Consider the following 72,089-nt stretch of genomic DNA (forward strand, 5'->3'; position numbering starts at 1 on the left):
TGCATGTTCTTTCCTGAGTGTTAACAGCAAACATTGCAAGAATGCTTGTAATAAAAACGCTTGACACATCAAATTAAACTGCATAAACCCAGCCCTGCTTTTGAACTGTTTGCTCCTGTAAGGGGGGCTGCGGCCACTGGCGCCTGTGGCCGGATGACAGCTCCTTATACAACAGCAAAACAACAAAGTTGACTCCTGAGGAGCCTGGTGCTTTGTTCTACAAAGGCTGGGGGGAGAGAAGCGGCTGCTCTGCTGCTTCCGTGGAATAGCTCCATTGTTAGAGAGACAATGCTTGGGCACAAATCACACATACCTTTTGAAGCCTCAGGGTCCATGGGTCTCTTACTTTCACTGTAGGAAGCCTGTGACATGCTTGTAGAAGAGGCACACGCAATTGGCAAAAGCTAATAGAGCAGAAAAGTTGGGCTGATGTGTAAATAACATCTTTGGCAATGTTTCTGGCTTTGTTTTTAGGACTTCCTACAGACTCTGGCTATGAAGTCTGTGCTTGTGAGAGTGGCCAACCCATGATGCTAAGGGGAGCTGCAGCTGTTTCTAAAAGAAGTGTCTTTTCTTTTTCCTTATTATACTGCAGAAAAATAAAATCTGCAAAGGTGGAGAAGAACTAGAAGAGGTCACAGAAGGAAGAAATATCATCCTATTTTCTGAGGATATTTCTGAATTATTTCTAATGCTCTATTGCAGTGATCCAAAAGTGCAGCACCTGCCAGAAACAGAAGGTATGAATGTTTTCAGAAAAGTCAAGCACAGTCAATTCCAAATGCAGTGAATAAAGTGATTGAAAATTGAAGCCTGAATATGTTTACCATTTCTTTGCCTTGGCTGAAGAAGAAAGGTTGGTTGGAATACTTATGAACAAATTATGAATGAATATTTTTGTAAGCATATGCCATTTCGCTGCTGTCAAAACAGCATTGTAAGGCAATGTTGTCACTGACAAAATTAGAAAGAGGCAAAGACTGAGAGGTCTAAAGTATGAGAAAGCAGCTTTGCCCCTCCTAATCTGAAGAAACCCAGAAGGAAAGCTTTGCTTTTAATCAGAGCCAGAGTTTGTAACAAACTTGCCCACATGTTTCAAAAACAGGCTTTTTGAAACAAACATGGTTTGTGAAGATGGCTGAAGAGGATTGCTTTCAGTCTGTTCTTGTGCAGAATCAGAGGATTGATCTGAATTAATGCACTGTTTCAATAATATGGATATGTGAATCAGACCAGCCCTTTTTTCAAAGGGTTTTGATGTCTCTGAGAGCATCAAACATGCCGGTGTGGCCAAAGCAAGAAGTGGTGAGATGGGGAGAAGCTGTAACACCAAGGAATATACGCTCCAGGGTGACCTGCTGCCCTGGCTTTGTTGCAGCTGTGCTGGCAGCTTCTCCTGCACACTTGGGCTTCTCTGTCACAGCCCTGGCTCACACATTTCCCAAGGACCCGAGGCTGGCACCACCGACCCAGCTGCAGGAGAGAGACAGTGGTGCTATGTGGCGAGTACTGGCAATGCAAAGCTGGAGCGTCAAGGTGGGGCACAAAGACATAGGTATTGTGCTTAGTCCGTGGGATCTAACTGGCTTGATTTAAGGTTTCTTCCTAAACACTCTAGTTTTAGAAATCGTTGGAGTCTGTCGCATCGTTCTGTCCTGGGTGTAGCTTTTTGCTCTGACGTCATTTGTTCAAGGTCTATAACAGCATGTTCTCCCTCTCTGTTTGCCCAGGCGGAATGTTTACATTGACCTCCTGCAAGTTATAGAGTGACTTAAACACTTTCAGTTTCCCTAATAAACTACTTCTGGGACAGAGGTGGCTCCTGAGGTTATTATAAACAGGGCTTGGCTGTGCAAGTGCCTGGACAATTAGAGCATCTTTTTATGAGAACTCAGAGTACTCTCTAAGAGGAACTTTTTCCTTGTCTAATGACTATCCCAAAAGCAGGCAGGTAGAAGGAAAAACAAAAGACTCAACACTTTAAACAAGAACATTACATCACTATGAACATCAAACAAACAAAGAGAACATAGCACTGTAATGTCATGAATCATCTGAGTAAAATCAAACCTCTCCCTGAACCCGTGAGGTGACTCCTCGACACAGTTTCCTATGCAAATCATTGCAGGAGAGAATCCTCCTGGTCAAGTCTGTCAATCTAATGACAGGTTCTTTGTCAGAAAACATTGAATTAAATCTCTCCAGACATTTTCAGTAGCTGTCATTTTACAACCTATCTGTTCATAAAAACTGAAATTGAAAAAACAATAGTTTTGAGTACATTTTTGAGGGTTTTACATCCCTTTCCTGTTTTCTTCAGCCCTTTTGCCTCCTCTAACTTTGCTCAGGAGGTGAACTGCATACTAGATTTGCATCATATCTGAGATCGAGAACGATGAAACTGTTTTGGTGTAAAATCTATTGAGGTGAGCATTGAGCTGCTCAGATTCTCGTGTTTTACTTTGAAATCATAGAATCATAGAATGGTTAGGGCTGGAAGAGACCTTCAAAGGTCATCTAGTCCAACCCCCCTGCAAGGAACAGGGATATCTCCAACTAGATCAGGTTGCTCAGGGCCTCGTCCAACCTGGCCTTGAACGTCTCCAGGGATGGAGCATCCACCACCTCTCTGGGCAACCTGTTCCAGTGTTCTACAACTCTCATGGTAAAAAATTTTTTCCTAATATCCAACCTGAATCTACCTCCCTCTATTTTAAAACCATTACCCCTTGTCCTATCACAACTGGCCCTCCTGAACAGCCTCTCCCCAAGAAATGCCTAACTAGAAGTCTGTGACCAGTTTTCAGTCTAATTCATAGGTGGATCACCTGGTTTGGTTACTGCCTGCTGTTCTGCAAAAATGATGTGGCCCATTGACTTGGTCATATTATGGTTGGTTTTGTTCTCTGGTTTGATACAAGGAATATATGTGTCAATAGAAAATCACTTAGGCTTTATGTCACTTCAGACAATACCCAGGATGTGAATACAAAGGTCTTGGAGGTGAGAGGAAAATACTTTATCCTGCTTCTTCAGCTGGCCCTCCATGAACTGACAGGAAACCAAAGTACACAATACCCTCCAATAAAGGGGCCCTTATGTTTGGAAGGGACAAATAGAAAAATTTATCCATGACATATGCCATTGGTGAAGCGAGCACTAGATTTTCCATGTGGATGTTCAGTAAGACTCTAAAATGCATTGCAAAATTCAAAGTTAATTTGCCCCATCCCAGCACTTTCCAAATGATGCGTCCAAATAGGAAAACGGGCCATCCAATGACTTTTTGTTGTGCAACAATGTGGGAAAGTATTGACCAAGTTCAAATCTTTCAGAACTGGCCCCACAAAGAGTTAATTTTGAGAGCTCTCACTCCTGACATTTCAAAACAGCTGAAAAAAATTGTACCTCAGATATGACTAATCCTGAAACCCATGGAATGATTGGAATATCCCATCATGGGAGTAAATCTTGGGAGATTATCTCCTTCATGTGAGAGGCAAGTCCTAACAGCTACAAAATAAATCCCTCCTGCTTGTGTTATTTGTGTGCCAATGGCGAAGGAAAGGACTTACAGTGTAGTTGTTGCAGGACAACTTGGTATAGTTGTTGGAGAAGCCTTTTGCTGATGGTGTTTTCTCTGGGCAACAGACTAGTCTGAGTTGTAGGTACAATATTCCTCCTAGAAAACAGTCTGGAACAGAGACTACAAGTTTTAATGTTGAAGTGTGATTGTTGCAAGTTTTTTAGTTTTCATGAAAAGTGCAAAGTGAGTGACTTGTAGGAAGCTCTTTGACATACCTTCTTAAAATTTTTGCAGTTGTTTGTACAACTTGTCGCGTGGTCTTGCCAGACCCCAGCAGTGCTTGTTCTGGGGCTGCGTGTTGCCCTGTGTATAGACTATATATAGAGAGCAGCTCTGACCCTCTGGTTCGAGTGCCAGGTTTGCTGTGCACCATAAGGTTCGAATGGCGTTGTGTTGGAGGGGGATCCAAGACAACTGCTTATTGTATCCTCCCAACCCAAATTCACCACTTCCCCTGGTCAGTCTTCTCTGCAGCCCTCGCTGGGTCTAGCCAAGACCACAGATGAAATCTTGGAACTTCTCTTTCACTTTGTTACCTTTCTGGATGGAAATTGAAAATAGTTTTATAACTACCAGCTTTACACAAAGGGCTCGTTTGGAAGTGACTGGAACGCATCCAACTTTTGTCTTACTGGACGTTCAGCAGATAACATCCTCACTGTGGCTGCAGCTGGAGAATTTTTGTCTCGGAGGCCTGGAGATGAGTGGCTCTGTATGTTATTACAGCTTTACTGGGCCATTAAGCATCTCTTCCAGTAAAAATATCAAAATTGTGCATTGCAGCCTTCACCCCCATAATTATATTTGCATTTCATTTAGCCCAAAGAAAGCAGGGATAACTTCCCGCAGTGCTGTAGGGTTCTTTTCTTGAGAAAACTTGAGGGAATCCTCTCCCACATGCATGCTGTCTCTACCATGGCCTATTTGTCTGTATTCATCTTTTTAACCAATGCTGAGACTAATTTAATTTCTTAAGTATTCTCACGGTGTCATCAAATTAATACTGCCTGTCAGCTGATAAATTGTACCTTTTATTGAACATACTGCTAATTAGTAAAGAGTGATGCCTGAGCAGCATGTCGAAGCAGGTCTGACACTAGAGATCTATGAATCAATGTGAGGTTCTCAACCTGCAAAATGGTTTGCAAGAGGAAGAGTTCCATTTCTATACTATTTATATTTGTGTTGAACAAAGTCATTCTCCCAGGGACCTCTGAACTTAAAGATAGATATGACGGATCAAAAATCATTTCTATGAGAAGAATTTGAATCAGGTATACACCGCATCAAAACCTCTTGGTTAGTGCCAACATGCTGCAATAAATCACATAAAGCCATGGAAAATATCTGTCTGGCTTACAAAATCTGTCTCAGGGAGAGGAGACTGTTTTGGTTTTGTATAAGCAGTCATTTCCACTGGATTATTTCATTGCTTAATGAGTCCCAAATGGAAGCAAGGGGCTTGGCTCCAGAGCCTTCTTCTGAGGAGCACTTACCTTAGTGGCTACTGAATGTCATTAATAATAAGTAATCTCTTTGCAGATTGCCCTTAGGTGTCCTGCGTGCATTGCCAGCTGCCTGTGGAGGAGTGGCTGATTAGTGAAGAGGGACAACTGTTTGTTCCCTCGTCCCTCGCCGGGATCCCGAACTGCTGCTCTTGATCGATCTGTTCTGAGAGCGCATGGAAATTACAGTGCAGCCTCTTCTAAGGTAGTCTCCAGTTTCAAAAAATGCATTTTAATAGCCTGATAGGTCTCCATGACTGTGGATATGTCCTGATAATTGGCTGTTGTGCTCCCAAAATTACATTCTAACGTTCCACTGTTTGCTATGGACTGAAAGTACTGTACAAATAAGAAGGATAACTGGATTAACTGCAAGATGACAGTGATTAAGATCCCAGCCTGGGTTCTGGATCCTCTTTTAGCAGCAGTTTCCTGTGTGACTCAAAGGAAATTGATAAAGGTTAGGTTTCTCCATACCCTGGGAGACCGGGGCTTTAGTTTCTCTGTGCAGTCTGCAAAGTAGGAACCGCAGCATCCTTCCATTGCATCAGTTTGCTAAAAGTACATGTTTCAAGAGACTGTGCTTATATACTGAAGATAAAATGCATATCTGCTCCATCAATCAGTGGGAAAAGCTAGGCTAAAACGTATCGTCAAAACACAAATCCTGATTTTTCCGGACTGTTTCACATGGTTTGAGAGAAGCAGGGAGAAGCAAGGGAGGTTGAACTGGGAAAGTTCCTGCCAATTTGGAGTGAAGTAGTTTATAACCAATGTCCTCACAGGAACAGGCAGAAGATCTGGTCATATAAGAGCATGAGTAGGGCATCTCATTTTGTCTGCCTGCGACCTGTACCTAAGCTAGCCCTAGAGCAGTTTCTGCCTGTGAGCATCTCTGTGTCTAAAAGTCCTTGCTCAGGAGCCACAGCAACCTGTGTACCAACTTGGAGTGATTATCAGCCACTTTGCCGGGATGAAAGACCTGAAGCTGTCAAAGGAATAGCCAAACATGCAAACTCTGAACAAACACTGGTGCAACTCCAGCTCTTATGCAAGATGAGTCTATTTGGTCGTACATTTGAAAAAAAAAAAAAAAAACCAACACGATACCTACTACCATTCACCAGAAGCATATTGTCCTAAATCATAGAATCATAGAATGGTTAGAGTTGGAAGGGACCTCAAAGATCATCTAGTTCCAACCCCCCTGCCATGGGCAGGGAAACCCTCCACTACAACAGGTTGCTCAAAGCCTCATCCAACCCGACCTTGAACACTTGCAGGGATGGGGCATCTACAACTTCTCTGGGCAACCTGTTCCAGCGCCTCACCACCCTCTGAGTGAAAAATTTCTTCCTTACATCTAATCTAAATCTACTCTTTTTCAGTTTAAAGCCATTGCCCCTCGTCCTATCACTACACGCCCTTGTAAAAAGTCCCTCTCCAGCTTTCCTGTAGGCCCCCTTTAAGTACTGGAAGGCTGCAATAAGATCACCCCGGAGCCTTCTCTTCTCCAGGCTGAACAGCCCCGACTGTCTCAGCCTGTGTTCATAGCAGAGGTTCTCCAGCCCTTGGATCATTCTTCGTGGCCCTCCTCTGGACCTGTTCCAGCAGCTCCGTGTCCTTCTTGTGTTGGGAACTCCAGAGCTGAACACAGTATTCCAGGTGCGGTCTCACAAGAGCTGAGTAGAGGGGCAGAATCACCTCCCTCGACCTGCTGCCCACGCTTCTTTTGATACAGCCCAGGATACGGTTGGCTTTCTGGGCTGCCAGTGCACATTGCAGCTCATGTTGAGCTTCTCATCCACTAGCACTCCCAAGTCCTTTTCCTCAGGGCTGCTCTCAATCCATTCTCCGCCCAGCCTGTACTTGTGCATGGGATTGCCCCGACCCACGTGCAGGACCTTGCACTTGTCCTTGTTGAACTTCATGAGGTTCACACAGGCCCATCTCTCCAGCCTGTCAAGGTCCCTCTGGACGGCATCCCTTCCCTCCAGCGTGTCCACAACACCACTCAGCTTGGTGTCATCTGCAAACTTGCTGAGAGTGCACTCAATCCCACTGTCCATGTCTCCAACAAAGATGTTAAATAGCACTGGCCTCAGTACTGACCCCTGAGGAACACCACTCGTCACAGGCCTCCACTTGGACATTGAACCGTTGACCATAAGTCTTTGAGTGTGACCATCCAGCCAATTCCTTATCCACCTAGTGGTCGATCCATCAAAACTGTGTCTTTCCAGTTTAGAGACAAGGATGTTGTGTGGGACAGTATCAAATGCTTTGGATAAGTCCAGGTAGACAATGTCAGTAGCTCTACTCCTATCCATTAATGTTGTAACCTCATCATAGAAAGCCACCAAATTAGTCAGGCAGGATTTGCCCTTAGTGAAGCCATGTTGGCTGTCACCAATCACCTCCTTATTTTCTGTGTGCCTTAGCATAGTAGCCAGGAGGATCTGCTCCATGATCTTGCCAGGCACAGAGGTGAGACTGACTGGCCTGTAGTTCTCTGGGTCTTCTTTTTTTCCCCTTTTTTAAAAATGGGGGCTATGTTTCTCCTTTTCCAGTCATTGGGAACTTCACCATACTGCCACGACTTCTGAAACATGATGGATAGTGGCTTAGCAACTTCATCTGCCAGTTCCCTCAGGACGCGCGGATGCACTTCATCAGGTCCCACGGACTTGTCCACCTTCAGGTTCTTAAGATGGTCTCGAACCTGATCATCTCCCACAGTGGGCGGTTCTTCATTCTCCCAGTCCCTGCCTTTGCCTTCTGTGACTTGGTCTGTGCTGCTGGAGCTCTTGCTAGTGAAGACTGAGGCAAAGAAATCATTGAGAACCTCAGCCTTCTCCATATCCCAGGTAGCCAGGTCCCCCATTTCCTTCCAGAGAGGGCCTACATTTTCCCTAGATCTCTTTTTATCACTGACATATCACTGAAATTTTTCTTGTTGCCCTTGATGTCCCTGGTCAGATTTAACTCTATCAGGGCTTTGGCTTTCCTAACCTGATCTCTGGTTGCTTGGACAACTGCTCTGTATTCTTCCCAGGCTACCTATCCTTGTTTCCACCCTCTGTAGGCCTTCTTTTTGTGTCCACGTTGTTCATCCATGCAGGCCTCCTGGTGTTCCTACCTGACTTTCACTTTGCTGGGATGCACTGTTCCTGAGCTTGGAAGAGGTCATCCTTGAATATTAACCAGCTTTCTTGTGCCCCTCTTCCCTCCAGGGCTTCATCCCAGTGTACTCTAGCGAGGAGATCCTTGAAGAGGCCAAAGTCTGCTCTTCTGAAATCCAGGGTAGTGAGCTTTCTGTGCACCCTCCTTGCTTCCCTAAGAATCTTGAATTCCACCATTTCATGATCGCTGAAGTCAAGGCTGTCCACGTTCCCCACTAGCCCTTCTTTGTTGGTGAGAACAAGGTCCAGCGTAGCACCTCTCCTCGTTGGTTCGTCTACCACTTGGAGAAGGAAGTTATAATCCACGCATTCCAGGAACCTCCTGGATTGCCTGTGCCCTGCTGTGTTGTCCTTCCAACAGATATCAGAGTGGTTGAAGTCCCCCATGAGGACCAGGGTTCGTGAACGTGAGGCAGCTCCTATCTGTCTGTAGATGCACTCTAGCTGGTCCTTGACACAGAAGGCAACCTCTCCTCCTCTTCTCCTCTGCCTATCCTTCCTAAAGAGCCTGTACCCTTCTATTCTGACACTCCAGTCATAGGATTCATCCAACCACGTCTGGGATTCATCCCACCACGTTTGGTCATTGGCCAGTTATGACCAAAAAGTGAGAAACAATTTGTTTCTCTTCTTTCTGAGACATTTACGGCTTACTGTTTTTTATCCCTAAAGTACTACGCAGATTGGATGCTCCATAATGTCAACAGATTTGCGATGTCAGGCTTTTGGGAACTAAATTATGTATTTTTTTGTGTGCTGCAGTGTCTCTGCACTATGTCAAGTGACCGGACAGAAAAGGGCTTATGTGAGGTTATATGGGGATTGGGTAACACTAAGCTACAATTTCCACTTAGGAAGACCCAGCAAAGTCCAGTAAGAATGTTCTTTTCCACTGTGGCTGCTTCCCTAGGAAGTGGGGAGGTCATCAGAATAAGGGCTACATGGACGAAGTGTTATTTTTCTTTTTTCTTTCTTGGTGTTTTGTTGTTTTTTTTTTAACTGGAGGATTGTGGGGGAAATCAACATACTTACATGAGAAGAGACAATTATAAGAACCTAACATTCAATATATGAGATTTTCCTGGCCTCACAATGCTCCTATGAAACATTATTTGTGTTATTTATCAACATGAGTAGCTGCTAAATTATGTTATAAATGTGTATGATGGATTAAATAGATGACTATACAACCGTCTAAGCCTTATGCTGCTGCTTCAGTGCTCACAATAATATGGCCTATGGTTGCTTATTGTTTTTCTGCAATTCATCCAGAAACAGCTGCCAGTAACATGTCACAGTTTTGTAGTTTAATGTGTCCTGTATAGGTAATTTTTTAAAAGAATCAATGGCAATTTTTCTTGATTTTCTAAATCAATATTACTGTACCATACCCAGATTATTTACACTATGTGAAGAAAAGCATTTGCAAATTTGAGACATTTAATTGCCGATCATGTTCCAGACTCACGTCAACTGATTTATGAGTTAACAATCAGTGATACCTGAATGCTGCCTTCATTTCTAGTCAAGGAGGTTATGCTTGGCAGGCATCACTGTTCTGTTATGTTCATCCAATGAATACTTAAAAAAACAGTGAAAAATAGAGTGGAGTATGGAAATAACGCTTTGAAGTTGAAAGTCCTGGATAGAACTGTCTGGCATACGTGGGGAGGTGAAAAAATACTTGGCCAAATTACATATTCTATCACTGACTACTAGGTACCTTGGTTTGATATAGTAGTACTTAATGATGAACATAAAGAACAAATAACTTTCCCCAGTTCACCCACTCTGCTTGGATTTCTAAACATCTGTGGCAATGACCACAAGCACACATGGGCTCCTGAAACAACAAGCATTGAGGTTCATTTAAAAAACAGGGGTGGATTCCTTAGGCCTGTGCCAAAACTCTGGTAAGGACTACAAGAAAAGTTTTTAAGACACTTTTAGTCAGGTCTTCCAGCAATGCATATCTAGGCAAACCTTTGCTCTGTCTTGCTTTTCCTTCTACTTTTCTTGACCTTTACTTCACCTCAGAGGCTTGATTTTCATAAGGTATATTTGAATACCTGCTTCCATTTTTTTTTTATCCCTCAAGGACTACACAGATTGGATGCTCCATGATGTCAACAAAGGATTTGCAATGTCAGGCTTTTGGGAACTAAATTATGTGATGGGCCAAGATATTTCAATGTAGTGATCTCACTAGCTAGATGTATCAAGTGCAATCATGTACATTTGGGAACTAGAGGGTATGTGTTACTAACTTGGGGCTCAGTCATTTGAACTTCATGTTCTCTTGGTTTTCACAAGCTGATTTTTTTTTTGTTTAAAGGCAAGCATTCTCTTTCAAACTAGAACCTGAAACAACTAATTTCTATTCCCTGTTTATTTAGTTTTGTGACTATCGGCATCATTTAGCCACTATGAATCACAGTTTCTCCATTTGTAAAATAAGATAAAGCTGAAAAAATGGGACAGGCAGTTGATACCGTAATTATTATTGTTACTGTTGTGCTCGTTAGATCTGAGGATTTCTTTGGATTGATATGAGTTATCATAAGCATTTAGCTTCAATCTTAACATACTCCAGAACACCTTAAAGGTTCCAGATCCACAATTTCCTTCACGTCAACAACAAAAACACAAATAAAAATTAAATCAGATTAAATAAAAATCCAGTTGAGATAAGCTTTTTGGTTTGCCATTAGGGAAGAGCCCTGAAGAAATTTGATCCTGCTTTCACAAAACACCTGAGAATGAGCCAGTATGTTTTAGTAATTTTGTTTACAGTATTCTCTTTTCAATTACAACAACAGCTAAATATATTTAAAAGAAAGCTACAGCTGCCAGGTCTTTTCCTTAGTAGAACTGAGTACTAAATATGTTACACTGTTGGCTCCCATAAAGACTAGATGATGCCTGGGTGCTTAATTCCAGTCCCACCAAAGCCAATGGGGCCGCAGTGCAGCACAAACCCAGTGGAGGCAGGACCAGGACGAAGATGGTCTGGCTTCTTCCTTCCCTGCTGAGGACTCTCGCGTGGCGCTTCTTCCTCACCTAACCTGTCTCAAGTGGGGCTTTGCGGGAGGTTCCCAAGAGAGACCTTTCAGCTGTTACGGCCACCAACTGAACGCCTGCTATTTCCATGGACTAGCTGTAGTCTTAACAAAGTATGCCTAAAAATAGTACTAATAACAATAACAGTAATATTTTGTGTATGTGCCATCAACCCTAAGGACATGACAGCCCGGCACCTATTGTGTTGACTTAATGATTGTTACAATGATTGGCATGAGATAGGAACATCACAGTTCCTTTGATACTTCAGGGAACAAAGGCACACTTTTCATCCCCAAGTTTACTTACAAGACTTAAGGATGAGACTGAACAGTGCAAGGACTTGGTGGTGTCAATGAGAGGGGAGAAATCCACAGCTTTTATTTTCACAAATAAGTAAGGCTTGTTTTTATTAATTCCCCTCTATGAGTGGAGCCATGTGCTGTAGCACCGTATCACTTCAGAGGATGTTGCTGCAACAGAAAAAGATACGTTCCAACTTTATCCACACACAAAAGTATTACCAAGAAAGGTCCTTCTAATATATGCACCTCAGGAAACAAACATTTATGATCCCTGATGTCAGAAATGTGCCTACTAGTACTGGCATGTTCTGTTTTTCCCTGTCTTTGTTTGGACATTTTCCATTTTTTTATTCTTCTTATGGTTACCACTGCAACTTTAGTCTTGCGCTGATCTGCTCTATCATGCCCCTTCAGCTGAACTTGCAAGAGAGCTTCAAATCTCAGCATGCTTCAGCTCTTGGATCACACCAGCCTCCCTTTGAATTGAGAGTATACGTCAGTGCAAGGCAGACAGGCACGGCCCTGGGGCTTTGGGCGCAGTCTAGACCTGAGATGCACTGATGAGGTAGGGCAGGATGGATGTCACAGGCTACGAAACTCCAAAATGTTATAAGATGTTAGTGAAATAGTTGAAGGAAAGGCCGCAGGTCAGCTGTTGCGAAGAATGTAACCAGACTGACTGATCAGCTTGTTTCAAAACACTGGGTTCGTCTTTTACAGTTGCAAAATAATTAGGCACAGAAATATTTTGGTTTGTAGAAATGGAAAGGAACTGGAATATCAGCAGATTTAGTGTCCTTATTAAAAGCAGGGTTGCCATTATTTTGGGCAAGATATTGACTACAATATTTGACTTTTTTTCTCAAAGACTAAGAAAAAATATCTTTTAATTACTACAATAATTTCCATATTGTACTGCATTTTCTTTTTCAATTGCCTCAAGATTTTATTCCTTACCAGTAGTTGCAGAGCACAGATAATTGGTAATTAGTCAACCTGGTTACAAATCTATCACTGATTTACCATCTCAGAAAGAATATCACAGGGCGAAGATGAAGTATGTCATTTAATTATACCAACACAGAATTGCTTCAATTTATCACTGAGTGAACAAACTCTAGAGATTTTGTCAAAGCTATAAGGTCATTTTCAATAACTCCATCACGCAAAAAAAACTTCCAAAGTTACTACTTTAGAGCGTACACTCTGACTACAACAGATTTGAATCACCTCAATATTTTGTTTACCTTCATTCGGTGGCTTATTTTGAGTCCAATTGAATCTCACCAATATTTAGCCATTAGACATGAAGGCAACAGTTCTTCAATACATGTGTCCTGAGCAAGTGGAAAGACCAAGTTTCTTTAGCATATTAACTTGATAAATGACAAGTACTAGCCAGTCTTCTGGACACCAGCCAGGGTGAGCACAGTGGGGCGGAGGGATTTCACATCGGACCGCTACACTCTTCGGCGCCACAAGCAGCAGTAATAGGTATTCCAGCGTTTAGCTATGTTTGTTTGTAAATTTATTTCCAAATTAACTCACATAACTTGCATACCAACTTTCCAACTGCTTGGGTTAAAGCTTCCAAAAAGGCCCTCGCTTAGATGCTATTTATTCTCGATGTTTTAATGGTGATTTTTAGCATAGAGAGATGAAGGTATGACCTGTGCAATTTATTGCCATTTATGGTGACTCTTAGGAGAAATCTATCTTTTGGACAGAAAACAGAGTGAAAGAATGCTGTACCAAGACTTTTTTCCACCTTGTCTCTAATTCTGAAATTCCATTTGATCGTTCACTATGACAGCCTGAATATGTTTAATACTGATTAAAATAATTAATATTTAGCATTTAATTAGAACATTTTAACTACATTCCCTTTAAGTGCCTCAAAAAAGGGGAATGTAGAATCACAACAGACTGCTCTTAGGTGTATATCTCTCTCTTCCACCCAGTGTTTGCATTCAAATACCTCAGAAGGAGAACATAGGAGAATAAGGTTATGGAATACCCTGCCTGGAGACCGAACTTCTTATTAATCTTCCTTTAGAGCATTTTTAAAAAGAATATGTCATACTGTGCCAGACAGTTTCCTGATCCTGACCACCGAGAAGTGTTGATATCATCATATTACTGGAACAGAAGTTGTGGCAAAAGGTGCTGAGGAACCTCTCCGGTATCAGCTGCCGTTGCGCAGCGAGGCTGGACACCCCTGTGTCCGGCTTCACAGCCCGGATCCACCGGACCTTGAGCTCCCTTTCTTTAGGATGCACACAAGGCAGACCTACAATGCCCTTCTTTTTGCTGAATTATGTTTCTAACTTCCCAGGGAGTCTTCCATTTCCCTTCTGGATGTGTGAAATCATTTCTACCTTCTTCCTTCCTTTCCTTGCGTGTTTATTCGGGATGTCAACACTTGTGCTGCTTTATTGAAAAATCGCACCCTACAAGCAGGAGAGATGCTGGAGGCTGCCAGCCCTTCCCGATCGCCAAAACCTTTCCCATGAGCCCCCCGGGACCTGGGGCAGGGGTTCTGGGGGGCCGGGGGCTGAGCCGGGGTGGGGGGAACAGCCGCCAGGGGGCAGGAGGAAATCGCCCGGCGGGGAGCGGAGCGGAGCGGCGCGGGGGGGCGGGAGGCGGTGGGAAGCGGCAGCGTGATCGCTGCGTGAAAATCCAGCCCCAAACAAGCTGAGTGGGGGCAATTTAGAGCTGCAGAGCGGCCTGACGGAGCAGCGGGAGGTGTTATTGGTAAACGGTCTCCCTGACAGCCGGGCGTTTCTGTGACCTTCAGGGAAGTGCATCATCAGAATAAAATCGGAAAAAAAAGCCGATTTTTCGATCGTCCGTGGAGAAACCGGGGTCTCCTTTTCAAGCCCCACCTCCTCCTTCTGCTTGTCATCCCCTTGGTGCAGAGATGGATCGTGATGCCATGACGCGATGCTAAACGGTGAATAAAACGGAGTCTCTCCAAATGAGGTTTGGCTCTTTATTTTTCCAGTGTGTCATCGTGTGCCCACTTCCTAAAAAGCAGCCCACAGCAGTGATGTGGATTGCTGTCACAGCGATGAGTAAGACCAGGAGAGAAAGCACAAGACTGAACATCATTTGTAGAACTGTAAAAAAAATCCAAGCTTAACAGTCCTTACGGAGCCAAACTTACACAGGGTAATAAAAGACCTACCACGTGCTGTAAACAGCCCCCTTTTAACATTTGCAAATAATTATATATACAAAAAAAAATCAAGTGTTATTCATCAAATGCTATTAACCGTTTGCAAATGCAGTGGGACAGAGAGCTTGCTCTGCCAGACTTTCTCCGCATCGCAGTTTGAGGGTTCGCCTTGTGCCAATACCCGGAGCAGCCAGCACCCACTATCTGCAGGGTGAGGTGCCAGGCTCCCCATGATGCCCCTGAGAGCAGCCGGGGTACAGACAGGCTGCCAGCAATCCCCCCTGGGGCCAGCCAGGCTGGCCGCGGGGCAACCTGGCACCGCAGCAAATCTGTCCCAGTGCCATGGAGGATTGGGGTCACTGGCTCCGGCTGTGCACGGCCTGGATGACCTCCTAAGCCCACGGTGGCCAGGGAGTTGAAGGGCTGAGGGTTACTGCAATGTCATGTTTGCAGTATCATGGTAACTTACCCAAGGTTTAGCCGCTCAGGCAATAATTGTGGCAGGAACGCTCAGAGTAGATCATTATAATTTGCCAAGCCCTCAATTCAACTTTTGTTGGGGAAAATAAAAAAGAAAAGAGCTGCTGCCTTGAGTACTACCAAGAAAGACAAAAAGCAGTGGCTGGATAGAGATCGCCCATGAGCTTGATTTTTAAGAGGGTTAGCAACACTGTGGTATTGTTCCCATGCCACGTTGACATTTAGTCTTGCCTGATAGTAGGAGTGCCAAATCAGCAGCTCAGGGTGGTGTAGTCTGATGCCCTCTGTTTATGCCCCTGTGCTTTCCTTGCAGATGACATTGCTTTGCCTCTGCTCATTGCCACATCTCCGTTCTCCAGAACAGCTTCTGTTTATTGAGTTTGAAAATGCTAGCCTTATTGCTTTATGGCCTGAAATATAAAATCTTATTCTCTGTCTGATCTTTTTTCCTCACGCTTTCTCTTCACCAAATGGAGGTGAGAGGTAGCAACCTGTTTATAGTCATCAGGTTCCCATACATCCCACTTATTTCATTTTAAAAAAGACTGTACATCCACAGAAAAATGCTGACAAACTGAATGCCAGGTGCCAGGAGTCACAGCTTGAAGTGTCATTGCCTGTCTGCCCCTGTTTATTGGCAGGCACCTGGCAGGTGACATTTAAGAGCACCCTTGAACTCAGAGTAAGCCAAGGCATCTCTGTGGTACCCACATACCCATGAGATTTCTCCGGAAGAAATAAAGCCAGAGGTCAGATCGTCCCCACCCTGCCATATACTGGAAGATATGTCTTCCAACCACAAAAAAAGGTGAAAAAAAGAAGGTCACAGAAAGCTGGGCTGAAGCTTTTCCTGCTAGTGGTACCCAGAAGCATAGTGAAAAGTTTGGCTGTAACTTTGGCGGTGGAGGAGCTGAGCGGAGGAGCCTCCTAAAATGAGAGCAGTCTGGTAGCACGAGAGTTGTTGTTGGCCCACCTCTCCGTAAACTACGCCCACGCTTTTCGGTGTCGCTGAGGAGAAACTGGAGATGGATAAGTGCCTTGGAGCAGCTGGGAGGCACCGTGGGAGGAAGCAGCGTCAGGGCTGGTGGCTGCTGGAGTGTGTTTGTGCTGGGGCCAGCGTTACTGCGGGGCTCTGCTCGCAAGCTGCAAAAACAACCAACGGGCCTATTATTGCTGTTATTATTGGAGAGGTTAAGAAAATGGGATGCATCCATTCAGGCGTTTAAAACCGTTAAAAATCTCCATAATTTTACCTCGCTGTTCTTGCTGACATGATTAATTTTCAAAGCAGTCTGCGCGATTGCCAGATTTTGAAAATACCAGGAATGATTTTCCAGAAGCCTTCCTTTTCAAAATTGGTTGGTTAAAGGTGGCACAAATGATGTTCGTGTTGCTTTAATAAACAGGCTATTAGCAGACATCGTGATAGCACAGTAATGCTTTACCCAGTGATGCAATTTATGATTGTGCTGTACTGTTTTATAATGACCTGAAATTGCGTATTGAACAGGAACGTACATTGTTTTAATTGTCCTGATGAAGCAGTCAGCTTTATAAAACCTGCCACAGGTTCATCAACTCAGACCCAGGTATAATTCATATTGGGCACAGGAAAATTACTTAAAAATATAATGGCACTATTGGTGGCAATCATTGCTCATATATTCTTTAAACACAAGAAAATGACCGCATAATGTTTAAGGTTGCTGACACCAGGGGATTTCCACTTTTCCCAAGGGGATTGAGCAGTTTTGTACAGTTTCCCAATGCGTCTGTTCAGCTCAACACCAGCAAGTCCACCTCTGCAGGTGACAGGTTGGCTGCCAAACCTATTGCATGACATTGCACAACCTTTTCATCTGCCTGTACGGGGTTAAAGTGCTGGGATGGTGCAGCCAGGTTAGCTAATAATTGAGAAAGACTGTTCAATCTCTGTCTCTGGAGGTTCCATGAACAGCTGGGACACATCAGGAATAGTGTAGGTTGGTCTTTGGATAAATGCAACTTTTTGGAGTCCTGCCTCAATTTATATTCTGTGATATTATAACAGTTTTTACTGTACTTAAACACCTGCTTGACCAGTAGACATGACTTCTCTGGATTTTCACTGGGGAATCTGACTTTTTGGTCTTTAATATGAGCCTGTTTCAATTAGTAGCTAACTGTAATATTCTATTATTTTGCACTCCTAGTTTTGCTCGCCTGAAGCTGTGCCTGTGGAGTGCTTTCCAAGGCCCTACCTGCAGACACTGATTTTTGCTGTAGCGTAGCTACAGTGTTGTATACAAATAAATCAGTTTAAGCTATACTGCACTGTAGCTAAGAATGTCCAAAGCACACCTGGAACACAAGAGTAATATAATTTCAATGGAATTTAATGAGGCTGTAACTCCAGAGACAGGTAGTGGGAAACGCTATAATGCAAGAGCAAAGCTTTGGTTTCCTGAATCCTAAAATAGATTCATGGCTTTAATGGATGTTCTTCTGAATATATGTCAAACAAAAGGCACGCTTGCTTTCACATTTCTTTATCTCCTGCATGCCTCGTATCATTTTTCTCATCCTCATCTGTTCTTTGGCTTTTTGCCCTCCTTTTATGAGTTCCTCTCATGCTCCTGTATTATACTGGTTCACAAGTTCACTCATAAAACTTTCAGTATTTATTTACCTTGTGCCACTTTCTTATTATATCCTCTCTGAATGTACTGTGCATTTCTGATTCCAGAGTAGAACATGATGTTCAGAACACCTGGGTGACAAAGTACACGCATGTTCCTGGGATTACGTGCACTCGTACACATGCACCATTTTATAAGTTTCTTTTCACTTATGCTTACACACCAAACTACTGAAGTATTTTAGCTTTTTCTTCTGTTTGTCATAATTCTTTTTAAATGAAATAAATGTGATGATTGCAAATAAAACCATATTGCTTCTTGTGTTCATTAGAATAATGATTCTGATGGAAATCCTATCTCGCATTATTACATCTGCTCATTTAATGAATCCACTGAAGTTTTATGTCGTGATTCCCACCCCGAGCTCAAGGTATGTTTTCCTTGTTTTGTTCAGTAGTGAGTATGTTTTCTTCTTCCAGTACATACAAAAAAGATACTTTTGTATGGGGTATGGTCCTGTGTGGCATATATGGTCGTAAGTGCATGTAGGATTCTTCCAGGATGGCCGAATATATTTCAGGTATATAATATACATGGTGTTACATACCATAACATTCATGACAGTATCATATGCATTATTAATAAATTATTATAATATTATATAAAGATTTTATTTCATAAATGGGACTACATAAAGAAAACATCAATATATACAGTTTTTTCCTTCATAAATCCCATATGGTTGTGTTGCTCTAGAATAGTGGTGAAACCCTCAGTCCTTGCTGCTGTCTTCCATTGCACCAGAGAGATGTGACTTTTTTTTTTAATTGTAGGTCCAAAGTTTCCGAAGCAGTAGGGTAGAAAGACCCTGTAGTTTGTGGTAAACAGAAGCAAGTGAGCAGAGGGCTCCTCTAAAAGTTTATTGCCTGTGAGTGGGCAGCACTCCAGGAGGATTGGGGTTTGTCTGTGCAACACACTTGGCCTGTTCCAGCCCCATGTTTGTCGTAGGTACACCTATCCATTCCCAGCTTTTGCAGTTCTAGATTCAGACATGCAAACAATAGTTAAACTATTGCTGAAGTTCAACAACTTTAAATTATATTTGACTTTTATTTTACATTACACCTTTTATAACTTTTACCTTTTACTGCTGTCTGTAGGCAGCAGGGTGTCTGGGCCACAGGCCAGAGGTCTGCATTGAAATGGGGATAAATATATGATATTTTTTTTATGTCAGATTTCTCGGGTTTTGCTCTTCATCTATTATTCTTTTTTTTTTAATTATTTAGTTAAATCCTTTCTTTCTGTCCCCTTAAAATTCAAGTGCTTTGAAAAGGTCTCCGATTCACTGTGGTACCACTTTAGTATAATGCCAGCATCATTTAACTCGTACATGAATAGTCACAGTTTTCATAGAAAAAAGGAAGGCAAAAGCCAGGAGAAAAATGAGCTGCCATCTCTCCGAGGCCACCTGCCTGCACCAGAGGAGGTAAGGAAGGAATTCCAGGGCAAGCTAATTTTTAAACCTCGCACAGCAAATATATCCAGAAGACAATACTGTATAAGCCATTACAAAGGTCGGATCACTTTGTCCTCTCAGATCATAAATGTAATGCTGCCGCTTTCAAAATCCATCTGCCAGCAACACCAAGCAATTAAACTCCTCTCTCCTGATCCCTCATGTAGCCTCCCTGGAACGCCCAGAGGTCCATCCCTCCTTCCCTCCTGCTGCCAGGCAGCAAGAGCTTCCCCGAAGCTGGGCACTGGGGCAGGAAGCTGCAGGTGGCCCTGCGGTCAGAGACCAAAGGGGCTGGCTGGACCAGGCTGCTGGCCCAAAAAAAAACTGTGGGATGCAGAAGCCACTTCTCCTGACAGCTGCCTTCATCCATGTGCATTGGCCCTGGCTCTGTGGTGGCCGGTTATTTTGCCACTAATACAGTTATCTCACTGCCAGCCTCCTGAACCCTCTCTCCTTCATATGCCTTGGTGAGCTGATGGGGATTTAAACAATATTTGGCTTGGAGATACTACAAGGCAAACACACGAGCCATCAAAGGCATGTTTTATAATCATGGGTTAACATGATTCTTTTCTTTGGCATTTGAACGAAAGGGAAAAAAAAAAAAAAGAAAATAATAATTTTAAAAGCCTTCTGATTTGAAGCATGTGGAATGTCCCAGCCTTCTATCATCGTGAATCTGTTTTCCCATGTCAAAAGGGGAAAGTTTACTCGGGAGTAATAAGCAGGTCCCGTGGGACTGCAGCGTGCTACTGCAAGCAAGTTGGCCAGGAAAGGGATGTCGGCCAAGAGCCTGTAGTCCCACTCTTCAAAGGACACCTCATGGGCAACGGCTTTATTTTCTCTTTAAGAAAATGATCTGATGAGCTAGTGGTGCTGCTGAGAGAGACTGTCCTGCGCATGTGGAAATCTAAAGGAAGGGTTCTTGTCTTCTTTACATGTGCCCTGGTGTCCCAAAAAGGTGGACTACATCACATCACAACAGATTTAAAATGACCATATGCCCAACCTTGTTACCCCGCCTAATAGGCAGCAGATGAGAATCAAGTTAGTGGGACGCTATTTCCCGAGGAGAGGTCACTACTTATCTGTGTCTCATCACTTTGAGCTGCTTATAGGTATTTAATCACTCAAGCACTCAGGGCAAAGCCTTCCTGGAGAAATCTATTTTGGAGTGGGTTACTTCCACATGAGATAGGTCTCATTTTGCTTGGCAAACCTCAAGAGATAAACAGTGGGTGGGAGGGATGTGGGGATGACATGAAAAATGTGCCAGGCCAGTCCCACTGCTGCCCCCAAACCCGGGTAATGGAGCTTACAGGGAACTTCTTGAGCTGTTTCAGAGCCCGGTCTCTGCCTGGATAACCCCTCTGAACCGCTGCTCTGCCTCGTGATCGTTTTGCTAATCCTGATCCCAAGACCATACGTGAAAGGGTATTTTCCCAGTGCATGTGCAACAGGATGCGAATAGATCCGAGAGCCTGAGTGACAGAGCCTGCCCTCCTTTGCGTGATGCTCACACTGAGGTGAGTTCACTGAGGTTGGGAGGTAGAATAGGATTTGGTATGTAATACAAAGCAAACATTTCCTAATGCAAAGCAAGCAGTAAGGTCCCCCTGCAATGGACAGGACTGAAATAGTTTGGATCTTGATTTAGAAAGCGTCAGCCTCAGGACAGAACCTGAAATTAGCACCCCTTGGGTTGTGCAGCCTCATGGGTAATCTCTGTTGTTGTAGGTGTCAGCCTAAAAAGCGTGGGTCTGAGGGCATATGGACTTATGTGTGGTCTTTATCACATTTGTGCAGGGCTTAACTATAGCTATAGAGATATTTTCTTCTTAGTCTTTTCCCTGCCAGTTGCCAGGTGTAACCCACTGTTCAAGAAATAAGACTCTTTGTCTATTGCTTTTTAACTTGCCTCTATGACTGTAAAATTTTATTTAACTTAACACTGTCTACACTTTTTCATCAGAGACTCTACGACATGGTATCCAATTTTCCATTGCTTTATTTGGGAGTCAGATTCTGTTGTTTTCAAGAAAAACAGTATCAAATGGGAGAATTAATTAATGTGAACGATAATTAATTCTAGCATGATGAATTAAAAAGTGGACAGGCCTGAAAAAGCAAATCACTTCACCGAATGAAGTTCTAACTTTTTTTATTAGTACTGGGGTTTAGAGTTCGAAGTTGCACTAAGTCCAACGCTTGAATACATTCAGCTGTTACTTTGATGGCAATCCCATGACTTGGTGACAGTTCTCCTTTCCAGTCTGAAGTGGAGAAGCCAGTGTGGGATGATCAGCTAATATATTCATCATGATCTTGAAGTCCGGGGCATGGAAGAAGTAGGGATTTTGCAATTCAAAGGTTACTGCAAGACAGTTCAAGAAAGCACACGTAAGGCAACTGTGGAGTTGCATAAAACTACATTACTCAACTTATTGGTGAAGGTGAACACCTTTACGTTAACATTTGCATCTTTATGTTCTGTGTGAAGCAGCTCCTGCCCTCCGCCGCGCTGCCGAAGCAGTGGGTTACCCGGCTCACGGGATGGGGCTCTGAGCTAAAAACACTTCCCAGGCTAGGCAATGCTCAGGTCTCTTTCACCACTTGAAAGTGGAAGAGATGGAAGGGATGCCATCCAGAGGGACCTTGACAGGCTGGAGAGGTGGGCCTGTGAGAACCTCATGAAGTTCAACGAGGACAAGTGCGAGATCGTGCACGTGGGTTGGGGCAATCCCAAACACAAGTACAGGCTGGGCAGAGAATGGATTGAGAGTAGCCCTAAGGAAAAGGACTTGGGAGTGCTGATGGATGAGAAGCTCAACATGAGCCGGCAATGTGCACAGGCAGCCCAGAAAGCCAACCGTATCCTGGGCTGTTGTCCTGGTTTTAGCTGGGACAGGGTTAGCTCTTCTTTTTAGCAGCTAGAAGAGCTCCATGTTTTGGTTTTACTCAGAGGCTCACTCCGAGAAGAATGTTGATAGCAAGCTGATGTTTGTGGTTGGACATGAGACTCCAAGGACTTTTCAGTGTGCCAGAGTGCAGAAGCACAGCGGGATAAGTGGGCCACGATTCCCCTTGTGATTTGTGGTGGAACTTAAGATTGAGGGCCAAACTGGCCAATCAGTATTCCATATCATGCAGCGTCATGCCCAGTATAAAAGTGAGGGTCAGCCGGACAGAAGGGCTTTTGCGCTTTGGCTCTTTCACCGCTTCTGCTCTTTTGTGCTTGCTGCGCTTTTGCTCTATTGCCTTTTTTTTTCTCTCTCTCCCAGTATTCCCATTCTCAGAGTACTATCTCTCTCTCCCCCCCTCTATTTCGGGGCCTCGCGTTCGTCTGGGATTGCAGCTTCGGGACGAGACGGGCTTCGCATACGAGGGGGTGGTGAGCACCTACACTGTGTATTAAATAATCTGTATTAAATTGTTCTTATCTCAACCCACGGGTATCCCATTTATCCTTTAATTCTCTCCCTCATCCCTGGGACTCGAGAAGGGTGAGTGAGAAACTGTGGGGGGGTGGTTTGGTTGCTGGAGCGGCCTAATCCACAACAGCTGTATCAAAAGGAGCGTGGCCAGCAGGTCGAGGGAGGTGATTCTGCCCCTCTACTCTGCTCTCGTGAGACCCCACCTGGAATACTGTGTTCAGCTCTGGAGTCCCCAACACAAGAAGGACATGGAGCTGCTGGAGTGAGTCCAGAGGAGGGCCACGAAGATGATTCGAGGGCTGGAGCACCTCTGTTATGAAGACAGGCTGAGACAGTTGGGGCTGTTCAGCCTGAAGAAGAGAAGGCTCCAGGGTGATCTTATTGCAGACTTCCAGTACTTAAAGGGGGCCTACAGGAAAGCTGGAGAGGGACATTTTACAAGGGCAGGTAGTGATAGGACAAGGGGCAATGGATTTAAATTGAAAGAGGGGAGATTTAGATTGGATATAAGAAAGAAATTTTTTACATTGAGGGTGATGAGGCAGTGGAACAGGTTGCCCAGAGAAGTTGCAGATGCCCCATCCCTGGAAGTGTTGAAGGCCAGGTTGGATGAAGCTTTGGGCAACCTGGTGTAGTGGAGGGTGTCCGTGCCCATGGCAGGGGGTTTGGAACTAGATGATCTTTGAGGTCCCTTCCAACCCAAACCATTCTATGATTCTATGATTTTTCCTTTCTTGTTTCAGCTACCAGTAGTGTTTCCATATTCTGACAAACCATAACGAGTAGGCAGTATAACACTCATATCTTCCAATCTGGTAAACTCATTTGTTGCTAAATATTAATTATGTGCTATACGATGCCCCTTGATTGGTTCGTTCATCTCATAAAAGTCTGAAAGACCATGAGTCCCATGTATTTAGGCAAGAGCCATTTTCTTTTCTGAATAGAATACATGTTAAGTTTGCAGAGCTACCTGGAGAAGACAGCAGACTTCTTGAATTTTCTAAGACTATTTTGACCCTTTTTGTTCTCAGCGCTCCATTGCGGGTCTTCTTGAACACTGAAACACAAGAAAGGACCTTATTTCCTGCAGAAGGAGTCTGAGGAACTTTCCCAGAGGGAAAAATAGGGAGAAACCTCATCAAAGTCTCAGTTTTAACATTTTCATAGGGCTGAGCATGATTCACCATGTTTATGTCTCCATTTGGATAAGTGTGGGGTAAATGCTTACTAACCAGACAGGGGAAGCATCCAGCACACTATCTATCTTTTCATCTTCCTTTATCACTAGACAGTTCAAGTTAAAACAAAAACTTAACTTCTTCATTAAAAAGATAAAAGAGAAAAAATATGATGCCACAGTGGCTAGTTTAAAGAGTGATCATATGTTTTGCTAGTGTTACCAGGGAATCAGAAATGAGTGCAAACCCAGTCAAGGCTGAATGTCATGGCCTGAGGAACAGCTTCCCTGAATGACCCTGTGATGCAAGCTGTTACACTCGGGTAGCTTAAATAAAATCAAAAAGTGTGTTGTATTTATATCCTGATTAAGAGTAAATGCAGAGCTGAGCATTAATCAGACCAGGTATATTGTGAATTTCACTGCTATTATACCAAAAGATTACAAGGTGAGTTTTCTAGCTAGGTTCATTTCTCCCATTGAGAGTGGCCAAGATGGGTGGAAGATAAATTACAATTATTTTTGTCTTGATGCAGAGCACAAAATGAGTGGTATTTTTTCCTTTGCTTTGCAGAAAAAAAATGCACATCTTTGTACTGAAAATGTTGCTGCTAAAGATGTGATTGCTTCAGAGAGAAAACACTCCTGCAGTCCATGTGTTAAAGCAGATTGATTTCCAGAGCCATCATGAAGCAAAGAATTATCTACTAACTAAAGCAGAGAACTAGAATCACAGCTCTGGTGTTACATTCGTGCTTATGCAGAAGGTTCAATGAGCTCCTGCCGCCCTTGTTCCACACCTTCAAGTTCCAGTTTATAATCTTTCTTGCTTCCCAATAATAAACTACTACTGGCAACATGTTTGGATACCTGAAAGTGAGGCAGCAACCCCTGAAGGGAAACCCAGTGTTACCCAGTTTCACTGGTGTGCAACGTATAGCTACTGGTGATGTAGTGCTTTGTATGGATGAGAATGTCCAAAAGGGTATCTTGGCCCATTCTGCTCTGTATCAGGGTAGCTATTCCTCTCTATTGCTAAAGCATCTGGAGATCTATTTTTACTTTTTTTTGGTCTATGAAGAGTTACCAAATGAGGGCTTAAGGTGATTTGGAACCTTCTCTGAATGTGCTGGCAGTGAGAAGTTTGTTCAAATTTTGTATTCTTTGGCATGCTTTTATTTTGGTCACCCAGTAGAGGGGAAACCAGGATGCACTCCTTGTCTGTATTTCTTCTTGTTAGAAAGATATTGGGCATCTGAAATCAAAGTAGGCCCACTGAAGTGTCAATGAGGGCACATTTTAAATGTCTCTGTCAGAAAGGAAACCAGATATATTCTGAAGATCTCACCATTGTTCCTTAAATAAACAGGGAATAAAATTCCCTGAATGTACCTGTCTGACCTCCCTCTGCAGACAATTTAGAGTAGGTCCATCTTTAAAGGGTCATTTTTTGGGTTTTTACTTAGAGCAGAACATAAGGCTTTACGTTCTCATCTGGACTAGTCACCTCCAAGCAGTTCCTTCCTGGTCCAGTCACTCCAGAACTGATTGGAAGTTCCTTCAAGTGTAAAGAGAGGCACTTTTGGCCCATCCTGGTGAATTCATCATCAAACAGAGAAAGAGGAAAGGGTTTATTTTGTGAAGTCAGTGGCCTGTGCAAATGTGCATTTCAGCAGGAAAGTTCACAGAGCGTGACCTGAGGTTTTACAAATCCATTTGAAGGAGACCAACAAAAAGTTTAGGTTGACCTATTTGTTATTCTGGAGATTGATGTTCCCCTGAGACTTCCTAGTAGGCATTATTAATGTTGCATGGCGCAAACACTTTGATCTGGCAGCAGAAGTCCTCGGACCTGACAACAGCTGCCTTTCATCTTCCCCCAGTGCTTCTCTACACTCTGGTTGCTGGGAACTTCCTTCTCAGAACTGAAATGGAAAATAAAATCAATGGGAGAGGGAGGAGAAGCTGATTTAAACCAGTCTCCAAACTGTTGCTAGGTGCTGATGGTTTAATACCTGGGAGACCTTACTGGGAACAAACGCACACTGATGTCTCACCTGTCCTTTTCAGTTAGTCTCATTGTGTCAGCCAGGGAGGTTGCTATATTCCCTGGGAGAAGACTGGCTGTTCCTGGCACGGGGACAAGTGACTCAGCCGTGACTCACTGGTGCAGGAGAACCTGCTGGCAGCCAGGCACTGTCCTCAGTGGTGGCAGAAGTCCTCTCTGCAGCTCAGGCATGGGGTACTGCGGCAAGGCAGTACATGCTCGAGTGCTGCAGTGTGGCACTCTGATGGCACAGACCTGGTAAAGCAAAGGCAGCCCCGCGGACGGAGCATGGCGACAACTCCTCGCAGAGCTGACCACTCAAAGTGCCTTTCCTGGTATTGCTTCAGCTCAGCAGGACCAACACTTCTGCAGGCTGACTGGTTTTAGCCTTGGGATAATTTTTCTTCCTCTGCTCCGTTTGCCACAGCAGACAGTGCCACAGCCCTCCCATCCATCACAGCTAGCCAGAGACACCTCCCGCCCAGCCTCCCCATGCAGCCCTGGGGCTGGGCCATGGAGATGAGGAATGATGCTTCCCATAGTGGCAGTTGCAGCGGCCAGGGTGACCATTCATCACCGTGGCCTCTGCTGCAAAAGGCACCCAGCACAGTCCTTTCATGAAGTAGATCAAATAAGCCTGGTGGTGTTCTCCTAGGACCCCGCTAAACATGTTTACGATGTCTGGCATTTAATTCAGTGAGTAGTCCTGATAGCTGCTATGAATGGTTTAAAGAGTAAAACATTGCTCTTTATAAGAGTTTCAGGCTTTGGTTATTCCTGGCACAGGCTGTTCCTGGTAGGTCCTTTTCCTCTAGGGTTAAAGTCTTGTCTTCCATCTTAATATTCCTCATGGATTTGATACTTTTCTGCTCTGTTTTCTGCTGTCTGTAAAATATCTGGAGACAACGATTAGATTAGAAACTGACAATAATTTGAAGAGAGCTGAGGGCAAATCCTGCACACTGATGTGGGATCAGGAATTATTAATATTCTTGCTGCAGGTGGGATAACTGGCAATAGGAGAAAGGAACAGATTTTCCTGATGTGACTCTAGGAATCCCTGTGAAACTGCTGGAGAGACAAGAAGTAGTTAGGCAAGTGACAACTGCAGACGTGTTTTCCTGCATGGGATGCTGAGGGTCATGCTCATGTGATTAGTATGTGATCCCAAAGGAGGAAAGTTGAAAGATAGACTCTCTGTTGATCTGAGATGGCATCAGCTGATCTGAGGCTACAGTAGGTCATGTGAGGCAGTAGCTCTGCGTGCTGCTCTGCACTGTCTTTGGGATACCAGCACATCCCCCTGGGTGCTGGGATTGTCCCTTGTCGTGGTTTTTTTTTTGGACTGAGGGTCGAGACAAGAACCGAAAGGGAGCACCCACCAACCATGGTCTCGGGCAAAACATGACTCAGGCTTTCTTAATAAAACAAAATAATTTATTAACAGTTACAAGAGACACAAGGGAACAAGAAAACCGGTTACTTGAGAGGAGAAAAGAGAAAACAAGGCCCGATCTTAAAACAACAACCTCCCCACCCCCTATTTTCCTTTCGTTCCTGGCTCTGCCTTCCCCCCAGCGGCGCAGGGAGACAGGGAATGGGGGAGTACAGGTCAGTTCATCCATGTTGTTAACTGCCGCTCCTTTCTTAAAGGAGGAGGAGTCTTTACACCATTTTTCCCTTGCTTCGGTGGATCCCCTACTCACAAAGAAAAAGTCCCCAAACTTTTCCAAAGTAAGTCCTGCCCGCAGGATTGCAATCCTCCCCATGGATCGCACCAGTTCGGGCTTTACCAGTCTCGGCCTCTTAGGGAGCTGCTGCCACTCGCGTCGGCGTGGGTCGTCCCACGGTCTCCAGATGCCTCCACGACCTCGTCGTGCATTCCATGCCCCATTATCAACAGTACCTGGTCGCGCATCCCCTGCTCCACGACCTCTCCTGGGCTCAGGCATCTCCTTCCCGACGTGGGTTTCTCCACAGGCCACGAGTGGGTCGCTGCTCCGCCGAGTACACCCTGGCTGCAGGGGGGCCGCCTGCCATCTCACACCGATTGCAAGGGAAGCCTCAGCTCCAGTACACCTCCTCCTGCTCCATCTTTGCTGACCCGGTCGTTGTGGTTGTCTTCTCTTAGATATTAATCCTCTCTGGGGGAGCTCGGCCCGGCGGGCACCCTGGGAGCGGGGCGCTTACCGAGTCCCCCATGCGGCTCCCCGGCGCCATCTTGAGCACATGGCGCCGGCCCGGGCCCGAGCGGCCGCTCGGCCGGGAGCCGGGAGCGAGGGCCGCGCCCTCCTGCTCTCTCCTCGCTCCTGAGCAAAAAGCCCCTTTCCCGCCCCTTTGTCCCAACTTAAATAGGGCAATTCGCAGAGGCGCCGCCTTGGCTCAACCTCCCCCGGGGGGGGATGGGACTCAGATCTGGTGGCACAGGGAGCAAATCCCCTCCCCTGCCACCAGAACACCCCCCCACACATCAAACTATCACATCCCTTCAGCGTGTCACTTGTCTCCGTGCGAATGTGGGTGCCTGCTCCCCAGGGCTGCTGTGACACGTGGACCACCCTGCAGCACTGCCTGGGGCTGGCAGGGAGACATCTCTGGGGTTGGTATGGTGTGGTGGAGTGACTCTTCACAGAAACCTCTTCGTTTTGCCCCTGAACAGACTTCTCTGCTTTCTATGTGTGTTGGATGTGAAAAAAAAAGGTCCACTTGTGCCAAACCAAATTCTAATTCCAGGTGTGAAAACAAAATTCTAGTGCCAAGCTCCTCTGAGGGATGTCACCAGCCTCAGTGGTATTTCATAGGGGTTGAATGTGGCCTGCTGACCTTGGAGATCAAGGGGTCTAGGTCCTGAATTTGAGTGTCTGCCAAACCAACTTGACAGTTTTTTTCAGTGAAAGATGTGGAGGACATGGGAAATTCAGCATACACAGTTTATCTGGATTTTAGGGGTCCTATGGACACAGCAGCACACCGATAGCTTAGAGCGACTTTGAAGGAGCATTGTTTGTCAAATAGCATAAAAAAGGTGGATGATAATACTGGCTGATGGGAGGGATACAGCAAGCAATCAGCAGTGGTGTTACATTAGAATAGGACTTGTACCAAGCATGGTTCCCTTGTGATTATTCTGCCTAGCTGGTAGCATGCTGCGAAAGCAGTACTATTCAGCCATGGTGGAATGTGAAGCTAGCACAAGACTTACCAGGTGCAGAAGCATACAAATAAGATATTACTGGATCGAAGTTTTAAAGGAAGAAAGATGTGTACGAAATCATGTATTTAGGTAAGAAATGTACAAGAAAACTAAGTAGCTGCTCTACAGAGTCTTTCTTCCACCTCTGATATGGCTCTGGTAGTGGTCTGTGAAAGGCTTCAAATCAGAACCACAAGAAGGCTTGGATACCAGACTGGCAGTGTTGACCATTAAATATAAAATTACACCCTCAGAATCTGTCAGTTGGCTACCCTTAGTCTTGGAAACAAATGAAGTCACTAGGCACTTATTCTTCCATCACTAACACTACTTGTGTGTCCAAGCTTACGTGACATGCGACACAGGGTAAAAGATCTCCAACCTGGCTTCAGATGATTTGGTGCGTGAAATAGCCACGGTGCAGTGCTGTGCAGAAATACCAGCCCAGGAACCTGAAGCTGCAACGACTTGCTGGGCTGATGCTGTGGGCAGGCAGAACAGCCAGGGCAAACGGCTGCACTGCAATGGCTCCCAGAGCCCAACCTCACTTAGCAGCCATCTGCTCCGAGAACGGCGACAAGAAGGTTGGAAGTACCCCGAGTGTCTGCTGTGGGGACTGAGCAGAGCTGATGACCGTCTTTGCGGTGCTGTGCAGCTGGGACCCCATCTCAGGCCCATGCTGAAAGACTTTCATAAGCAAGATGAGTCTTTCCTGCCCCTTCTTGCTCATGAGCTCGGAGCTGATAAGAATTTTCTGAAAATCACTGGCAGATTAGGCAGCTGGCAAAACAGGGAAGATGATAGCGACTATTTCCACCTATTGAGAAATTGCTTAATGCTGAAAGAATTCACTCATTAGGATGAACAATGTTTGAGTCCTGCCTTGGTGAAAAGGATCCTGGACCTTATCCAGCCTCCAGACAATTGCCCCAAGCACATGTTCTGTGGGGGGGCTCGCGGGTTCTCCTCCGCAAAGCAGCACAGCCTCCCTGGTGTAATTAAACGTGTATCAGTTCAGAGACAGAATTAAAAAGATTCATGCTTGGGGCTTAAAGTGCATCTAGAAAAGTTTTGAGTGTGTTCCAGAACCCCTTTCTAAGCCTTGATACTGGCCTTGTCCATAAAGACTACTCAGTTTGATGTTTAAGATTCCTAACCCGTCTGCATTACCGACGTATACAGAAAGCAGAGAAAACCTCTTTCACCAGACTTCTGTGCCCATACAGTTCTGAACATCCTGGCTTGTGAGATGGTGCAAAGGTTATTTTTGAATCCAGAAGTATGGATTTACCTAACTTACTTCTTTTGAAAATTATCAAATTATCAAATGAAGGAAAGGAAAAATGATCTTGTGACTGGCATTAATGAACTTGGGGCCCTGTTCAGCTGTTCCCTAAGCTTCCTGCCTGGCCCTGGGCAAACCACAATCTCTCCATGCCAAAGTTTCCTCCTCTGTAATGTGTAGATAAGGGTGCCTACTTCACAGAGTTTGTGTGAAGCTAAATTCATTACAATATTCTCATGTTTTCAGGATTTTTTTTTTCTGAGATTTGCACTCCTATTGGAAGCACAAAGAAATATTTTAATGGCTATTGCTCACAATAATGACGAACACACTTCGGTTTGGAATGTGCTTGCTCTCACATGTTTGTTTATAACTTCAGAGTATAATAAATAATTCTGGAGATGCAATCTCTTCATCTTGTTCCCCAGCCCTCTGCTCACCCAGCGTGAACCTGCAGTTATACTGGCAGTCCTAGACCGGAGCTTCAGGGTTAGCTTGGCCTGCCACATTCCCTCATGGAGTTTATAATCCGTAGGATGATCTCTAAGCGTAGCCTCCCTCTGGACAGTATTACCCAGCTGTGGTTCCCAGGCAGCAGCATTTGAGAGGAACAGAAGTGTACCTCTCCTACAGTTCAGCAGCGGTCTGCAGAGCTCCGTAGGCAATGTCTTTGCTCCAGGGTTTATGAGGATCCTACATCAATGGTGGTAACTGTCGTTTCATGCTTCTGCAAGTGTGAAAAGTATTGCCCTCACTGTATGCTTGTAGCTATGTGTCCTGGTGGTCCCTCCTTCTCCCATTACAACACTCCCATAATTTTATGTTTCCTCCTTCCTTCTGTTTTTAACTGTCACTCACCCCTGAGTTGTCCCAAATTGCTTAATTTTCCCCTTCCTCTGATATATCCTCCATCCTTTCTCCCTTCAACTTAGAGACACAGGCAGACCTTTGAACTCCAAAATCTAAAATTATATGCTATATTATATCCAAAATCTAAGATTATGCTTTAAAACGTGTGCATAACTTCTATCATTACACAACCTTAACATTTTTTAATTATTTCATCAACTTTTTGCTGGTCTTTCACTCTTCTTCCACTTCATTAGTTTTGTTATCTTTCTTTGTTGTTCACTGTCTCATTTATAACCAGAGCTGTGTTTTGTAAAAAAATATATGGCTGGATTGCAGTGTTTGCTGCTCTCCAGAGTCCAGTGGTCAATTCCCTAAGAATGACTGCATGAGCTCTGGTCCTCAGTGTATCCCTGCCTTGAAAAAATCCCAAGGACATAGGGCATGACAGTAATGTGAGAAGGACAAGCTGCCAATATTCCCTATAAAGGCTTTTGCAGGCTGTGACAGGGATAGTCCAGCTGCAATTTGGTTCTTTTTTGGAAGAGGTGCACATGATGACATGGCCACCTTCCTCTTGTGCAGCATGAATGTACAACCAGTGGGCATCATGTGGCCACTGGTTGTGGCAAGTCCCAAGAGACAAGGGAGACCACAGTACTCAGCCACTGAAACATGTACCATATATAATATTGTTTTGTTAATTTGATGCATGGAGAAATCTCTAAAAATTATTTTGTCATGCTTTTGTATTCATCCTCTTCTTCTAAGTTATGTATCACATTTTCTACTATCGTTTTCTCAGTGCTGAACAAGAAACCACGTAAAAACCTTTTTGAATTGAAGGCAAATTAATTTCCCTGCCTTCTGTCTGAGCTGTTCACCCAAGTCTCTTGGTTGTCCTTCATTTTCATAATTTTGCTAGTATTGCAGATGCTTTTAATCTCAACTCCCAGCCAAAGGAATTTCTTGTCCTTGCAGACCAAGTCTTGGTGACTAGTCATGAATGTGATCCGTTGTCTAAATCTGTCCCACAACATGTCCAGACTGCATCCTGGCTTGTTTGTCTATTTGGGGAATCCTATTTCTCAGATGTTATTTTGTGACCCTTTTTTTTGTTATTTTGTGACAGCAATGTCACCCACACTTCTGTGCTCCCTCAGTAAGCATGACTATGAATCTGACAATACTTGCAAGCTGATCACTGAGATCATAAAGCAGAGAGTGTCTTGACGTCACCCTAGGGCAAGATCTCCATGAACAAGATCAGCATGTTCTGGCCAGCTCAGAACACCAGCTTCCCTTTCGAGTTGCATCATGGAGAGTTTAAGCTTTCTTACTCTTCTGTGTAGCAATGAGGGAGAAAAGATGACTCCCTTTTGGAGCTAGTTTGAGAAGATCCGTCCTTCGTCAGAGCGACTGAGTTATCTTGCTTGAGATAGCATGGTTCAGAGCAACGATTTGAGGTAGCTATTGTCTTGGAGGAGCTGCACCATATATTTTCTGTCCTTCAGTTCCCTGGATGTAAATGTTTTCTGCTGAGAACGAACACCTTCAAAGTCGGGATGAATGGGGCTCCTTTGTAGTTCTGCGAATATTTAGCAGTTCTATTCTTATTTTTCTTTTAATGGTTGCCTGCCTGAGGACACTTAGAGGTGGAACATTCTGAATAATTGTAAATTTAAGGAAACAACCTCCTTCTCAAAAAATCTCTCAGGGGTATAAACAACTGAAGAAACAAAATTGTAGGGGAAAATGAAATAGCTCATCAAAGAAATGAAGCATTTATTTACTTATTTATGATCAAGAACTGTCTTATGTGTAATTCAGTTGTTAAATGGAAAGTAGTGCTTATACTGTAGGTATATACACAGGTGTGTTTTAATTCCTTTCCACTCCACAAAGACAAATATAAGTAGTAGTAGAGATATACTGCAATGTAAAGTGCTTATGGGTAAGTTTGCTTGCTGGCATATCTCTGAACAACAGGAAAATTTAAATATTTCAAATAGAAGTCATCAATATTGTTAATTTCTAACTGTAAAGGAAAGCTATAGCCATAGTGTTCCTAAGTAGTCAGTGCTATAATAAATACAGAGAAGAAACATACTTCTAGAAAAATGTCTGGAAAAGGATATCTCTGAATATATATTTTTAGTGTAGTTTACTCAGCTCAGTCTTAAGGTCTGAAAGTAATACTGGTATAATTCCAGACTTTCTAGCAATCATTAGGTACCTACACAGTACTTTATCATCATAGGTAAATTGCTGTATCTGGAGGCAAAATTAGGCATTGGATATACAAATACAATATAAATTAAAATTTATGCAATAAAATAATCTTTATAATGCCTGCATAATACACAATTTTCCTCGTAACTTCTCTAACCAGAACTGGATGTGGATGTTCTGATCTTAACTTCTGCTCTGAGCTTAATGTACTTCACCTGCAGTAGTGAAGATTTGAAACGTTTCCCACACTTTCCACTCTCTCATTCAAAGGGGAAAAAACACTGGATCAACATTTTATTTTATTTTTCCTCCTGATTTCTCATTTTTTCATATCAGGCCTTCAGATGCCGTTTCCAGAAGAAAAATCCCTCAAAACAACAAGTCATCTAATCTGGGTTTCACATCTCAGCTGCTGTTACTGTATAAACGGTTCTGTTTAGAGGCAGCTTGGCAGCATGTGACACTCTGTCATCAAAACCCAGCAAGATTCAGCCACATGTTTAGTGCCATCTCAGCATCTTTGTCTACAGCAATTTGTCACGTCCTTCAAAAAAACAGAAGTCAGATTTTGAGAACTTGCACCTATTAAATGCAGAGCTTCACAGAGGGAACGAGTTTTTATTTTTTGGCCTAAAGAGCACACTTGAAACACTGTAGAAGAAGACTTGAGAAAGAGATATGCAGTTTAGGCAGCAAGGAAAGCAGGCAACAGATAGCAAGGTTCTGAATTTGGTAACAGGAGCAATAACAATACAATAAGCTTTTATTTATGTTGACATAATTTAATTTCACATTTTATTTCTGGCCTTATACCCATGAATTTGTGTCAAGTACAACAGCACAAAACCAAACTCAATTTAATAAGACATAATAACACAGCAAGATCCCATTTTATAATTACACGGAGGCCTTGATGAGTAACCAGAAGAACCTGTTATCCTTTCCCTTGTCCTTTTTTGGTGGCAGTCATTTGCTGTGCAGCTTAAACTTAAGCAATGTTCTGTTTCCTTCATGGTGAATGCTCACATAGGTATTTCACAGTATCTTCCCCGTAGCATGGGTAGGTTATCTAAAACGGAGCATCATGTATGACCTAAGCACTAAGAAAACAAGGGCTGAACTCTTCAGGAACTGTACGTGCATTGCCAAGAGAATGTTTCCTCTGCTTCGGTGATGGGAAGTCTATGGGCACATGAGATTTAAGGTGGCACTTTGATGTGCTGTATTTGGATCATATGTTCAATCATCGGTTGATTTTAAAAAATATATTATGTTCAAGAGGGCTGTGAGCTCACGGGAAGCAGAAGGTTATTGACCTAGTCGTTGATGGACGTGGCTACTGTCGTCTTTTTTTTTTTGTGACAGGCACCTCTGGCAGTAACATGGCAGTTCAGACCTCTTTTCATAATTTGGAACTCATGATACATGTGAGCTGAGCTGTATTGGCAACTCTAATACTTTGTCGCTGGTGGCAGCCCTGATAAAAGAGCTTAAAGTAGAAGGGAATGTGTGTTGCCTGCTTGCGCACACATTTAACGCATTGGAGTTTTAAGAGAACAGTATTGTTCAAAAGAAGAACAGCATAGACTATCCACCATGAAGATACTAGTACCTATGGAGTGGTGCTGTGGTGTTTCAGGAGCAGAGCTTTACATTTAACTGTGGGATCCTGGGAGAAAGGTCTGCCTTTAAAACGTTTCCTCACCCAGGTCTGCAGTCACAGGGAGTGAAATATAAGTAGAGACTCACACGTTGTCATAGAATCATAGAATCATAGAATGGTTTGGGTTGGAAGGGACCTCAAAGATCATCTAGTTCCAACCCCCCTGCCATGGGCAGGGAAATCCTCCACTACACCAGGTTGCTCAAAGCCTCATCCAACCTGGCCTTGAACACCTACATGTCTTTGCATGTAGCCTTGTATCTTGGTTTGCTTCTCTTGTCTAATTAGGCTGTAAGCTCTTACGGGTAGAAGATGCCTTTTGCTCTGTGTTTGCATAGCACATCAGGGCCCCAGTCCTGGTGGATGCCTCCAGGTGCTGCTAAAATAGTAATGAACAGATGGATTGCACGTCCTTTTGCGTGTTAGCCATGGTCCTTAGTCTTGCTTGGCAAGGTAAGACATGTTGCTTTTCCTGCTCCCTAACTGGAAAAACATTCTCAGCTGGTCAGAGTAAATTCATTTCAGATGCAAGTAATATTCAAGGGTCTTTGCTGGCCTGTTTGTGGTTTTTGTATTTTTCAACCATGTTCTCTTCAATAGCCAATTCAGCTAAATAGAGTTAATGTAGAAAGAAGGGAGAAGAGGTGTAGCCGAGCTGGTACAACAGGCTCTCCTATGGAAAGCAGGCTCTTACCCAGTAAGCAGAACTGAAAAGCTTGTTTCTCTGATGTCCTGTATCTTGTGACATTGGCAACACTAAAGCAAATACCTTTTTCTAAGTTGGTAATTTTTTCCATCCACTTTGCATTCAGGCAAATACTGATTCCATGAGCCAAGCAAAAATCATCCTAAAAGAGCATTCATAAAAGAAAATAATGAGTGAACTGGCAAGTTAAAGGGGCAAAATGTATACACCTACATGGCTCTTTCCTAGCCCAGATGAAAGGTTAGCTTTCATAACCATGTTATCATTTTTTAACCCGTGATGTAAGAGCATTGCATGAAATGAGCACCGTGTGTAGCACAAGTGTACTCTTGCACAAAAATCACATCATCGGAAGCGCATCTGTAGATATTTATTTTGCCAGTAACTGATCCATTTACTTAACCTTCTCAAAGCCTGCAGATAGATGCCTTCAAAAAGCCTGAAAATTAGAGAGAGTTCTGGCAGAAGAGCAGCCAGCAATTTCATAGTTCATCTTGTTTTCCTCTTCAGGCAATGAAGAGGGCCTGGGAAAACTCTCCTGGGTTGAAATTACAGCCGTGTCACAGGAATGACACGAGCACAGGAAATAGTTGCCTTATAACCATCCACCGGGGTCCCAGCTGACTTCAGTGACATTTGTTGCTGCTTAAATATGTGTGAGCAGCGGAGGAATGTTCCCAAAACCAGTGCCCTTTGGGCCTGCAATGGGTTTCTCTGCCCGACTTAGGCTTTCTGTGAAGAGGATGCTTGGACAACTAGACGATTTTACAGGGCTCCTTTACTCTCTCCACAGAAAACTATCTAGAATGAGGGACGCTTCTATTGTTTTTTGTCGAAAAGAAATATAAAATACTCACATCTCTTTCCAGTTAATTAGGTAATTATATTTTTTCATGTCAAAAGATCTTCATGTGATTAAACTGTTGAAAGTGGTAACGTCAATTATAGGAAGCCTCCAGGGACCACGTTATAGCCGCAATACTAATAAATAATTACCATCATCACAATAACAGATAACACAGAGGCATGCTACTTCTGAGTTGTCGTAATGACAGCTACTGATAAGAAGAATATCATTGCTGATAGATAAGAAACACTTGATACTTCACTATGTCAAATTAAATTTATTTTTAAAAAGAGTTTTGTAAGCAAAGCAATTCTGTTCTCAGGTACAACAATTTTGCATGCTTCCCACCTGGAAAATTAATTATTTTTGAATCAAGATGTAAGAAGTCACAGAGGCTAAAGGAGGAAGAACACCTTAAATAAAAAACCACAAATGATCCATGTGCCAAAATCTCCTGTCAGGCTTGGTAGCAGCAAACAAATCAGCAATATCAAGTTTTCATAATAATTATGTAGTTCATTGTTAAGTCTAAAAGGAAAGTCGTACATATAAGACTGTAATAAAACAGGATTGATATCTGTCAAGATCAGAAGATATGTATGTGAATATCTTTGTCTATTTTGGTTTTTGTCATTTAAGATGTAAAGTTAGCTCATTGTTATCAAATGATTATCTAAAATCAAATGCAGTTATCTTTTATTTGCAGCAACCCCATTCTATTTTTGTATTTTACTACTGTTGTAGCTAAACATGTCTCGTTTTAAATATTTTGCAAATACATGGGATAAAATAATCCAGGAATCTTAACGGACAGCTTCATGAAATATATTGGGCAAACGTAAACCCAGCATCACTAGTATCTAATTTGCAATAGACTTTAATGCAAGTTTCATTTAAGGATCTCGTAAGTACCAAGCTAGCTATTGACATTTAGGTATGATAGTCCTTTCATTTCTCAGTTTTTTAGGTTTTTCTTTTCACAACTTCAGTTTCTCTGTTTGGTAGTATGAACTCATCCTCCTGCCAACATGCTTTAGATAAGGAGGGACGAAAACCTGCAGGACTCTCCTATCACCCTGAAATTCAGTCACTCCTGTCTCTCTATAATGCCATAAGGAGTTCTAATTAACACTTGTGTAACTGTTTGACAGAAAAATAGTAGTTCTTTGGAAATTTCTCCCCTGGCTCTGAACTCAGTTTCACATTATTACTTTTTATTTCAAAGTATCCTAGACTTCCAGATGAGAAAGACGACACAGAGCCAAAACGGTGTCTTACCAGACACCCAGCTTGGTGTCTGAGAGGCTACTTCACAAGGAGTTTCGTCTTTGCTTTTTTAATAACGAAATTACCTTAATGGAGCTGGTTGTATGGTAGAGAGGAGGAAGCTAATGGGGTGTGGGCAGAAAGGAAAATATAGGTGATATAGTAGGAAATGGAGAAAATGGCAGGTCTCTCGCTTCTTCAAACACACACAGAGAAATGCTGCACTTCACAAACACTCCATACTTAGGGGGAGATTTTGTAACACAAAAATAAACCCTTTTAATTATATGTAGTGCTGGCTGCAGATAATGATGGGGATTTACTTGGGAATGGATTAAAGAGAAGTGAACGTATTTTTTTTCATTCAAGCGCTGACGTTTTTTCCCTGCCAAGCCATTAGGACAAAGTAGGAGGCGCACATGGAACGAGGACCTTCTTGGCATTTGTCTTCAGCATTGGGCAGAGACTGGCTTTGGATGGCTCCCCTTCCCTCCCCTCCAAATGTCTCCTCCCAAGGCAACTTCTGCAGAGCGTGGCTTACAGCTCCTTAATGACAGCCTCATCCACACACGCTCAGGGCAGGACAGCACCATGTGCAGCATCGAGCATTGGCTGTCCCCGAATCCCTACTCCCAGCCTGATGCCTCCATTGCAGGTGGAAGATCTGAAGAGGAAACCAGCCCAAAGGCCTGTACTGGCAGGGGTCAGGAGACCTGTTGTTGGCTGTCCATAAATGCAACGGGTAGTTGGTTGTGCTGAGCTTGCAGGATAATTTGTGGAGCAGAGAAAGCCATAAATACGTTTTTTAGGATCCGGTTCAAGTTGGGACTGATTCTCCCCTTTTCCATTTTTAGAACAAAATGACATAGCTGATTTGGATGTGTAAACACAGGCTTACTGCTGAGTTCAGTAGCCAAGGTCATTCAGGTATTCCCTTCACCTGGAGATATGCTTACAGCTGTGGAGAGCAGAGGGAAGAACAGCCTTTTCCCACTGTGTCTGATGCCACAGGAGGATTGCACGTGGTACAGTGATTCCGATCCCCACTGAACTACTGTGAGTCAGGCTAAGGCCGGGTCCATCACCCACACACAGTGGCTTATAAAGTAATAAACCATCTCCTTTCCTCTCCTTCTCTTTCTGTGGCCTGAGCCTCTCTCATGCTGCCAACATTTCGCTCCTGCCATGAAGATGCCTTGAACGGGCTTTGCTGGTCACTGCTGTCCTGCCGCTGTGGCTGGGTTGTCTGACTGGGAACAGGTCAGGCTGGAGCATGTCTGCGAGGAGCCGTGCAAGGCTTCTGCAACGCTCAACAGGTCTTACGAAGGCCTATTTTGAGATAGCATTGATGACATTAATGAAGGCTGGTCAACCTTTATGAACTGATGATGTAATATAATTAAATTCACTGCAATTGCATCATTAGTTTTGACTAATTTTGCCAAAGGGGCAATCTGGAGATGATCCACAGTCACCTGAGGGAGAGGACAGCCCAATGAAACGTGCAAGTTTGAATCAACTTAACGAGCAAGGTTAAGCTCGGCTTTGGATATTGATCAAACGGTCTGTCCTTTTGTACCATCGTTTGTACCCTCAGCTGCCGTGAGGAAGGTGAAACAGCGATTTCCACCTGACTAAGCTGATAAGTCCAGAAAATCTAGCTGCTGCCTGGTGTACTTAAAATAATACATCAGCCTCTGCACTGGTACCGTTTAGAAATATGATATTATTTATACTACTTCACCTAATTCCACATGGAAATTGAAAGAGATATTGAATGACCATGAATATGGTCATATTTGTACGGCTCTACAGTGGCATCTATCTGAGGGATTTTTTTGCCACTGTAATTCCAGTTAAAAAGAAATCACGTCTCTCATCAAAATAGTCAGACCAGTAAAATATGTGAAGTGCAAAGCAGGCCTGAGTGGGTGTGCCTGTCCCTGCAGTCAATGCCAGTAAAATAGGAAGGGTCAATGCTATTTTAAACACAACCATTAGTTACTTTTCCTGCAACACCCCTGCTTGTACATCTTGCCTGCTGCACACTTAGCTCCAAAACGGGTAGTTAGGAAGCTGACAGATTTTGGGTGTGTTTGAACTTTCATAACCCCCTGATCTGATGTGCTGCGACCTCTGCAACAGCAAAAGACTCCTCTTTCTCAGCACACTGAAGAAAAAGGTTCTCATTGCTTTTTCTAGAGTTACAGATGAAAAACCACTTTTCAGTCTTACTTTTCACTTTTTCTGACTGACCTTCGTGGACAACTTGCAACTCACTAAACCAATTATAATCCTTTTCTTAATTTTTGTTCATTATTTCTCTTAGTTCTCTCACACTGTCCTTGGGTCCTTATCTTCCCCCAGATTTCTCAGCCTTCCCTCCCGATTCTTCTCCATTTCAGTGCCTCATCTTGTTTCATATCCTTCCTTAGTTTTTTCAGACCTATCCTTGGGGTCAGGATGGAGATTATCCGTATGACTCCCACCTGGCCCCTGTTCTGGGCGAAGAGATGTGACAGCACAAACGAGTCATACAATTTTGAATGCTCTCATGCTCTGGGATTGCTTCAAATCTCCTTTCGTCTCCCAGCACCCACTTTTTCCTTCTTTACACTGTTTTTGTGATGCAATTCTGGCAGTGGATGGCTGCTGCGGTAGGAAAAGCCAGGCTGATGCTTGCTCTCCTGACACCCCTCTGGGACACCAGGCTTCTGCAAACCCCACCTGACTAAGATGCCATCTGACTTCAGCCCAAACTTCTTGACAGAACCAATAAGAAATAGCTAGTTATCTGATCCATCCAAGTGTCTGCACATGCTGTACATATATGAATGAAGTTTTAAAGCCCTTCTCTGCGATGAGTTGGTGTATAGGCAATGTCCAAGACCATGTAGTGAATAACTATTGATCTGCGAAGAAAAGATTAAGATTTCAAGTAACTGGTTAGAACTTTTTTCTCTCTTCTTGACTCCTTCCTGTGTGACCATGAACAAGTCACAACTTTTCTGTGATCATGTTTCCACATAATAATACCTGCTTTCTAAGAATGCTGTGAGACTAATTATTCAACCATTGTGTTGTGCTTTGAGATTGTCACCCAAAAAGGTCACAAGCAACAGTAACAGCATGCGTCTAGCCCTCTGTCCTCTTCTGTTTTAGTTCTCAGCACAAAGAACCTCCTGTAGAGGTTCACCAGCCTCTGCTCTGGTGGTACACTTGTGCTACCCATGTCTCATGGTGAAGAAGGTAGAAAAAACAGTTTTCTGTGTGTCTATATGAGGCTTGTATGTTGTAACATCTTCTATAGGAAATACACATCGTGCCATTGCTAGAAGACAAGAACTGGCAGGAACACAAGAAAAGAATTTTAGAAGTGTCTACCTGACAGTAAAAACTGGAATTCTTCAGTTTGCATTTGTGCGGGGGAACAAGTGGCCTGCTATACAGAAATGCTGAGCAATCACCAGTTCCAGCCCATGGTAGGACAGAGCTGCAGTTTCCAATTTTATTTGAATGAGGATTTCATCTGTGATTTATATACCTGAATTCAGAGGAATCACTATTATGCCTTGTCCTGGGGTGGCTAACGAGCCTTTTCTTCCCTGATGGGTATATGTAGCTCTTGTCAGCAAGAAGTCTAGTAATATTTTGGTACCAACAGGGAAATAACTACGGGTGCTTAGCAGCACTTCTGAAGTGAAACGGAAAGGAGAAAGCCTTTCTATTTTATTCCTGTTCTCCTTTTGAGGGAGCTCAGAGCAGCTCACTGTGGCTTAGTCAGTAAATCCCCAGCTGGGATTTGAAACTCATGACATCAGAGAACAAAGCATCTTTGCTGTGCTAATGCAGGCAGCGATGATGTGTCATCGTCTACCACGCACATGTCAGCGTATCATGAGGGTTCAGTGCTGTTTTGGTGACAAGGAGCAACCTTATACTTTGGTACTATGTAAACACTAAGTCTATTCACAGTCTCTCTCCTTCTGTAATGGTTCTCATATACAAAGTAGCAACATGCAAAAGTCATTCTGCTGATGAATGAATCACTTTGATCAGAGCATTTTGTTAGTGTTCTTTATTTTTAACTAGTGATAAAAGAAGCTTCTTTTGTATGAGAGTCACAGGCCAAGGAAGAAAAAACATGATTTGTATAAAGTGGCAACAGGAATTCCTCCAAGCAGTGGAGTTCCTGGAAAGCAGAGGGTAAGAAGTAGCACCCAGAATATTCCTATATACTACAGTTACTCTTTGAAAGTCAGATGAATAGAGCAGGAGCATAGAAATCGCTGCACAAGGTCATGTCAGCAGTAAGCTCATCCTTATTTTTCTCTCTTAAAGAGTACCCAGCTGCTACAAACTAAAAAATAGTAGCCTTTAGGTAACAGCATCAAGAACTCCAGTCATTGCTCAGTCCCTCCACCTGCTAAAAGCTAAAATGTGTATAAAGTTTTTATACGCAATTACCTGGCGCCAGCTGCTCTGCAGGAACTGTGTGTTTGCACAGACTTGTCCTGTGCAGCTTCCTGGGGCGAGGTGAGGTCTCATCCCACCTTGCAACGGAGGGAAGCATCTGCACACATCTCCCATGCGGTGACGGATGCTGCGTGGGAAAGCCCTTGCCCCTGCGGAGCACTGAGTACCACACATGTGGAAAACAGACCATATTGTGCTGTGTCTCCTCACCACTCCTGGTACCATCACCCTCAGTCGCCCATGGACAGTTTCCACCTTGTCCCGGCGGCGTGGAGGTAGTGCCCTGCCATGGGCTCAGCCATGGGGGCAAAAGCCACATGTGCTGGGCCCCGAGTGACCAACTGCTGCTTACAGTTATTTCTGCTCTCCATGGAAATGTGTTTACAAGTTTTTTGAAGGTGAATTTGCTGGTGTATTTTCATAGCCTAGCTTACACATGGTTTATATTTCCTGTGTTATTGCTTCACATGAGTTATCTCATTTCTGCTCCCCTTCTCCCTCTCCCTATTGCCTTTGATAATTCAAAACAGACTGTAGTTAAAGATTGATTTATATCTGTCTAAAAATTTTCTAGCATTTTTATTACAACTCAGAGTATTCTTGTTCTTTCTCCGGCTCTCCAGGAATATAATTAACTACTTGAGGGATTTTAAAACGTCTTGTCATAATCATTATTCCAAGGGACTTCACCTCTACAACAGCAATTTTGAGAGTAAAGATGATCTAAGTAACTGGGAAGATTTTAATAAACTAGGTATTGAATCATAGCAGGAAGGAATCATCTTCTTCAAAGGTATAAATGAGACCTAGGAAGAGAAGACAAACACAAAAAATTGTTAGAATATTAGCTATTAACCCATCTGGGAAATATCTCACAGCAAAAGTGAGGAAGGCAATTTGTCCATCCTTTTCAGAATCATTGTTATAGCATATAATAACATATGAGGGCAGATCTCATCTTTAAATAAAGTAAAACCTCAAGTTAATCTTCTACTTCATCCTAAATTATTGCCATTTCCTCCCCTTTCCTTGAGTACTTTACACATTTCAGTGAACGGCACAAAGCTCCTGCATGAACATAAAATCTGAGGACTGCAGTATTACATATTATTAGCTTTAAATGACCCATTGCCCTGAAATAAATGAACATAAATAGTATTTTTTAAAAGCAATATTCAAACTGTTGCAATAAAGGGTGGAGGTGATACTGACTGTGTTTCTTGGGAATGCATTTGCAAATGTTGTTCTCTAGTTCGTTTTGTCTGGTTTGTTTTTAAATAATAAATATCCTACCGTTTTATGCCAGGGAAGGAAGGGAAGAGAGGGATGGAGAGGACATTGAGAGGTGCAGCTCAGTCTGTGTGGCAGTCTCCTGAGTGGCACTTGGGTGATACAGCAAAGTGTCCAGTCTAAGAGCCTAATTAGAGTGGTATTATGCAAATTGGGAGCGATATTTTCTTTTTCTTCTAAATTTTATTTATGTGTGAAATGAAACAAAGAGTTTACAGTAACATTTCTTATAGTATTGTTAATTTTCTTTCACAATTCTAAAACACTATTTGACCATACTTTTGCATTAAAGTATTTAAATTGGTACATCCACTTTTTTTCATTAAGAACCAATGCCAGACATAGTGCTGTGAAATTGTCTGAAACCCTAGGACTGCATTTTTAAGAACTATAGTGCCCTGTGCCATTACTGTAGGGGCTGTAGAGAAATCTGTATTACGCCTTATTGTGGGCAAACGAGGACTTAACAGTTTCTGGAAAACAGCAACAAGTAAACTGTACTAGCGCAGATACCCAGTAGTAACAAAAAATACCATACTTAGTAGAAAGTGCTCGGACATCTTGCTGAGGCAGTAAATATTAAACATGAACAATCATTCTTGGGAAGGAAAGGCTTTTGCAGTTGAATTTTTGAGATACATCTGAAAAAGGGTCTTTAATTAAAAGCTGTATGTCGTAGAACAAGATGCCGAAGTTTCAACAAAACACTACAATCCTGTTGGCACTTGACATAATACAGTACTGACAGTCATCTGGGAAAGGGTACAGAGGCCATGTGTAAATCTCTACAGCCTTTTGTGCTTATGTTTCTACCTGTCACTTTGAAACTATGCTGACATGACAAAGCAATGGTTTACAACTAAAACATTTTATTTTGGTGGGTTTGTTTTCTTTAAACAATCCCAAATAGTACCAAAATATATTCAGAGAGACTAAAAAGCATATAATTTACTTTGTTTTATATGTATACTACACAGGTTTCACATTAAACAGTACATCACTCAGGATTTTCAAAATGACACAGTCATCAGAGAGGGTTTTTGTAGTGTCTTGTCTAATGGTAGAACGATAATCTATTCAGCAGCTAGAAATAGCCCCAAAGAAACTATTACAGCGGAATAATATAGGGGAAAAGAAATAATTAGAGCCCATAGAACTGGGAAGAAGCCTTCAAACAAAAGTGGTTTAATAGTGATTATTCCTAGCAGAACTGTGAAGCCTGTCTGGCCATACCTTCTTAAAGGGGACTCTGAGAGGCATAGATATTCATGAACTTGGCTGGTAGCTGAGCAGCAGATTTCTGTGCCCCTGAGGGAACTTAAGAGGCACAAATGGCAGAAAATCACTCAGTGAGAAATTAAAAGATGAGTTACCAGCAGCAATAGCTTATAGGTTCAAAGGAGTTTGTACATCCAAGGAAGTGCCCCCATCCCTCAAACCCAGACACGGTGGGGAGCGCTGCTGTGGCTCAGTCTTGTTTGCTTCAGCAACAGTAGGGACCATCAAACCATGTTTGTTTGGGGGAAAAAAAAAAAAGATAGATCAGGAAAAAAAGTTTTTCATAACTAAATACACAGTTTTCATCTGACTTGACCTCCTTCAATGGTTGCGCATTAAAGCACAGAGTTGTCCTAAATTTTGCATAAGCCACAGGCTGAGGAGCACAATTGATTCATTAGCAGTAAGTGACACCAGAGATGATGTTGTGAGACCACAGTCACCACTGAACATCCTGAGAGGCCAATATCTCATGTGGAGATCCTAGTGTTGATATGGTAATAAATTGTTCCCATCTTGCATTCCCGAGCAGCCTGGAGTGCTGGCACATAGGCCCTTACTGAAATCCACAATTTTTTTTCCAGTTCTGCTTAACAGACTACATCTGCCCGGGAAAATTCACAGTGAATTAGTCAAAGCTTCTGAAAACTGTAGCCTGGGCTACAGGTGGCATCAAACCTGCAAAGAGCTAAATCTCCTTGTCCAACTGATATCAGCAGCAACAGATAACAAACAGTGATTTTTAAGAAGTTGCTTAGTGTTGCCCAGGATCAGCTCTAGCCCAGTGAAAAGGGTTTGGAAGAATTCAGAGAAACCAGAGAAACTGCCCAGAATGAATATTTTTCAATAGGACTTCTGAACTCTCAAGGTTTTAGAATTTTACTCAGTAAGTCTCAAAATAAACCAGTGCAGTGACGGCTCAATGGCTTCTAACCACTTTCCTTCACAGAGTTTCCACTGGGTAGGTTTAAAAGAGCAAGGTTTGTATGTGTGTGAGTAAATAAATATTTTATAATGGAACAATATCTATGAGCAGGCATGGCCTTATTTCTCACTGTCTCAGAGGGCAATGACATGAATTCCTAGAAAAGCAAGTAGGAAAAAAAATGTCAGATTTGAATTTGGCTTGCATCCTCCACATAACACAGTGTAGATAAGTATTTTGCTTATAAACCTTAAAAGGTTGTTGAGATAAGAGGCGCATCAGGCATTGATGATGCAGAGCAAAGGAAAAGCCCTGAAAAGCCAAGTTCAGGTCAGCACCGAGTGCCAAACCCTTCCACAACCACGAGAGGCAGGAGTGAGTTTTCCAAGTTTTTTTTTTTAAAAAAAAAAGAAAAAGCACCCTTATATACATAAAAGAGCACAGGAATTTTCCATGGGGGTGGGGAACAACAATAGAAAAGTGATGACCTTGGGATGGCGCCTAGAGACTGAACAGCTTGGCCATTGTATGGAAACAGCTGACTTCTGCACAGGAAGCAATCACTGCTGATTAGAGACTCCAAACCCCTGCCTCTGTTTTTTTCTGTCCCTTTTTCATACGTAACGCAAAGCTCCCGAGGCCTCTTTGGACTCTCACAATCTCAGCCCCTTGTCTGCTACAGCCGGGTGCCTGCGTCACAGCCGGCGGGGAGGGAGCTGGCAGAGACCTGGAGCGGCCGTTCTGCTCCTGCCCTGCGGCTCCCAAGGGATGCAGGGCTCAAGGGCACAGGGTCAGCCTAGACAGCACTTTTGGGGGAAGATTCACGGCTATTTGGCAGTGAACCTGGGATCTGGCCTTCTGTTTCTCATTGTCTCTGTGGGCTTGTTCTCGGGTATCCCAGTTTAAGAAAGATTTTTTATTTCTAGTGCTTCTAATGTTGATTTTCCCACCAGCCCTTTTTTGTAACAGTCAGGTTTTATCGATGAGTTAGATGCTAAATTAATGCTAGATGGAGCATGCTGTTGATTTGCTGTGCCAACCTCATGAAGTTCAACCAGGCCAAATGCAAGGTCCTACATCTGATTCGCGGCAATCCCAGGCACAAATACAGACTGGGCGGAGAATGGATCGAGAGCAGCCCTGAGGAGAAGGACTTGGGAGTGCTGGTGGACGAGAAGCTCAATATGAGCCGGCAATGTGCTCTTGCGGCCCAGAAGGCCAACCGCGTCCTGGGCTGCATCAAAAGGAGCGTGGCCAGCAGGTCGAGGGAGGTGATTCTCCCCCTCTACTCTGCCCTCGTGAGACCTCACCTGGAGTACTGCGTCCAGTTCTGGAGCCCCCAACATAAGAAGGACATGGACCAGTTGGAGAGGGTCCAGAGGAGGGCCACGAAGATGGTAAGAGGGCTGGAGCACCTTTCCTATGAGGACAGGCTGAAAGAGTTGGGGCTGTTCAGTCTGGAGAAGAGGAGGCTCCAGGGTGACCTTATAGCGGTCTTCCAGTACATCAAGGGGGCCTACAAGAAAGATGAGGAGAGGCTGTTCAGGAGGGCCTGTTGTGATAGGACAAGGGGTAATGGTTTTAAAATAGAGGGAGGTAGATTCAGACTGGATATTAGGAAAAAATTTTTTACCATGAGAGTTGTAGAACACTGGAACAGGTTGCCCAGAGAGGTGGTGGATGCTCCATCCCTGGAGACGTTCAAGTCCAGGTTGGACAAGGCCCTGAGCAACCTGATCTAGTTGGAGATATCCCTGTTCCTTGCAGGGGGGTTGGACTAGATGACCTTTGAAGGTCCCTTCCAGCCCTAACCATTCTATGATTCTATGATTCTATGATTTGAGGATGAGCTCCTTAACGAAAGCGCACTGTGTTGAAAAGCTTCAGCCTTTACTGACTTAGGGATAGGGATGCAGGGATCATAATGAAGCATAAAACCAGCCTCAGGGAGAGTAACAAAAATTGTAGGTTTAATTGCGCGCTATCAGTTTTGTTAAACCAAAATACGCTGAATGCATGGAGACAAAAAGACAACCACAAACACTGCAGCCAGCTGCGGGGAGATCAGGGGGGAGGTGTTTGCAATTCTTGTCACATCAGGTGGAAAAATTGACTCTTTCCAAAGACTCAAGGAGCACTGAGCGGAGGTGAAGGTGGAAGGACAGAAAGGAGGAGGACACTGAAATGCTGCTTAAATTTCCTTCCTCCACTTTCTTCCAGTGCAGCAGCAAGGGAGGAAAAAGCAGAGAGAACAGCAAAACCACGGAGTTTTGGTAGCTGGATGGAAATGCAGCAGAGAAGGGCAAGTCTTGCTCTGCAAGCTGCCCCAGCCTCTGCCTCCTGCTGGGAGCTCAGCCCAGTGCCGCTGCGCTCCGCGGCACTGCCGGGTGTTTGGCTCATGCCCCAAAGAGGAATGCAAGTATCACGAAGAATGTAAGCACCTCCAAGCTTAAACCAACAGCAAGGCTAAGTTTTTTTTCAGATTTTGATGTCAGATTTGCATGTCTGTGGAGGAAGTTAAGGACTTAAGCTGCTTTAGGTTTATAGTATTTAGACTGTAGTCATGCTGACGTACTTCATCTAGTGACACCTACGTCTGGTAGGACACTGCTTACTCACCGCCTGCCCAACCCACAGTAACTGGGAGATGCTGTGGCTACTCCATCCCACTGCGGTGCTTTACAGACCTTCCGCTACCTGACAGTCTCAGATGCTGTGGTCAGTTACTGAAGATTCAGCACTGTGGTGAGCAGTGGAGATCCATGTCGATGAAATGTGGTACTTAGTCACTGAATTTTACATGAAGTGATTCAAACTGCTCTCAGCTAAAGGAAAAGAGAGACCAAGGGATGATAGTCCCTGTCCGATAGGACTTTTCTTAAGGTACCGTTTGGCTAAAGCTGTAGGGAGTTCTCTGTGGAAAAAAAAGAAAGAATACCAATGGTACTGTTTACTCTTTTTTTCCTGTTTGACAGTTTAGACTTTTGGTTAATAAACCGGTCTTATTCGTGAGGATCATATGATTTAGTTTCCACCGTGGTTTAAAATATCACATTAAGTAGAAGCAAGTAGAAGCAGCTGTTGGGTCCTGGCAAACTTATGGGAGGATGGCTAAAGCTGGAACGGCATAAATAACGATGTGACAACTGACTTAAAAGGTTATATTCCTCCGTTGTCTACCTTTAAATCACTGCCAGGATATCTACCTTATTCTGCTCACCCCTCCTCTGTTTCAGGTGCACTCTTAAGTGCCAGTGTAAATCTTTCAGACACTCACTTCTTCTAGAAGAATGGATTTGGGATTTAGGCAGATGTCTCTTCAGAGATGCAGAGAGAATAATGAAAAATACAGTGAATGTCTGTGCAGAGTTAGGAATCAAAAGAATTATTAAATTATCTCTGAAATCTTTAGCCTTCCAATAAAGAGCTTTCTTTCAACATAGAAAATCTGAGAAGCCCCAGAAAAGGTTAGGCATGTTTGGAAGTGACATGGGTGCTTTCTAAACAGTCCTTTTATTGAAGATACGTATTATTTTAAAAAGACACAATCATACTAAGACACTCTTTACTATATGGTACTCTTTACCAATCAGGTCCCTTGATTTCTGCAGTGTGGGAACAATATATTTCAGTAGTACCTAACTTCTAAAATGATGTCTTAATCTCAGAAGCTTGGCAAATTAGAAGTTTGTTTTCTATTATATTTTATTCATCACAACACCAATGACGTTTCTAGTATAACTGCCATTCAAGTGAAAGACACCGAGGCTGGTATTTATCTCACCTAGATTTAATTGTCTAAAAGTTATGGGAATAGCCTCAGTTTAAACCAGGATTCCTCTTCAGTCAACTCAGATCAAGAGGAAAATTCATCGTGCCCCAGTTCAGGTCTATCAATTCACCCTGAACCTCCCTGTGTGAGGCATTAAGGTTCCTGTTGGTACCCAAATGTCAGCTGTGGAAAAAACAGTGTATTGAGTAGATGTCACAGTACAGATGACCGAATACGTATGTCTAAATGATAGTGGCCATCAAGCTTGTTTCTTCACCAGATGCTCAGCTATTTGTGCTGAAGCTTTAAAGTTGCTCTTTATGCAATGTTCTTGAATGGGCACTATATGTTTATACAACATTACACACAGCAAAGGCCTAAGTTGACTGAAGTCTTTGGTCACCATTGTAATCCTCAGTATTATTATCAAATTCTCACAGGCCGTATTTTTTCCTAGCATTAGATCAAAAATTTCCTTTGGTCACTGGGCTGAGTTGCTTTCCCCTTACTGAAGTTAATTAACATTTTAATAAATTGGCAGTCTTCTGGTTTCTCTAATGTGTATCCTGCTGCCCTTTGTTTAGCACACTCTGACCTATCTCAGTAAGGAAAACAAAAATATTACAGATCTTTAGAAAACATTTAATTCTCTCCTTTTCTCAATTTTTGTTTTTCTTGTTATAGTCTTTGGTGTGATTTTCCTTTCAGTCTGCCTTTGCCCTAAGTTCTAATTCCAGTGGCTCTTCTCCAGCAGTATCATAGGGCAGGCAGCCTGCCCTCCTGCCTGCCTTCCCTGCCTGCTGTGGCCCCTGCCCCAGCTCAGCCTCACCCCACTTCTCTGAGCCCACCCAGGAAGCCTCACGATGTCTGGATCCAGACAGACAAGTGATCAAGAGTAAAAAAAAAGACATTCTTCTCCTTTTCAGACTGGATGGCACTTAGTCACTGGAGGCAGATGGAAGTAAAGATCTTTTTTTGAAGTGCCTGAATAGGCAGCACAGAGGGGATCCACCAGCGGTATTTCTAGGCATGAAAATTTAAAAATAGCTTTTGTTGCCAAAAAGTGGACTGTGAGGGGATGATGCTATTTTTTGTAGTAATTTCCTCCTCCCACACAACACACCATCCATCCCCGCATACACTCCATGAATTTTCGGTCTGGCATATTCCTCTGTCTATAAACTTCTCAGGCTGTTTAAGTAGTGGAGCTATCCCCAGCTACCAAAACCTGCTTGTGATCCATGAGCTGGGCTCAGGTCTAATGCTCAGTAATTAGTGAAAGACAAATTACTTCCAGTTCCTTCTTACCAATGTCATCTCACTGCAGTTTGAGCATTCCTGAAACACTTCTGGTAAGGAGATCCCAAATAGAGAACAGATCTATCTCTTTCTACAGAAAGCAGAAAAGGAGATTTATTCCATAGGATTTGATGAGAACATTTACTCTTTAGAAATGGCTACATCTTGTTCTTACACTCCCATATACAGTTACACACTTGCCCACATGGCAGGCTCATCCGTACTCATTTGCACTCGCAACGAGCTCCCGCTTAGATCTCCCTCATGGTTAATATCAAGACTCCATGAACAACCGGAAGTCCTGCAAAGCCACAGCCTGAAGCTGAAGACCAGGCTGTAGCCACATGACAAGAAAAGCACCGTTGGGTTGAGTTGCTTTCACAGCGTCTTAGTTCATGGCTGAAGTGGCTCTCTTAGTGACAACGTCCTTCTCAACTCTATTTCTTGCATAATCCTGTCTCTGTCAAGCACAGTGAAACAGCAGTGTGTAACACCCATCAGTCTCCTGGCAGTTGTAGTTTGCCCCCATTTACAGTGTTGCTCTCCAGAGCTTAAATTGTTTAGCATCATAAGCATACGTGGCCTTTCCTTGCCAAGAGCAGCTCTGAACGACAGAGCACATAACATCTCCAGGGCTAGATGTTCAATGCTTTTAAACCCTGCTATAAGGAGTGTGCTATTCACATGGAGAGGGAAGGAGAAGGAGGAGGTAATTCGATATGTCATCCACTTCCACCAGAGGCTCCTGAGGATACTGTTTTTGCTCAGGACGACTGTTTTCCGCAGTCCAGAATAATGCCCACCAGCCAGTACAATGTGTGCCTGCTTTAAGGTGCTGCCATCCATCCCTCTGGAACAAACAGAGGAAATGCATCAGGAGGCCTCGGCTGCAGATGGAAAGCACATCACCGAGCGGCGCTTACGCCGCAAGATCCCCCAGATGAAAGCCGATTTCAATGAGCATTGTGTTTCAAGGCCCACTTCCTCCGACTCTGGAAAGCTTAAGAAGGAACATCCCACTTGTGTCTGCCGACACAAAGGGCCGCTGTGGCTTGGGAGATGTTATCAGCCTTCCCGTGCCACGGCAGCAGCCTTCCAGTGGCGTCTCCCAAGAATTACTTATTGTTCCTGGGGAGGCTTGACTCCTCTGGGTGGGATCTCATGGCATCCAGTTCAGATGGAAGTAGGTGGTGCTGGGAGGCCAGCCAGGCTCATGACAAAGATCTCCAGCTATGGGGGAGCAACATCGGGGCGCCAAGCTAACAAAGTCGTTAGCAGTCAAAGATGTGGATACTGATTCATAAAATCCAGCCCTTCTTGTTAGTTGTAGTTAGTAAGTATCATTTGGAGCAATCAAATCACTGAATAATGTAAGTCTCAGCTCCTAGATCAAGTTTAAGAAACTGAGATGACCTTGTCCTTTTTTTTTGTTCATGCTCACCGGCACTGCTCATTTCTGAAACCTTTTTCCCGTAGTTGGCAACTTGAAGCTTGATTCTGTCATGGCCACCTTAAAGGGGAAATCAGGAGTGATCCATGCTTTCAAAGACCTTCATTTGAAATTTGGAGTTTCTGGGAGACACACATGACCCTTGAAAGGCTCCAGTCAGGTTCAGTTTGCCAAAGTCTCTTGCAAGGTGGATGCATGTTCACATTATCCAAACCTCTTGTCTCTACAATTAGAGCAGAGGTATAAAAAGCAGCTTCCTTGGGAGACTTCCTAGAAGTGGTGTTTCCAGTGCCAACTGAAGATTCTGGGAACAACCACTTTCCTCGCAATGATTGGGCACCGTGGCTCCCAGACAGCACCTGAAAGCACAAAAAAAAAAGGAAATGAAAAATGATCAGAACATTTCTTGATTTCAGAAAATCTTTGATTTGCAGTCTGGTCGGCTAACATTTGAGCTGAGGTATTTATTTGTTCGTGGTTTTTTTTTCCTTCTCTCTCTTCTCTCTGCATATCAGTAAATCTATCTCTGGATTCTCATCCTTATACTTTTTTTTTTTTTAGGAGGTCAGTGGGAGATAAACTGCAAAGAAAAAATGTCTGCCAGCAGTGATTTCTTACATATAAATGAAAAAGATCGAAAACATATGTTTTGGAGAGGTATGGGAGAAAGGCAGTAGAGAGAGAAACAGATAGAGCCTTTCCAAAAAGAAAACATTTAATCTGCCTTCCAAGCAATGGAAATTCCAATTTTAGAAATTGTGCTACAGGCTAATAGCTTACAACATTGTTGGCTATGGCACATGGAAAAAAAGAAAAAAAAAAGCTCTTGTAATTCTGTCCCTCTCACCAGAGGAACGACGCAAAGCCAGTCAAGCACATCAAGGGGGGATGCTAGTTTTCCACAGATACAGCCTAAGAGCATCCAGCTAATATTGGTCATGCATAACTATGTCTTGTGCCTGTTCCATAGAGGTGTTTCATATCATTTGGTAAAACAAAAACTTTCAAGTTTCCTATCAATGGCAACCCTGCGAGCTCCAGTTAGCATCCCAGCAATCAGCATGTAGGGAGCCTGGTGGACCAAGGACAGAAGTTGGTTGCATAGTTCTCCTAAAATAACATTGTTATTTTGTGTAGCATATGCCACAACTCCACGGCAACCCGACCAAGGAAGATGATGACTGAATGGTGACAATGATGCTGAGTTATCTCCTGATAACCTCACTCGCCCCATTTCTGGACAATGTGTCATGCTAGTCAGCTGCTGATGGCATGTTGCCACCAGCCTCCGCCAGACAGAAGGAGAGAGAGGTTTTGAAAGAACTGCTAACAAATACGGCCAAATGTATGCCTGGACTAACGTTTCAGTTCAGCAGTTACCTCAAGAGTGAATTTGGCCTGTGGCTATGTTTAAACCACTTTCTCAAGGATGCTGTGCTGTTTCTGGGAGGTGGGGGAGATAAGTTGTGACACACGAGCGCAGTAATCAGTGCAGATATATCCTCTGTGGCTCCTGGAGTACGCCATATGGCTCATGGAGAAAGAATGATACTATTAACAGCTGACATGACAGCAGTGGGATGAACAAAAAAGAAATCATGACAAATGCATGGCACAGAGAAATTCAAGGTGTCCCTGCATGAAATCCCCAGCTCACTTGCAGGCCTGAACTGCAAATATTTGGCACAGCTTAATAAGAGAGAAAATAATAAATCCATAACTGTTTTCCCTTGTTACAGATCAATTTGTGGTGAGTAATTGCTAATGCATGTCGAATAGCCTGAAGAGCACCAACATGTATTGTTTCCTTTGGCCATGATGGGTCAGTTCAATAGTTATGGATCTAGCAGGGCTCGAGGCAGCTCTGGATGTACCCACTAGTATTTGCATACACCTTGAGACAGCCATGAAAGTCCAACAACATACAACAGTGAAAAATTCCTGTGGCTGGAAGAGCTGTTCTTCCTCAGAGCAGCCAAGGTGGACCATAACTACTAATCACAGATACTGTTGCTTAAAATTCTTAAGTTATCCTATAATCCACTACAAAGCTGCAGCTGAAAGTAGGATTTTCATTTAAGTAGAAATACAAAAATTAAAAAAAAAAAAAAGATAGATCCTTCACGTGCAGCCAGGGACAGACTCTTATGTGCATTTGAGGGCCTTTGGAAGCAGAGAAATACTTGTCTGGATTGGAAAAAAAATAGCAAGGGACAAAAACTTTGAAGAGCTTAAAATGTCAGCATACTTAGCATGATGGCTGCTAATTTACAGTGGTCTGACCATGAGACATCCCTGGACTGAGCTAAGTGGAGGCCAAGAAAAGGCAACCTGCAAAAATAAATTGCTTCCCTCCTCAGCTGAGTCACTACGGAGCTGTTTCTGAGCATCTCTCAGTGCCAGGGGCATTTTGCTGCTCACTCCTACAGGTGATAGCAGGCTGGAGCCTTTGAGGCTTATGGGATTGTATTTCAGTGCCCCAAAATAGAGGTTAGATCGGAGTTAAAGATCTAAAGTTTGCACACCTGGCAGTGCCTAACTCTCACTGGTTTGTGAGCTACAGGATGATGCGCTTTGGAGACTCCCAGTCAGTGCCTATCTACGTGTTTAGGCATCAGACTGCATCGACACCTTGAACTCTCAATGATCAGCTTTAGTTCTGGTGCCAAAAATGATACTAAAGCAAACAAGAGTTAAAAAAAAACCCAAAACATTGGAAGGATGTTCAGGAAGGGGTCTCCCCAGTTGAACACAGGAGCAAGCTCTTCTTCTTCTGGAATAACATGATCCTGGAGGCCTTCTGGAACTGCCACCAGGAGATATTATCTGCTCACTTTGGACCTACTGATGCTGATGGAGTGACAGCTCTCTTGCAAAAAAGCAAATTGCTCCTTTGGGAGCAGTACAGCTCTTCAGTCAGACGGTGATAAATACAGATAGTTTATGGACCAGGCTAGAGGGCTGCCAGGGAAAGCAACTTGCTGAGAAAATTTATGTACTTTGGTCACTGTTCCTAGTCTGCAAGTTGAAAGTGACTTCAAGGCAATTCCAGACTGGGAAGGTCTGCAGCGCTGACAATGGAGACAGGCAGACACCACACAAGTCCTTAGCAGAACTGGAAAACGAATGTTAAAAACCACTTGCTAAATGAGCATAATAGCTACCAATTTCTTGGTTGTGTATTCCTTTTCTTCCTCACCCAAAGCCGTACTGATGGCATTGAGTATTTCTTAAGAGTTTTCTCATTCAGCATTTCTGGTGATAAATTGAGGAAAATAAAAAAAAAAAAAAAAAAAAAAAAAAAGGGAGGGTTCTTTTATCTGATCACTTACCTCTTTCCTGGCTCTTCCATTTGTTTTGGAGATGCGCGTTTCCAAAGACACAGCAGCTGTGATGCTGCATGAATTGCCCTTCCCCAGCTGCCACTTGGGAGCATGCTCAGTTGGCATCTGCTGCTAAGGTTGTTTATACCTCTTGAACATTAAAAACTTTTGCAATCTTAAAGAGATGCATCGGGTCCAAGGAACAAACTAAGGTAGCGTTTCCTCTTAGTAACGCCATCCATTTTTGCCTGCAGGCTACTTCTTCGCATCACTTCCAGGCAGTTCGTGTCGTCAGGAAAAAAATATTGAAGAACAGTTTGTCATCGGTGTTCCCTTGGGACAAATCCAAGTTCAGGAGTGCATGACTCCAGCTTTTCTGCTCTGATAGAAATCTATTCTGCATAAGAAAGAAAAGGGAACTGCTGGCTACTTTTTGCTGCTTCTTAGCTGATACACCTCATTTTGCCCTGATCCATGACTCTAGGCAATGTCTCTCTTGACCACACGCAATGGAGATGTCAGGATCTGTCAGTACAGATGTGTAGGAGCTCTGGCATATACTCGTTCTTCTCAGGTGATCAATAAATCTCCCACCAGCTCTATCTGCTCAGCTTGGTTCCCAACTGACATGCTGCAATCATGACACCATAACTTACCAGGAAGCAAACTGTACACCTTGTTCCAAGAGTTTCTGAGGGTCTGTTGCTTTCCACGTGGACAGTCAAGGTTTTCCATGGTATTTTTAGACTACTGTGGTGTTGGAAAGTCCAGTAGTTCCAATCACCACAAGCAGCCTAAGGTTAATATGTACAAAAAAAAACCCTCGAATGCCAGGTTTTACAACAGGAAAATACTATATATAGCTTTGCAGGAGATAAGGCTAATTCAGCCTGATACTTGAAGGCATGAAGTCATCAGCAGTGAGAGCTGGAAAGACATGCTTCCCTCTATATGTAGCAATGCTTAATTGGGTAAGGACAGTCCGTTTTGTCTGTAATTCCATTTGATCACCACGTGCTACTTGTTACTACCCACGCTGAATACCAGACAGGATTGACTAATAACTTTGCCCGGTGGGCCAAATCTATGTTCGGAAATGATGGTTATTTTTAGGATTGCAAATCAGTACAGAGACTTAATGAATCAAATTTACGCTTCTTGTCTTTACCTCAGAAAACCTCCTCTGCTTCTGTTTCTACGATAAAATTGTCATAAAGCTCGTATCTTCTTCTTTGATCAGTGTCAACACTTTGAACCTCGCCACCTTCTCTTTACATAACACGAATATGTTATTTCTTGCACAATCTAACATGTGAACTCCCTCTTTGAGCAGATCTCCCTCTTTGTCAATTCCTCTCCTAAAGATTGTGTCTTTGTTCAAGGTCTTAGGAAACAGAAGCAAAGCAGCTTAGTTGAGCACTAAACTCAAAATCTGAGGAAGCCCATCACTTGTTTTCTACCCCATTTTCCTCGTTTGTAAATGCTACTGGCAACAGCTTTTAGATTTAATAATGATTGGAGCACAATAAGAAGCACCTACTAGAGTGTAATATCAAGACTGGGGTCTATCTGGCTGTGACTATATTGCAGATTAAATGGAGTGGTTCCTAGCCCAAAAGGTGGCAGAATGTCCTCCATCCATGCAGCTCCATTCCAGTGCTTCTAGAGCAGAGTGGCTACGTTCATGCGTTGGCAGTTGGCCCCGACTCTCTTTAGGTCCCATGGGTTATGTCTCTGGCTTTAAGACATAATGATTATCTTTTTTGCGTTTGTTTTTTTTTTTTCAGTTCAAAGGGATTGAAATAATGACAGGGTTGCTTTGCAGCCCACCCAACTGGTGTTTTTGTGTCCTGACACGGAGGACATACACACTATGGCTTGAGGCTAAAGGCCATGGGGAGCAATTGCAGGGGCAAAGCCTACTGGAGGACTACGTAAGATAAGGGAGTCAACTCTAGAGTATCCAGAAAACTTTTGAGACTGGTCCATTGAGTGACCCGTCACTCAAACTGTACTATGAAATTCAGCTGCAGTGATCCGAATCGGACTGAGGAAACATTTGAGTAACGTAGACAAGTGTATGTGTAGTGCTCAGCTGGCCCTCTTCCATTTAGCTATATATCTGTCACAGACACCAGCGTGCAGGACATCTAAAGCTAAAAGCAAAGGCTCACAGCAGGAAGGTCTCCAGGTCTGTAGTCACAGTGAATTGGCAGGAAAAAAGCTCTATAAAACCCGCTCGCCTTTGAGGTATACCACTGCGTATGAACGGGAAGGTAGACTTTCTCAGAAAGACTGTCTGGAGGAGACCCTAGCATGCCTCCTTGCCCCTTTCTCTTGATATCCACCTTGTACTGGAAAAGAGAAATCCAGAAGCCGGGCGTTTGCCTGTGCTGTGGACACCCAGCAGGGCGTTTGGCTGGGGTGGTACTCTGCTGGATCATTTACCAGGTTGGGCCAAGCTGCTTCTACAATGCAGTAGCATCAAAAAAATAACTCACGTGGTGCTTACTACTTCTGCAGTTGCCTTCCCCTTTTCCATCTCTGCCTGTCTTGCCTTTGCCTCAGCCTCTTCTGGAAAGAGGTGCCAGCTCCGAAGCTTAGTTGGATAGATGTACGTGAGTCCTTGCAGCCAGCCTACAATGCATCCATCCTGGCTTACATGAAGCTGCAACAAGATGTGTGTTTCTCTCCTTGGTATTTGCTATTACTTATGCCAAGGGCTGTCCATACAAGTCCGGGGATCAGACACAGAAAAGTTGGGAGTAGAGCATCATTCCTTTGTCCTTGATCCTGCCTCAGAGATCCAACGGAGTGATACACTGGTTCTGATTTATGTGTATATCAACAGCAAATACTCACCCCACCCCCTCAGGCCTCCACCATTTCCCCAGCCTTCTCCGCAGGGACTCTGGGCGTATTAATTCCAGCTGAACACTCAAGTTCAGAGAGACCCTGTGAAAGAGAAGTAATGAAAGAAAAGGAAGAGAGAGACACTTTCTTTCGGTGCTGTTTTGTTTTCCTCCAGGAAACAAAGAGACAGCTGTCCAGACAGCAGGAACGACAGGTCACGGAGCGGGCACTTCCTACGAGACGGGAAGCCATAGTGCCCTTCACACGGGGCTGCAGCGGGCTGCAGGCTTCATCCTCTCCTTTGGACTTTTGTTACTGCACCAGGCGCCGCGGTGGCTGGAAGGCACTGCTGCAACGGGCAAGGCACCCTGCGGCCAGAGAAGCTGCTCGAACAGCTTTGTGCTTAGTGTCCAGTGCCACCGTCGAGAAGAAGCCTCCAGCTGAGTTACAAGGAGCCGCGCGATGCCCACCAAAGGACCTGGAGCACCAGGAGCACAATCACCGGGTACTGGAGGCATGTGGCTGAATTGGTGTGGATCATGAGGAGCAGTCCTACAGCACCTTTACGAGGAGAAAAAAGCAGCTGGCAGACACCCAGCTGCCTAAAATGTGTCTTCATTGATCTGTTCATTGGTTTATGTCATACCTTAAATGTCTAGTAAGGTTACCAATGTGGAACGTTAAGGGGTATCTAAGGAGAGCATAACTTTTTTTTTTAAATGAAATCGATTTTAAAAGAAATTACAACTCTGCCTTCCAGCATGAGTTTGTGGGATATATCCTATATTTATTACTCTTAGTGTAGTTGCCGTTTACATTTCACAAATGCGTGGAAGCTCTGTGCATGGACTGTAATGATAAGCCATGTACACACACAGTAAACTTAAGGCTCCTCCAAGGGTTGATGAATTACAGTCTAAGGAGTATGTGCGTGCAAGAGACCAAATTAATACATGGGAGAGGGAAATCTGGCTCCTGGCATGAAATGTTTACAAATATAGACATATACCTGTATTTATGCATGTATATATTCAATTTCTACTGCTTTAGTTGAAGGGAAAGCATAAGACAGTCAGCTGCGACTGTGATTTAGGAGTCCAAGCACTCAAACAGATCGGTGCACCCTGATGCCTTTCCTGCTCTGTGCTGGCCAGTAACAGCCCTTTGCCATCTGCGCAGGATGGCTCCAGCTTTTAGGACTGATGAAGGGTGGCATGACATCATATGTATTAGTTCTTCGGAGTCTGTTTTGCTGCTGGTGCAATCACCAGCGAGGGATTTCTGCCAGGGGTTTTATTCTCATGGAAGTGCAAGATAGCAATTTGGCTTCATACAGCATAGCTCATTTTGATTCAAGCGATGCCATCAGTTGCGCTATAGTGATTAATGCTGTCGATGCACAGACATTAATAAATACAATTAATAGTGAGAAATCTGGAGCTAATTTTCTATACCACTGTATACGGTCAGGCTGTCTTGAGCTCAGGAAGCAGATGTGACATAGTGTTTTTAAGTTTAGATTTTTCAATGATGTCCCCGAGACAAAATATGCTAACCTTTTAAATAACTAAAAGTGTGAACCTAAAACGTGCAAGTTAATACAGGAACAAAGAAATCGAACTATGGAAAGACTCCAACCTCTCTTATCTTTCTGAAAAAGCAGTGAGTGTGGTGATATAACAAGAAGAGAGAGGTGAATGAAGCTCTGAAATGCTCTAGGTTTTCATATTGCTCCAAAAGTTGAGTTGTTGCAAAGCAGCTTTGCTCTTGTGGTTTGTGCTGCAAAGTGTGTAACTGTCAGTAAGAAGCAATGCGACCTAGTGAAATGCTGAGGTGCTTACACATCAGTAAGAACCAGCTACCAAGTGGAATAGGCATGGTAGCCAGGGCTATGGGAAGAAGATGAAAACAGCATGGAGAGCTATGTCAGGAAATTACTGGAAATTGGTTATTTACAGGAGTTATGGATGGTGATTTTATATGAGGACCTATGTATTCATTTACTTACTGAACTGTATGTTTCCAAATGGATGAATACTTCTGAAAAAAACAAACAAATTCATCTTTATTCCAGTTAAGCTGAGTACTGTAATAGCTCCTATTCTTTTTCATGTAAGTTCATCCAGTTCTGGATAAGCCCAAGGGAGTACTTCATTACCCAGTAAAAGAACATAAAGATTGTTCAGAATATCAGTCTATGTTTGTTTCAAGATTGAGTAGGTTCACTTAAAAAAAAAAAAACAAGTCAATTAGTTATATTTTAGGAATTGTTCAGAAAAGATTCTTACTAAAAAGATTACATCTTTTAAGTTGCTGAAAGATTCAGGTAATTTCTGAATTACCTGAATTTTTCAAGGGCTATTTTCCTTTTTAAAAAAACAATCAAAACAAACAAAAAACCTAACCAAATCAATCCTCTAATTTATTGCATTTGGAAAAGACTACAAAAACGCACCACTCTGATTTCATCTTGCCCATAAGCACTCTATTTCCATATCAGTTTTGCCTTTTATAGAGCTGCAAAGGAGCTGGGGAAATTCAAGTGAATTATTTCACTTTCTAAAAAGCAGAAAACACGGTGGAAAAATTCCTGGGACAAATGCAAGCTGCTGTCTACTGTCCAGTCCCTTGATCTCCCTGCTGCACAGAGCAAGGGGGTCACCTAAGGAAAAGCAAAGCTTTAAAAGTCATGACCCTACCTCAACATGACTGTACTGGGTAGATCACGCTACCTTGCCCAGTGCCTTTTGTAACCATTTATACCTGGGCCAAGTATGTTTCAAGAGGTCCCGTAAGTTCATAGCTGGTTTGTGCTGCCAAACTGTCACAGAGCACCAGGAGCAGACGGATAAATTTGATTCCAGTCAGTTGGACTCAAAGGAAAGCTGGACAGAGTCCATCCACATGATGCTTGCATTTCAAGCGGAGTATCTGCTTCAATAAACAATGTGCTGTGCTTGCTAAATAGGTTGGATTTCAGCTCAGGTGTCCTGGCTGAAGTGTGGTCTGAATGCAGCCCCAGCGGAGGTGAGAGGGCTCCAGCACAGAGACTGGGTTTGGGGTTGAATAAGCAGTTTCTGCAAGAGATGAGAACCCTGCACTTCATCGCAACAGTGGTGGGTCCAGTCCAAAGGTTGTTGAGGCTGATGGAAAAGCTCCAGCTGAACTCAATAGCCCTGGAGCAGGATAATGTGTGTTAATTTATGCTTCTCTCTTTTTTTTTTTTTTACTTAAAAATTTTAGATATCCATTTTCCTGTATATAGACACACCTTTCCTATTTCTTATTTTTTGTTTGCATTTGACAAATATTTAAGAGCCCTCCACAGACTGGTCAAGAGTGAGACAGAGGGGAAGTGACCAGAGTTATTAGTCAGCTTGGGGATATTTCTCAAATCCTAGGGTGAAAAAAAATCCTATTTGTATTTGTTATTCCACACTTCTGGTCCATTGTCATCAAGTTGAAATATTTGCCTTATATTGCTAACTAAAAAGGTCTTTAGAAAGCTTTGCAAAAGTATGTTTGTTGATCACTGTTTGGTGAATTCTCTGAAAGTGAGAAATGCTAGCTTGTATTTGCTTATGTTAAAAAAACAGACCTTTTTCTTCCAAAAGGAGTTGTACATGTTGATTAAACTGATATTTCTGTGTTTCTCTTAAAATTGTTCCACTGATTTCTTCCTCACCTAGAATCTCACTCCTTGCACAAACCTAGAAATTTTCCACAGTCTTTTTAATCTGCAAAAGTGCTGTTTCCAGGCCTGACAACTGCTGCACTTGTTGTTAAAATTAATCAAAGAAAAGACAAAAAGCATATTTCTTTTTACCAAAACATGACGAACAATAGATAAAATAGTATATTATTGAAAGTTTATCTTTATCATGATGTATACCAGTCAATTGTGGAATTAATTTATGACATCATAAACAAAACATCAAAACATCAAAAAGTAATTCAGAGAAAGCACATACATATGAAACTGAGAAAAGCTGTCTTATTGTGAAAGTCAACTATTTCCTACAGCTTGAGGAAGTGGATGACCAGAAATTAGCTTTTTTGCTTTGCTGTAACTCTTGGCTCTCCGTGAAGGAACACATTGGCACTCTCCTACCATGATGTCTATGAATCCATTCACACTTATCCAAAGATAAGGAAAGGTGTCATATGACAAAATGGGCAGCTGTAAAATTCAACAGCCTGGTACGCTGTTTTTCTTAGTCATTGTGTAAGGTGCTGTGCTACTACCTAGCCACATGGCAACACCTCACTGATCAAGGGCCACATGCAGGTCTTCCATGCTGACTTTGTTGCAACATTTCAGGGTTTGGTGTGTTCAGGTGGAGGCTGTAACTTGCTCTGCTCCAAACTTGAATGCCATGCTCCTACAAAGTGCCATTCTGCCTGTGGTTTTTCATGGAAGACTCTGAGTGTGGAGGACCACGCTCACACTTTGAAGGACCTGGAATTTTACTACAATTTTTTTTTTATTCATTAGACTTCCTGGTGTTTCACTAAGAGGTCATTTTGCTGCCTTCACTTCCTCAGTTTTGGGGGATTATATTTTGTTGATCAAGTGCAGAACCAGAGATGTGAGACTGAGACCATGAAGCAGAGATTGTGTCTTCACCCCTTCTCATTGAGATTATTTGAAGTGTTGGTCACAGGGCACAGGAGAGCTGCGGGCAGAATATTGTAGGGTGTGGGGAAAATGAGACAGACAAGAATGAAAATATTTCAGATTCATATGCTTTTTTTGCCCCTTGCTCTCAATCCCTGTTTCCAACTAAACAGTGTGACTCGGTATAGGTGAGATAGAGTCTTAGTTACTTAGTTATAGGTGATATGGAGAGTCTTAGTTACTTTGATCCTTCTTGTCTCCTGAGGTCTTATCAAACCTTGTGATGAGGAGAGAAAGAACCTGCTGTTATCTGTTGCTCACCAGCCTGGGCTGCGGCACCAAGGATGCTGTTGCATCTTCCACAGCCAAGAGGAAATGGCCTGCCTCTTGTAGGCAGGGTCGGTACCTTGAGTTGATTAGTAATTAGTTCATTATCTCAACTCAGTCCAGCTGGGTAGTAATGACTGGTTGCCATAGTTATCCAGGGGAGTTATCCTCTATTAATGATGAAAAAAATAAGGTTTGACAAAATGAGGGTTTTTACATCAGTTCCTGAAACTATTCTTTCTTTGTGGTGGTTGAAGATATTTGTTGCCAATAAATTATTCTGCTTTATATACATAAGAAATCTTTCAGACACTAGGTGATCTGATACTTAGATAACAGAAAAGCCAGATTTAGCTTCCATTAAAGCAAAGGCAGACTTTCCTCTGACAACATTTAAATCTGAGGAAAAATTACTACTATTTGCACAATTCTTCCAATTTCTGAAGGAAATCAGAATGCTTTACTAACATATCAAACTGATTTTGCGGTGAAAGAGCAATCCTAAGAGATGAGTTTTCCTTTTCATCTGATTTCCTCAAACAGGTTTAAGGACACCAATATTTTGACCACTTTCTGTTCTTATCTTGTAATATATATATAGTTTTTGGTTAGTCTGAAAAAAAATGGTTGCAATGGGAAGCAATTTATAATTATACTTAACATTTGTGGCAGTTTAATGGACAGTACAGTCTCTTATAACATTCTTATTTAAGTATCACTAAGTGAGTACACATGGGTACTCCTTTCACAGGCAGAACTGCAGTCATCCATCAACGGTTGTTCAATGAGGAGGGAATAAAACTTTTTTTGAGTGTAGCTATTTAATTTTTAACTTTTTTTCCCAATCAAATGAAAACACATTTCAAAATCTATGTCTGTTTTCTTGTTATTCCCACTGGCAGGCTTAGCATTGAATAATTCAGCAGACTGAGTAGCCTAAACCACGTATAACCCAAAATCCCCAGACTTAAAAAACTCAATTTTAAGTTTCTTACCTTAAGCAATACATTTAATAAATTATGTATTTTCTTCTCTAATATGCATTTTCCAATGGATTGCAAATAGCCGAGACACTATCCCCTGATAGTATTCATTTTCATATTAAAGGAAGAAAAATAGGTGAATAGGGTATAAATATTCCCCTGATCAAGAGCCTTACTGTTTTGGCTCTTTTTTCGTTGAATCTAACCCTGGGAAAATGTGGCCATACAGAAAAATTATTCTGAGTTCCTGTAATATGCACTAGTTACTATTGCATGAAGAAAATGAGAGGTAAACATCTAATTAAATGTATAATCATCTCTTTGTGTAATTTGCCAAAGATATAATTTATTCTAAATTTACTAAGAAAAGTACAGTAGAAGGAATAATCAGCACAGCCTGGTAATTAGGTATGTATCCTCTGGCGCATGGCCTGGCATATTTTAGACCAAAAGTGGATCTGAGCTGCATATTTTTGATGCAGATCTTGACTGATTATGAACTCTTCAAAACTCGGGGTGTTTGGCTTAGGGTGCTGGCAGAGCCCAGCAGAAAAGCTATCCTTTCCCCGCACCCCAGTCGGATTCCTACATCTGTTGACACTCAAGGGATTTCAGATTGAATTTTAGCTTTATCATGCTCTCATTGATACATACCAAGGAAAGCAATTAAGATGTTAGGCAATCCAAGTGATTGTGAAGCTTCAGAGCTTGTTAAAACTGCTTGTTATCCTCCTCAGGAGAAGCAAACACGGAGGAAAAAAAAAAACATAAAGAGCTGCTATGACCTCCTCTGACCTCCCATCTTTTGCCTCTGAAAGAGAAGAGTGAAGAAACGTACCAGTGCCTGTGTTAGTAACAGGCACACGTCCTTGTAGGTAGATCAATTCATTTCCATTAGCGTCACAAGTGGAAGCAGAGCAGTGATCTAATCTACAGAGCCTTTTATCAAACAGCTTGCCTTAGTCTCCTCTGCTGAGCTTTCTGCTTTAGTCCCTTGCCAAATTAACCTTGAAGGTATAACGTAACTTTCTAGACCCTACCCAGTGTCTGCAAAGAAGTAATTTTTCATTTTTAAATGCTGTAGCGGTGGGAGTCAAGGACAACAACATTTTGACATCATTAAATAGATAACACATTATTCTTCCTTAGAATAATCTTCAGATGAGGAAGGACCTGATCATTATGCTGGATGCTTTGTGACTATATCCACAGAATTAGTAGAAATTACAGCATCTGGCTTCATTTTCCAGTAGTCAGTCTACAAGGGACAGATTCTCTCACTTAGTCTGAACACTACTTACCTATAGGACACAGCCAGATACTGCCAGGGTGTGTACCTCCAAATCTCCATGAGGAGAAATGACCTCCAGTGACATTACTAGGACCAGTTGTACAGGAGACACCTTTTGAAGGGACGAGAGATCATAGTCCTGCCAAGTGAGAGTAAAAGTTTTGGAATCTGTCTCTCGAGGGAATGTGATTAGAAAAGTGCCTTTGGCAAAGAGGATAAAAGAAATCTAGAAACAGTAGAAAAAAGAGAAACAATTGGAAGATCTCTAATGGGGAAACATTCTCTAGGAAGACCAAGAGAAAAGCCTGTGCTATATGAAGTATTTGACAGATTGTCCGGACGTGGCATCTGGAAACATGTTGTAGGAGTTTGCACAAAAGTTTTAATTTTCCTTGAAAGGCATTTTTGTGTTAGACAGGACTCTTACTTTCGGTTTGTTCCACAGCACTAACAATTGCAACTTTGTCCCATCTGAAGAAAATAGAAGGAAAATTCTTCACTGTCCATTGTCTTTATTTATAACTTTCAGGTACATTTGAGAAACACTTTACGTGGCAACGGGAAATAAGTGGCCACTTATCTTTTCTGGGAAGAGCCACTTGAGTTGACTCAGCCAATTCAGTCCTGTGGAGAGTAATGAAATTTGAAAGAAATTTTTCCATCCATCACATACAACCATTATAATTTACTGCTTGTTTGGAAATAGCTGCTATCTTTCTTAAGCCAGCTTTGTAGTATCATAAGACCTTCCCTGCTCTCTTGAGAAATATGTTTTTTAAAAGCATGTAAATTGAAAAACAAAAGACTGTACAAACCCCATTTTGGGGGAAGAAACTCTATGCCTGGAATAATAAACATTATCATGCCCTCAAGGCAGGCAATATTCAGAGATGGACAACAGAAGAAGAAATAGTGAAAAAAGGGAGCAGAAAACCAAGGATCAGAAGCCACCAAGGCTTTTCCTGCCTGCGTACAGTGACATGGGTCTGCATTCCATGAGTCAGCCTCTGTCTGTTTCCTTCCTCTGTGAATTGCTAAAGCCCAAACACCTACTGAACCAAGTCCCCATCTCCTTCCAGAAGAGGTAGCAGGTACACAGCTATGTGGATGCTGCTCTGAGCAGAGCCTACCCTCATGATCCCCTGGTGCAGATCATTCTACCTGGGCAGAGCAAGGTGCCTGTGAGGCTTTTGAAATCTGATTAGAAATGTAGCCTGCTCCTCCTTCTTAGCAATATGTGATTTTTCTTGCTTTTAGAACCAGTTAACATTAAAAAAATGTAAGTCTTCCCCAGGGTGCTCTACTGTTCTGTTAGAGTATTAAACACAAGCATTAGTTAATATACCTGGTGCACTGAACAATATAAGAAAATCGAAGTTGTATTAGAGTAGAAATAAAACCACCTGCACCTCTGAAGAGCTTTTAGTGCATTTCTCTGGCTAGGCCTTAAGATAAAATAGAGTTGTTTCAATTCAGAAAACAAAATGCAGCTAAAGAAGCCACTGCAACTAAGTCAACACAAATTACTTGATCATAAATGGTTAAAAAGGAAATGGGCAAGGTGAAACAGGGAAGAAAGGTAGACAGAGAACATGCTGCTCTGCTGGCTTTCTTTTCTGGGTATCTGCAGAGCTATATGAAACCCTCTGGGAAACTGCTGGCACTTGGAGAAGGAGCCTCTGTTGTTACACACACAACCACTTCCTTGAAAGGATGTGCTTCAAATTCAGAAAGCAGCCCAGCTAACGAGCAGAGCTAATTATATACAATTAGCTCTCAGGACTTGGCCCATGTTACTATGAAGCCTGAATGTGCAGGCACAGGTGAGCTGCACTCACCTTTGGATTTCCCCAAGGAGACGATCTGAGGTGAGCTTTCAAACTCTCTCCATCAACTCTTTCCACTACGACTCAACTGAGCGCCAGGAGTTGCCCCCAGGCAGCACTGAGCCTTCTTTCCAGCTGCTTCAGAGCCAGTGGGAAATTGCAGCAGTGGGGAAAACCCGTGTCTTCCCCTGGCCCCAGGACGTGAGCCAGGGTGCACATCCTGGTCCATGGGGTCTGGCATGAGGCAGTCCCCTCCTGTCTCCCCTTTATGGGAGCTGTGCCTGCTGCTGCAGCTGCCTCTAGCCCCAGTAGTTGTGCTGGGAAGCGTACCATGAGAGGGCTGCAAATGTCAGAGCGGGTGGGCAAAAGGCCCGGGACTGTGGGGACTTCCTCGCGGCTATGAAAGCACACAACACGAGTGCCCATCACCAGCCCTTCGCTACCACGGCTCACAGAGACTGGAAACCCGGGGATGTGAAGGAAGATGGAGAGTGCAAAACAGCCTAACAAAAGTCATAACTGAGCTTTAGTTAATATATGAATATGTAAATTACTAGTCAGAGAAAGGTGTGCGAATAATTTAAATCAAACAGCAAGAAAGAAATAGAAGTCATAATTTGACACTCTCAGCTCAACAGCTTGAGGGGAAAAAGGAAAGATGGGGGAAGGTGGAGGACTGGGAAGAAAGAGGATGGAGAGGCCTTAACCTGCATAAGCATCATGTAGCATGAAAACTGCTCTAGAAGATACAGCATCTTCTTTCAGAAAGAAACAATTTTTGTTTTTAACTCATGAACAAGTTGAAAAAAATAACTATAAATGCAGAAGACAGGGAAAAAAAAAAAAAAGGCCAGCAGAAGGAAATCAGGAGGAGGCAGGCAAAGAGAGCCTGTTCCCAAGCCATTGGAGAGGAGCATTGTGCTCAGCACGTGTGGGAAGCGGCACATGCACGGGACACAGATACTGCAAATGGAAGAACCTCTCCCCAGGCCAAGTGTTGGAGGTGTCAGCAGGCATGTTGACAGGCAATTGAAGAGAAGCCAGCACCTATTTTCCCTGTTAAGACTGCTGCAACATCGTCTGTTACACTCCGATTTCCTTTCTGAACGTTTGCATCTGTTTGTTTTCTCCTCCTGCGTGCCAAACGCACAGTGACATTTCACACAACCTTGTTTTCCACAGGGAAAACATGGGAGAAGAGTCTCATGCAGAGCCCAGGCTCAGCCCTGGTGTATCCAGAGGGTCTGGCACCTGGGTCGCTCCGAGTCGGGGACTCTTTCGGCCCAGGAGGTCACTTTTCTTCATAAAAGCATGATAACGTCAGGTTTCACAGTGCGATGGGAACAGCAACCCAGATGTTTCAGGAGCTGCTTGAAACATTTAGGCATTTCATAAAAAAACTGAATAAAAACCAAGCTAGAAGACGAGTCAGTTCACCAAAAGACTGTTACTTTTTCTCATTCCACTAACCGTATGACTGCAAAATGACTGCAAAATGACTGAAAATTGTAGTCATTTTTCAAAATGACTGATTTCAGTTGCAACTCATCCAGATGTGTTGAGAAAAGAAATTGCATGGGGACCGTTTCTGCAGCGATGAGCTGTGTGAAACATAGATTGTCAACTAGTCTCTCCTCTTACACAGTGAATTGCATTGAAATAATAGCTGAAAACAACTAAAAGGCAGACAGCACATTAGTGCCTTCTTTCTCAGCTTAGACCACCTCTAAATTTGGCTTCACGCTTTGAAGGAATTTTTTTCCTATCCTAAGTCTTTAATCTATAGCAGCAGTGTCCTGAAACTCTCCTTAATCTACTGTCAATCCCGAGATGTTTGAAAACAGCCAAAAACTGGGAGGAAGGAGAAAAAGGGGGAAGCGGATGTCTCTGAAATGCTGTGCTCTGCTTCAGCAGATGTAAAAACACAAAATACCAAATTGCTCTTTACTCTATAGCTTGGGAGGAGGAAGAAAAGCCCATTCCCAGCTGGCTTTCTCCTCACTGAGGGAGCACAAGAGGAAAGGGTTTTGTCGTCCCTGCACTTTCTGCAGCCATTTCCCCAGCTCTGCTCCATCATCCTTCTGGCTCCAGCCCTCCTGGCTCAGTGGTTCTGCAAGATAAAAAGTTCACCTTGCCAAAGGCCACGTCCCTTTGCAACAGGCAGAAGCTTGTCTGCTGTTCACCAGTGGGCCAGACAGATGTCTTTGTGTCATGAACTTGCTTGTTATGCAATGAGTAAAAAAAAAAGCCAAGAAATTCTAAGAATATGATTGAAGAAGAGACTTACATAGTAGCCTAGTACGTAGTACTGAAGGAAGTACTTAGGTAAATATTTAAGTAAAGCTGAGAACTCCTGCTCACCTCCTGTCAAATCCTGAAAGTACCTAAGCTCCCTGACAGGCTCGTTAGTCTGGTTTCCTAAGGAAATAACTTCATGACATTGCACTGTCTGTCTGCCTCCTCATGATAGCTTTCAAACCCTTGGGCCAATTCACATCGTACTGGGAAGACAGCTGGAGTCTCAAAGATAATTCTGTTTCTAGGGATTTCAGGAAAAGTTGAAGACTGTGTAACACCCAAGTCCAACTGAAAACCAGAAGCAAGGGGTTTAGATATCCAAAAGATCTGCAACGATTTGGTAGATATCACTAGGTTATATGAGAATCCCATCTGTGCTGCAATCTCTGCTAAATACCACTCTGTATATTCTTCCACCACGTCCTCTGATGATGATTCAGTCTGCCAGATGTTTTCCAAAGTATACCTTGCACACAAGCAGATGAATGAACACCTTCCTAAGACACTTGTGGCTAACTCTTTCTTAAAAACTATGGCCAAATGAGGACCAGTGCCCTGGCTCACTTTTAATCACGTGAGCTTAGTATCACCACATTTGCCCAGCAAGTGGTGGATCGGCAGGGATGCATTTTAGGAAGTGATCTGGTTTCCAGCCTTTCCTATTAGTTGGTTCTAGGTAGCTGTTCATTGAGCAAATCTCAATGAGACCAAGAAACTCCTGAGACTCTAGGAAACTCCTCCATTTTCTGACTGCCTTGAATGCCATTTTGAAGCAATCAATTGTCCCCCCTGTACTGTCCAACGAGCACAGGGTGGTGAAACACTGGAACAGGCTGCCCAGAGGAGTTGTGGATGCTCTTTCCCTGGAGGTGTTCAAGGCCAGGTTGGATGAGGCTTTGAGCAACCTGATCTAGTGGAAGATGTTCATGCCCATGGCAGGGGGGTTGGAACTAGATGATCTTTAAGCTGTCCTCCAGCCCAAACCATTCTATGATTCTATGAGTCTAGGAGTCTAACACTGAACTCTGCACTGCAAGGCAGGCACCTAAATCTAGGCACCACAGCACCTAAAGGGCTTGTCGATATGGCACTGTCCTGTACAGGAGTAGCCTGTACTTGTTACTGGAGGCAGCCCTCAGTTGCTGCATGAATTGTCTTGGTGGTCAATAACATTTTATCTTCGAAGGCTTCTCCAGCACTGACAGAGACCAAGAGTGATACCACAGACAGACAGCTAAGTCAAATAATGTAAAGTTGGAGTAACTAAGAGAGAATCAGAAGGCAGCACCTCAGCTGGTGAACATCACTGTAGTCCCACTGGTTCTTTAATAGAGCCTGAACAGGCTCAATGTCAGCTGCAAAGAGGATCCCGTTTCTTGGTGATGCAGAGGGGGTCAGTGGCCACTTGTCTTCATATTTGTGGCAGAAAGGTCGGGCAGAGCTCTCAAAGCCTGGCTTTGAGATTTTTGCAATGTTGTTCTGGAACTAGAAGTGGCAACTTTATTATTAAGCAATGTTTTATTATTATATGCGTACAGTGCTAGGTGTGTATGTATGTTTTTATATACATGTACACATACACACAATAAACACTATGCCTTTGTATATAGATTTAGCATACAAACAGATATCTTCTTTAAATACAAACGTCTCTGTGGTTTTTTATGAGTGAAGCCATTAATTACATACTTCCAGACTCTGCATGCTGATCTGACATTAAGGTCAGAGACAGCTTTGAAAATGTGCAAAGTGAATTAAGAATTTTCCCAGACAGATTAGGTACAGACTTAAGTTTCATAAACCTAGTCTTAACCCTCTTTTTCAAATCTCCTTTTCTAGGAACTTCATTAAAGCATGAAGAACAATAGTTTGATTGTAACTGCAGTAACACAAAGAGCTCCGTTACCTCCTGGTGTCGTGCTGTTGCTTTCAGTGAGCTCTAGAG

The sequence above is a fragment of the Tauraco erythrolophus genome, chromosome 2 (genome assembly GCF_009769465.1).
Source record: "Tauraco erythrolophus isolate bTauEry1 chromosome 2, bTauEry1.pri, whole genome shotgun sequence".
Lineage (NCBI taxonomy): Eukaryota > Metazoa > Chordata > Aves > Musophagiformes > Musophagidae > Tauraco > Tauraco erythrolophus.